The sequence below is a fragment of the Papaver somniferum genome, chromosome 2, assembly GCF_003573695.1.
Source record: "Papaver somniferum cultivar HN1 chromosome 2, ASM357369v1, whole genome shotgun sequence".
NCBI lineage: Eukaryota > Viridiplantae > Streptophyta > Magnoliopsida > Ranunculales > Papaveraceae > Papaver > Papaver somniferum.
Genome location: NC_039359.1, coordinates 209190281 through 209262369, shown reverse-complemented (window position 1 = coordinate 209262369; position 72089 = coordinate 209190281). Strand labels below are relative to the sequence as shown.

The following is a 72089-nucleotide window of genomic DNA, read 5'->3' as shown; positions in this document are numbered from 1 at the left end:
TAAAAAGAAACTTCTTATAATTTCTACCTGCATGTTCTCACTCAATTTTAGCCTCCTATGTTGTTGTTTTTCTCAATATTCAATCTTGTCATTTCAATAATCAGCGATTCAAGAATAAAAACTAAATGGTAATTAGCAAGATGAATAAATTTGCATTGGAATTTACGATTCTAGCACTGCCACTCTGTAGTGTTTCACAAATAGCTAGCTAATGCTGGCTGTGAAATCTTTTGAGTAACAGAAAAGGTTTTGCAAGACGTACATAAATATGATGTAGCAAATAGAAGTGGCGACAACAAACAAGAAACTGCCGATTGTTCATCCATTGCAATATTGTGTTGCAGTATTCCTCACAACATTTAAAATTACATCCACAAGCTAGAATCCAGAATTTCTGCTATGCTTTGGTGCAATGTAATGGTGTTTCGATTTGGAGAGAAAATACTAGAGGTGAAAAACACCGCCAATTCAATTTCCACCAACATCATAGTCTTACAGTTTCGTTTGATTCTCTCGATCAAAAGTTTGGGATGTTTAAGCGAAGGGTAAAATGCACTCCAAATCCATGGAAATAATAAATTTATACAAAACATAAACAAATCAATATGTTAATTCTATAATCAACATATAATTACATGCAATAACAATGACAGAAAGACAACATAACAGAAATGTCACAACGTGAATCAACATATAATTACATGCAATAACAAAGACAGAAAGACAGCATAACAGGAATGATACAACCTGATGAAGCCATGATTGGTCTGTCAGATACTTCACTCACTTTAGTTGTTGTCTCAAAAGTCTTTTGAACGAACCTTGATTGGGGACTGTCAATATTAGCTGAGGGCTGATATACATATGGTCCCATTAAGGGTAACAGGATAAGGGGTATCCTAAAATTCAAAAATGACAAACTGCCACCAACTCTCTTTTGAGTTTGTTGATCGAGTGAATGCTAATGCTCACAGAACCACACTTACACCTACAAGCGGTCGGCGTAGTCAAAAATTATACACAATATCGACTCTGGCACTTCAAATATTTGTACTAGTTTTCAAGTACCACAGTTGTCGGCATATATAGTTTTGCTCAACATGGCCGACTGTAATGCTAAAATTTTGGACATTCTTTTGTTCAAACATCAACAAAACTGCCCATGGTATCCTTCATTTTCACGACAACAGTCGACAAGAAAAATAGTCAAAAAAAGGTAAAATATTTAAATAAATGAATCCAAACACCATAATGGATCAAAAGTACACGGGACGCCATATATAGGGGAATTCTTTTGACAGGGGAAAATACCGATGGAGGCACGGGAGACGAATAAGAAATCGACACTTGTCTCTCTTTTCCTTACCATTTTAATTAATTAAAGTCTTCAGTTTCTACACCCGATTTATCATCACAAAATTGGTTAAAACGACCAAAATCAACAATTCCTGGGTGAAAAAGACATGTAAAATTTGATATTGTTTAAATGGACGAGAATGTAAAAATAACCAGGATGTAAACAGTTTCATCCTACCCATTTTCAATTACTTTTTCTTCTTTTTAATTCACATCAGGATGCATCCAGTTTCATCCTCACTCTTTTTTAAGTTTAAGCAAGGATGAATCTAGTTTCATTCTTGCTATTTTTTTGGTGTCCATTTCACCCATACCAATTTTTACTCGTCCATTAATTAGAACCATGTTTTAAAAATATTTGGACAAATGACCCATTTTCCGATTTATCATTCCACAAATCTGGCTAATCTTGTTAATTTTTGCCGACTTCACTCCAATATTAATATTAATGGCAGTTTTATGCATCATAAACACCCACGAAATACCGCTAAAAAGAAAAAAAGTACAAAAATGATTTGCAGTTTTATACTTAACCTTCGACATCTAGGTAAATTTATGATTCAAAAAAAAAATAATAAAAAAAAATAATCATAAACCAAGATGCATCTTAGGATCATATCATTTTGAAAGATTCTGATAATGGGACGATCTGAAGCATAAGACATGGCCACCAAATCCCAATACGATCAAACTCTCCTGTTTTGGTTGAACTACGAGTATTTCAAGTATGTCAAATTGTGATTACAGTTGGGGAAAGAAAAATATCACTCCAGTAAAAGATAACCAGATTGTACAAGTTTATTTATAATAAACCAAAAGTATTTAGGAACTCCAGGAATTGATACATGTAAAACGCAGTAGTTAACACCTCATATGTTTGATGATCAAGGACATATTATCCCAATCCTAACGAAACCAAGGTAAAATAATTACAAAAGAGTCTTTTACTGGCCAGAGAAGGTTGTGGGAAAGTACCTGGCGTAGGGGTATCATCTACAAGGATACTGATAAAGCTTAATTCTTGTGTGCATGGGGGCAGCTAGAAGCTCTGAAGCTTGTAGGAGTAAAATATCGCACACGTTAGTAATCAAGCGAAGTAAAGAATACAATCTAAGCGAAGAGCATCGCACACGGCAAAGTTGAGATGACGCACCAGATGATGTCAGCAAAGTCACGAGTAAAGTACGAAGAACTGTGCGAAGAGGTACGCTATGCGAAGATGAGCGAATGTGTTGCATAGTAATCCCGAAAATAGTGGGATTCTTAGCTATCATCCACTATGTAAAATCCTATATAAAGGAGAGAGGTCATTACTTGTAAGAGAGTTCTAGAGTGAGTCTTGGTCAAGAAATAGAGAGAGAGAAAGAAAATCTAGGGCAAATAGATCATTGTAATAGCTTGATCAATCCTTGTAATTCTATCCACATTTCATATAATAAGAACATGATTACCTAAATTCTCATTTAGTGATAGTGGAATGTAATTTTCAGATTTATGACAACTACATTTTTAGCGCTAGAAACAGCTCTGGATGATAATTCCTGATAGTATATCATAGATTTTAAGGAAAAAAGTGAGATCTAAAAATTTAGAAATGGTAAGGATTGAATCTGTTGTTGAACAAGGAATGACAACTAGAAGAAGTAACAAAATTGCTGAACAAAGACGAATTACAAATCTTGAGCAACAAGAAGAAAGAGTGGACGAACATCAAAGAACAGAAATTCCTGTTGGATCTCAGCGAGATCAAGGACAGAATAATGATATAGATTATGATAGGGTGAGTGTCCATACTGAAATGACGGGTTCTACAGAGGAAAGACAGAGAATTGGAAACGGAGGACCAATTACAGCGAGTGAAGTAAATGTGACGATTCAAGAACTTAGGCAAAGATTACTAATTGAACGAATAAGAGAAGAAGAAGAGCGTGCGAATCTAATCCGTCAAAATGATGATTTACGAGAAGAGAATCTTAGACTACAACAACAAAGGTCAAGGAGTGTTGCACGCTCAAGGTCAAGATCAAGTAGAAGTTCTTCCCGACAGAGTCAATCTAATCGAGAAAATGATAGAAGATGGCAACACATGGAAGTCATTGAAGAAAACTCCCAAGAAAATGAAAATTTGGAAGATCAAAGGGAAAGGAAACATATAGCTGACTTGGAAACTAATCGGTACGAACATCCACGTGAACTTCTTCGTCGCGCACATAATAATTTTGAAAGGGACGAAGAGGATCCAAGGCAACGACAGATGATATTACATTGCAGAGAAATATTAAGAGACGAATATGAGTGCGAACGAGAGACTGCACGTGCGAGAGATAGACAGAGAAGAAGGGAAGAATTAGAAGAGAGAGAATTACAAAGCGGATTGCGTCAAGTTGATTATGATGATCGAGGTAGGAGACGCGAGCGTCATCACATAAATGATATAGAACAAGGTCGAGTTACACCACAAGAAAGAGAGATATCAAGACATCTATATGATCGCACAGGTAACGAAGAAAGACATGATAGAGTACAAATTGAAGCAAATACTGAAAGGCATAGGCGAAGAAGAGAAGAAACGGAACAACAGGAGATACAAGAAGCAATATGCCAAAACAATCATGACAATAGATTGATACAAGCAAGATTAAAAAGACCCATGCGAGAGGATTTGGATCAATCATTAAGCAAAGAAATTCTTAGGAGATGGCAGATTTAAGAGAACTGATGACTACAAAAAGAAATGATGGAAGAAGACAACTAGAGGAAGCAGTGTAGGAAGCTGGAAAAACTCTATTTACAAAGGAAATTCAGAGAGCACTGATACCATCTAAGTGCAGTTTACCGGCATTTACAAGTATATTTGACGGAAGTGCATGTGCGATACAACATGTGAAAGCTTATGTAAGATCTTTATTGCAGTGGGAAAATAATGATGCAATAATGTGCAAATATTTTGCTGCAAGTTTAGCAGGTGAAGCTTTGAAGTGGTTTGAATTACTACCTGTAGAATCCATTGGTTCGTTTCATCACTTACAAAATGTCTTTCTGAGGCAATACATAAGTAATATTTTTGCGTTCATTAATGCTCTCTTTGCAACAGATCCATTATATACCCAAATCTTCAGAATAAAGGATACAATGACAATGTCGGAGCTGCGCGAAATTCAAGAAGAATACATAGCACTTGAGGAAAAGCAAAGAGGTATGGAGTCTTACCCAGTCGCAATATCTGATTCGAAAGGTGGAAATATAAGTTTACTTCCGAGGCTGACAAATGTTGTTGCAAGTACATCGCAGGGAAATCAGAGGAGGAATAATGCATAGATGGAACAAAAGTTAGTGGCTATGGGAAGTGCAGATCAAGCAAAATTTGATAAAGAGTACAGAAACAAACAACTTCAAAATCGTGGAGGTACTGATACAGTACAACCAGGAATTTCTGTAGGACAACAAACACATTATAACAAGAAAACTGGAAGAATAGTGTGGGAACATATAGATTGGCCAAAGTTGAATACTACAGTGGATAAAGTATGGGAAGCCGCTCTCCTAATGGATAATATTCCAGAACCACATAATGTAGGTGAAGATCCACCTCCAGGGAGGAGGAGCAAAGAATTTTGTGTCTATCATAGATTCCATGGTCACACAACAAGCAACCGTAGAAATGTGAGGAAGATTATATTGCGAATGATTGAGCAAGGAAAGTTGGACCATTTCTTACTAAAACAACCAAGGAATTTACCACCACCACCACCTCAAGGAAATACATATGCAAAGGAGGAAGACAGGAATACATTTGTTATTGAAGTGGGCGCGAAGGCAAAGAATTTATATTTTAACTCGATCATACACTCGTTCAAAAACATTGAAGATTTTCATGATAATGTCTTAAGTCGAGCATATGCAAGAGATACTGAACGAAGGGAAATTCTTAACCTGGCAAAAATATCACCCTTGAAGGAATGGCAAAAGCAGAAAATCTCGTTCAGCGCAGATGAAACACCAGGAGGAGGAGAATCACATGAGTGTCCACTGGTGGTGCGATTGGGAATTAATCTGAAGCCATTGGAAGAAGATGAGGAAGAAAATGAGAAAAACACCTGGGCGATAAATAGAATACTTATAGATACTAGAAGTTCTGTAGATATTCTATTTTATCATACATATAAAACCATGGGTGGAAGAGATGATGAGTTAATCCCTTCAACAGACAAAATCTATGGATTTAATGGTTCTGCGAATAAACCAAAGGGAGAAGTGACTATGCGAATTCTTCTACAAAATTTACCAACAGATATCACATTTTGTGTAGTGGATATCAAATCTCCTTATAATGCTCTCATTGGAAGACCATGGATGCATAGTAAATTAGTTGTTGCATCACCATTTCATCAACGCATCAAGTTTCCTTTACCTCAGGGTGTTGGCATTATAAGAGGAGATACAGTCGAAAGTAAAAATTGCCAAGAAATTGATGTTGACAAATGTGAAGCAAGAGAATTCAAGTGACGGAATTGGAAAACATATGCGGCAGATGGTCAAAGAGCAGAGAGACTGATGGTTGATGCGGTGTACGAAGTTGGGGAAACAAGTATGCGAAGTGCTGGAATAGATTCTTCTGCGAATAAAGAATGTTAATCAAGATTAGCAACATAGTTTTTATGGAAAGAAAAAGCGTAGAAACAAAATATCAAAAATTGGAGGGAACAATGACTTTCGCACAAAGCCAATTGAATAGTTATGTGAATGAATATTCTGTAAAACATACGCGAACTTAAGAAGATTCAAAAAGTGCAGAAGACAAATGAGTAGAATGAAGTGTATCTGATTTTCTTTGAACAAGATGATTCGATAAAGGAATTTATGTACTAGAGTTGTACGAATTAAAAGATTGGAATGAGATATTTTAATATGGTAAATCCATAATAAGAAAACAAAAAGAGAAATCTTTTATAATAAGACCTTTATAAAAGGCTACATAAAATGATATTTATTATCAGATTGGCTAGGAATCCAAATGTGGCGTGCACCCTAGTTCGCTTATATGCAAGAGGCAATATAGTAAGACCTATCGCACGTCATAATTGGAGAAAGCTAGAAGGGATGACTCAAAGGAAGTCTACACCGACCCCGGAACTTGAGTTGTGGAGATTTGGGGTGAGAATAAAACGATAATGCCCATCCGGGAGAACCTTAAATTTTCAGTCTAAGATAGTAATCTTAGATTGAGAGCCTAAGGTGAGAAAGGCTCTCCCAAGGAGTGCAGAAACTCGATCAGGGCGCCGAGGTACACGGTTGAGTTAAGAGTGCCCGGGGCGTCTGGAGCGTACCTTGCCACTCTTGAAAAGTCCTGACTATGATGCACTCGGTCCGAAGATACCCCACTTAGGGTGCGGTCTTGCTGCCATAAACCTTATCGGTAGTGTATGCGAGACTGCGAAATCAACTGGTTGTTAAATAACTGGATGGGAAGTGCCATAATCTTAACCCGATAGAGGTAAGCTTCCTTGAAGGAGCAACCAGAGGGGAAGATAAGGACGGCACCCTCCATTAGGGAGTTGAATTGTGTCAAAAGACGTAAATATCATAAGGCTTTTACTCATGGAAGTATTAAGATTTGTGATATTTATGAGACAAACCTGAAGAGGAAATAATACAAGCGAAAAAGATGAGACAATATCAATGGGTCGATGTACTAAACTGCAAAGACCGTCTGCGATCTCGTCGCACAAGAATGAGGCAAGATAAGACCTTTACATAGGAAGGAAAAATAAGACCTCCCAAGTAAATTAAACAAACTAATGATAAATTCGCACAATTGTTTCTTACAAGAAAGATAATAAGAGGCAAGTATGGGAATTAAAACAACGATATATTATCTTCCTTACAACAAACAAGTCTAAAAATACGAAGGTTCAAAATACGTCAAAATAAAGAAAGGAAATCAAGAATGCTCAACAACAACATCTTATTCAAAATACTTTTCAAATCTGAGCATTGGGTCCAGGATTTTCAATCTCAGTAATGACCTCATCAGCAAACTTCTCTTCTTCTTGCTGATTTTCAATCTCAACATTGGCCTCATTAGAAGACTTCTATTCTTCTTGCTGATTTTATTCTTCATCTTCATCCTTTTCATCATCACTTAAGAAGTCATAATCGCTATCTGGTTCAGGATATTCTTCATCCGCACTCACGTTACATACGGGGAGTTTTACTGCTGGGAGAGAATTGCTTAAAAGAATTCCGTCAATAACAGATTGGGCACTAGAATGACCTTTGAGAATAGCAGCTCTTTCAAGGTTTTTAGCATTCATCTCTAAAAAATTCTTTTGGTATGTGAACCTTCTTCCCACTCTGCTTCAAGAAGCAGAAAGAAAGAGCTTAAGATTCCCATGAGATATTTCCAGATTCGTACATTCTTTGCGAGCCTTGGATAATTCAGACTTCAATTGAGTAACAATAGATTGGTGCGATCTTTCAGAATCTACAAAGAATAATAAATAGCCATAAATAAAAAAAAATTAAATCAACACTATGCGGAGAAATACCAAGAAATCATAATAAGGCAATCAACTCTAGCTGACTACCTTGGAAGAATTTAGAAAGAGCAAGGGTATTGTCCTTCATACTTTCCATAGACTTATCAAATCCATCACCAACTGAACCACTAAGGCGAGATCGAATCTTCTTTTCTTCAGAAGAAAGAGTTTTGTTTTTTTTTCTTCAATTGACTGTATTGTTCTTGAAGCTGATTTTTCTTCACAGAAAGACTTATATTATTTTGAATAAGTTTCTCATTTTGGGAGCTTAAATCTTTAAGCGAAGTCTCGTACTGTTCCTTCAGTACGCGAAGAGTTCTTGCTTGATTTTCTTTTATTTCACGAAGAATTGAATACTGATGTGAAAACATTGCTTCTTTCTTCGAGAAAGATAGCTTCTCCCTAGAAAAAGTATGGTTTTCTTCTGATAAAGTTTGATGTAATAAATCAGCATCGCGTGACAATTTATAAAAATAGGATATTTGATCATTAAAAAACTCAATTTTTTGAGTGAGATGGTTATTTTCATGGGAAAGATTGTTAATCTGATCAAGCGAATATGAATATTAATTATTTAATTGGCTTAGTTGAGACTGCAACTTCTCGTTATTCGCTTGAGTATCTTCAGCAAGGAATTGAAAGTCATACCTCTCATTCGTTCGCTTCCGGTTTAAATCTTAATAAATGCACGAAGAAATTTACAAGAATGAATGTCTGCGAAGGAATATAGGATACGATGAATAACTCAAATATAATAATAAATACCTCTAAGTTTTTGATTTTCATTGCGAAGAGTTTCAGCATCAAAAACCGTAACTTGGAGTTCTCCTCTCAGCTTTTGTATTTCCTTCTTCAAAGAAACACTTTTCTGCGAAAGTTCCAACTGAGAACAGCTAGATTCAAAATGATTTTCAGCTAGCATCATGCGACGATGAGAGTCCTAAAAGGAAAAATATGAAGTTAGTATAACTTGGAAGTAGCATAAAAGAAGATAAAGCTAAGGTGCGAAAGATAGTTACCAGAACATCTAGAGCAACACGGAAGCTCGGGTCAATTTGGGAAAGGAACTCATCCCTTGGAGATTTATCAGCGGGAAATTCACATAGAAGCTTGCTTAAGGCAGAACAGGAGCGAAACTTGCAAGGATCACCAGTTAAAGATGGAGCAGAGTTGATGACGTCGGATAGAGTTTGAGCAGCAAGTTTTACACTATCCAAAGCTTTCTTGTTCAAAGGAAAAGAATTTAATAAGGAAATAGAAGAAGGAGTAGTAAAATCTGTTAGGACGGGGATTTCTTTTGAAGAAGGTTTGGTTGAGACCTAGAATTAATGGGTGAAGGAAAAACTTGATTTGCATGCGATGGAGTCGCAGAGGCAATAGGAGGAGTACTTTTTATTCCTCGATTAAGAGAAAACTCCTTATTCACAGGAGACTCCTTTTCAAGAAAAAGTTCATCATAAGTAACATAGGCATTCTCATCTATAAGACGGATTGTTGGTGAAGGGGTAGCAGGAACATTCTTCTCAGAAGCTTGCGATGGTGGAGTAACAAGAACATTTTTCTCAGGAGTTTGATTTATTGTAGGAATGATAGGAGAATTAGTATGCGAAGGTTGAACTGTGGTTATAGGAACAACATCTGCAGCATTAAAATATAGAATAGAAAGTTTTGAAGGGATTGGTATGGGCTTGCGAGGCTTCTTAGCTTTTTGCTTCTTACCATCAACCATTTCAGAATCGGAATCCTGCGAAAATAAAATAGATAAGAAATAGAGGCAACAATATTGTTTCAAATACATTGGATATTTCTTACTTCTTTATTGTGCGAAGTCTTCCTCTTATGAGATTCTTTATTATCAATGTTTGGTTTTTTCTTCTGCGATTCTTTATTTTCATTCGAATAAGATTTGGGTTTTTGCATGATTTGAAGAGCTCTAATAGAAGAACTTTTCCTTCGAAAGTATGTGATTTATATTAATAAAAAACTTAGATGAGAATGGTTAAAATCAATAATTATAATCATCATGAGGAAAGGAAACAAACTTCGATTCAGAGTTCATGGTGGAAGAACAATAGTAGAAGAAATCGGTGACAGCATCAGCAAAAATGGATAATAACAGATGAAGATGAATAGCAACAAGAGAGAGAAGATAAGTGTATAAGTATAGTTGCATAGAACAAAAAGAAGGAAAAGAAGGGTTATTTACTGTTGAAAAGCCCTTAAATAGGTGAAAAGAAGCAACCGGTTGAAGACAATTCAAGCCGGTAAAAAGGAAGAAAATCGACACGTGTGGAGAGAAACTTGAAACCCGGGAAATTGTCGGCAAAATAAAATGAAAAAAAAAAAGACAAGCATGTGCGATTTACAAGAGGGGAATTTCTCATATCGCTCACTCTGAAGAATAAGAGAAATGAGAAGAGGAAAAATGTAGGAGTAAAATATCGCACACGTTAGTAATCAAGCGAAGTAAAGAATACAATCTAAGCGAAGAGCATCGCACACGGCAAAGTTGAGATGACGCACCAGATGATGTCAGCAAAGTCACGAGTAAAGTACGAAGAACTGTGCGAAGAGGTACGCTATGCGAAGATGAGCGATTGTATATGAGCGAATGTGTCGCATAGTGATCCCGAAAATAGTGGGTTTCTTAGCTGTCATCCACTATGTAAAATCCTATATAAAGGAGAGAGGTCATTACTTGTAAAAGAATTCTAGAGTGAGTCTTGATCAAGAAATAGAGAGAGAGGAAATAAATCTAGGGCAAATAGATCATTGTAATAGCTTGATCAATCTTTGTAATTCTATCCACATTTCATATAATAAGAAGATGATTACCTAAATTCTCATTTAGTCATAGTGAAATGTAATTGTCAGATTTATGATAACTACAAAGCTCATCTTAATGATTGGGAAATTTCCCACAACCTTGAGGATTTGCCGACTAAGGTTGGTGCACTCGGTGCCACAAATCATTTTTGTACTTTTTAGTGATATTTTTTGGGTGTTTAAAATGTAGAAAACTTCCCTTAATACCGGAAAAAGGTCAGCGAAAACTAATAAAATTAGAAAGGTTTATGGGGGGTTAAATCCGGTACAGAAATGGAAAATTTTTATTAGCTAGAAACGGTAATAAAAAGAGGGACAAGTGCCAAATTTCATTCGTCTCCCATGCCCGTTCGAATTTGCCCATCAAAAATTTTCTCCATATATAATAACACGGACACCATATATAGAAAATGAATAAAGTGTTTCCAATAAGTGCGTTTTGCTGCTTAAATTGTCTTGCTGACAAAAAGTTCATGTACTTTTTTAAATTTAGTTCTGCTAACATAATTAAGTTCAGTTCTGCCGAAAATGTAAGTAGGTTTTCACATTGGAAGCGAAAAGTTGATGTACTCTTTTAAATAATGCAACGATGATTTGATTTGGAGAGAAAATGTAGAGGTGAAAAACACGGCGAGTTCAATTTCCACCAACATCATAGTCTTGCAGTTCTGGTTTGATTCTCTAAAATTGCTTGATGAAAAGTTTGAGTTGTTTATTTTTCATAAAGGGTAAAAATACACTCCAATAATTCATGGAAATTAATATATATATATATACACACATAACTAATAGCTGATCACGTTGTTTTCATTATTAGTTTATTTATTGACAATTGAACATACAATAACTATGAAAAAGGAAAACAATATAATGGGAATGACACAAATTTATCAAGTCATGATCGGATTGTCCGATACTTCCCTCCCCTTAGTTCTTGTCTCAAAAATCTTTTGACTTTGAGCAGATTGGAGCACAAAACTAAACTGGGGTTTAGTTGGTGAGCCTGGATAGACTAAGCTAAAGTAATTGGGATGTAAATGACAATTTGTTTGGTTAGTCTAATGAAGTCTCGTGAGCTTAGCAAATGTCTAGAGTTCCTATTACTCTTACAAGAAATACGAGCATAAGTAGATTTGATGCTGAATTCTCGATTCATAGTACTTTTCCGTTCCTTGTAACTAGAATGAAAATTTAAAACGGTTTTCACTATTAGCAGCTGAAATCTTTAACCACTGTCTAATTAAATGCAACCAATTTGGCGATAGCTTGTTTTAGCAATGTTCACCATTCACCAGCATAAACAACTAAATTTTCCACGGCCATTGAGAAATTATGGGCACTGGCAATTTATCCTCTTCTCGTTATATTGAGAAGAGCAAGAATCATCTTATATTTATAGTGTTTTAGTTACAATCTTTTACAAGGAATAAAAGCTAAATACAGAAACCATTCCAAATATAGACACTGTCCTAAACATAGAAGTTACTTGGTGTATGCACCAAGTAATGATCATGCATGTGAACTTCATGCATACGTTGGCTTCTAACACTCCCCCTCAAGTTGGAGCCGTATGAGATATATCGTATACGCCCAACTTGCTGATAATGCTTTGATGATGTTCTCCTCCTAATGCCTTTGTGAAGATGTCTGCTAATTGATCTTTGGATTTGACATATGTTGGTAATATTAATCCTGACACAATTCTTTCACGAACAAAGTGACAATCTATTTCAATGTGTTTTATTCGTTCGTGAAAAATTGGATTATTTGCAATATGAATTGCAGCTTGGTTATCACAGTGTATTTTCACTGGTCTAGGAATTTTAATTTTAAATTCTTGCATGAGATAAGTGAGCCATTGAACTTCACTTGCAAGATTAGCTAAAGCTCGATATTCAGCTTCTGCAGATGATCGAGCCACAGTGAGTTGTTTTTTACTTTTCCAAGATATAGGATTATTACCCATCATGGTAACATATCCTGTGGTAGATCGACGAGTTGTTGGACAGCCTGCCCAATCTGAATCTGTATATCCTGATAGAATTAAATCACTATTTGATGACAAGAGAATTCCTTTACCAATGGAACCTTTTAAATATCGCAGTATACGATTGGCAGCACTCATGTGCGTATTTGTAGGCTTTTGCATAAATTGACTGAGATAATTTACTGCATATACTATGTCAGGCCTAGTGACCGTTAAATAAAGAAGTCGTCCAATCAAACGACGATAAGATGAAGGATCATCTAGGAGTTTTCCATCTGTAGGTGTTAGTTTGATATTTTGCTCCATAGGAAATGATGATGGGCGTGATCCTGGTAACCCTGCATCTTGGAGAATATCCAGAGTATATTTTCTTTGACATAAGAAAATGCCTTTCGGCGATCGAGAAACTTCAATTCCTAAGAAGTACTGTAACTTGCCTAAGTCTTTGATTGAGAATTTCTTTTCAAGAACCTTTTTGAAGTGTTGAATCAGTATGGGATCATTTCCTGTTATAATAATGTCATCTACATATACTAAAATATATATAGAGCTAGCATTTTTATGATAATAAAATAGAGAATAATCTGCTACAGATTGTTTAAAACCTTCTGCGATGAGAGTGGTTGAAAATTTTGCAAACCACTGACGAGAAGCTTGTTTAAGGCCATAAATAGATTTTTTTAAACGACAAACTAGATTCTCCCCCTGTCGTTGAAAACCGGGAGGTAATTCCATAAAAATTTCTTCATTTAAATCACCTTGAAGGAAGGCATTATTGACGTCAAGTTGATGAAGAGACCATCCTTTGATGGAGGCTATGGATAATAACATACGAACAGTGACAAGTTTTGCAACTGGTGCAAAAGTGTCATGATAATCGACTCCTTCAAGTTGAGTATAACCTTTGGCAACCAGACGAGCTTTATAACGCTCAATTGTTCCATCGGATTTATATTTGATACGATACACCCATTTACATCCAATAACAGATCTATTATGGGGACGAGGAACTTCAGACCATGTGTCGTTCTCTTTCAAGGCAGTAACTTCTGCAACCATGGACTTTTTCCATATTGGGGATTGCATGGCTTCATGAAAGGTGCGAGGTTCATTTTGAGTGATAATAGTTGAGAGGAAATGCTTATGAGCAGTAGAAAATTGCTCAAATTTCAAATAATGAGACAAAGGGTATAAAGGCTCGGTAGATGATGGGGTAAAAGCCGTATTACAAGCATAGTCTTTTAAGTAAGAGGGAGGACAACGTACCCGTTGATGCCTTTCAAGTAGTACAGGAGTTGGCTCCGGCATCGCAGATGAAGGAGATGGCAAACGAGCAGCATCAGGTGTAGTAACGTCAGCAGTGGCATCCACAGCAACGTCTACAACGTCGTCTGCAGTAACATTTATAGGAGCGTCTACAGTCGTATCTACAGGAGCCTCATGGACAAGGACATCAGCATTAGTGTCGACAGCGTCACTGCCAGAGGTATTAGTAGCAGCATCGACAGGAGCGTGTAGATTGTTTCCTGGTGAAATCTTGGAGTCAAAAACAACAGGAGGTGTTTTGATGATGGGTTGGTTTATTATCACAACCGGATCATGTTGGATCATGTCATCTTTAGGATCAGAACTTGAATTGACCAAAGTAGAGAAAGGAAAAATAGATTCATGAAAGACAACGTCCCTAGAAACATAAATTGTTTTGGCTTCGATATCGTATATGCGGTATCCTTTTTGACCGTAAGGATAACCAATAAAAATTCCAGGGCGTGCTCTAGCATCAAATTTATGTTTGATCTTAGTGTTTTTGGCGTAACATAAACAACCAAAAACACGAAGTGAGGTATAGTTTGGAGGACATCCAAATAAAATTTCATGAGGTGATTTGTAACCAAGTAATGGAGTTGGGAGTTTATTTATTAAAAAGGTGGCAGTAAGCACACATTCACCCCAAAATTTCAGAGGTAGATGGGAATGAAATCTTAGAGAGCGAGCAACCTCAAGAAGATGACGATGCTTGCGTTCGACCACTCCATTTTGTTGGGGTGTGGCAACACAACTTCGTTGGTGGACTATGCCAAGTTGGAAGAACAACTCTTGCATGGATTTTGAGAGAAATTCAGTTCCATTATCAGAACGTATTTTTTGAATTTGAGGTAAGAAAACATCTCCCGATCCATAGGAGAGGGTATGAATGGAATGATTATATTGAGTACGAACATAAGAGATGAAATATTGTAAGTATTTAAAAGTTTCAGATTTAACCTTCATTAAAAATATCCAAGTGCAACGGGAAAAATCATCAACAATAGACAAAAAATAACGATCCCCAGTGATGCTTGGTTCGCTAAAGGGTCCCCAAATATCACAGTGGATTAATTCAAAAATCCTAGAACTAGAACTACAACGAGAAGGAAATTTTAAACGAGATTGTTTAGCCTGTGGACAAATCCCACAGATGCCTTTGTTTGAACTAATAAAGGGAAATTTCTTCGATAAGTAATCTAATCTTGGGGAGGACGGATGTCCTAATCTCCAATGCCAAAGATGAAAATTTTGCGGAAGCGAAACAGAAAAAGCAGTAACAGCACGAAGATAATATTGACCATTGTAGTAATCACCCTGACCAATCAGCTTCTTCGTTTGTAGGTCCTGAAAGTAGCAGTGATTAGATTCAAACTTTACAGAATAGCGCTTAGAGCGAACCAATTGTCCTACGGATAATAAATTGAATTTGCAAGTAGGTACATGAAGCACATTAGTAAATTTTAAGGTGGGAGAAAAGTGAACCGTTCCCACATGAAGTGCGGATAGAGAACTTCCATTGGGAAGTTGAACAGAGATGGGTGAAGGTGTTTTAATGTAAGATGAGAAAAGCTTCAAGGAACAACAAATATGATTAGATGCTCCTGTATCTATAATCCAAAGAGAATTTTTTGTAAAAAAAGACATACCTGCAAGATTTGCAATTGTTGTCGTAGTACCAGTTTGGAGCAATGCTAAAAGTTGATTGTATTGATCATGGGTCAACTGTGGAGCAGCAACCATGTAGCTACTTGGAGCGACAGAATTTCCCGTGTAGCCTTTGCTGGAGTTTCCCGTGTATCCCGTGCTTGTGTCATCTCTTGGCTTCTTCGGGTAACCAACCAGTTGATAACAACGGTCCTTTGTGTGACCAATCTTTCGACAATGATCACAAGATGGTCGCGGCTTCTTGCTGCTCGATCCATTGGTGTTGCTCCAAGGGGAAGGTCGAGGTGCAAATCTGGTAGACAAGGCTGCGCTGTCAATCTGGGGTGTGGCAGCAATGCTGATAAATTGTTGTTGTTCTTCCTGACGAACAAGGGAGTAAATCTTCGCAAGCGTCGGAAAAGGAGACATAAGAAGGATGTTGCTTCGTACGGCAGAAAATCTGTCATGAAGTCCCTGTAAGAACTCCATTGCTTTGTCTCTGTTGAGCTGTTCAAGCACTTGCTTTCCATTACCGCAGGTGCAAGGTTCAACCGGTGTAAGAGCGCCAACTTCATCCCATAGACTTTTAAGCTTGGTGTAATAAGAAGATATACTAGAATCTTCTTGTTTGAGAGTGGATATATGACGTTTTAAATCAAAGATTCGAGGCATATTTGTTTCAGAAAATCGATCCTCAAGATCAATCCAAATATCCCTAGCGTTTTCTATCCAACTGATGCTTCGTTTTATCTCAGCTTCACAGGAATTGGCAATCCAAATACAAACCAGATTGTTTGCACGAATCCAAGCTGGAAGTTTGTCATCAGAAGCTAACGGTTTGGCTATTGTACCATCAACAAAGCCGTATTTGTTCTTGGCTCTTAAAGCCCGAGCAATACCCCTTGACCATGTGGGATAATTATCACCTGTTAACACAGGGGAATAGAGCACAGTCGACGGATTGTCCGACGCTGGTACATCATAAGGGTCTAAGCTTGAGCTAGAGTCATCAATCTTAGGTCCACGTACATTAGATGGAGATGGTGGTGGTGATGCAACCATAGTGAGAGGGAAAGAGAATCAAGAAGGAAAAAATTGTTTTTGAAGAAAAAATTGTTTTTGAAGAAACGTACCTGCTCAAGATACCATGAGAAATTATGGGCACTGGCAATTTATCCTCTTCTCGTTATATTGAGAAGAGCAAGAATCATCTTATATTTATAGTGTTTTAGTTACAATCTTTTACAAGGAATAAAAGCTAAATACAGAAACCATTCCAAATACAGACACTGTCCTAAACATAGAAGTTACTTGGTGTATGCACCAAGTAATGATCATGCATGTGAACTTCATGCATACGTTGGCTTCTAACAGCCATCTTTATATTAATTTTTATTAATGAATCCTTGACTTAGCCATGGCCCTGTGCATGATAATGTGTGTCGTTCTTATTACTTGACTTTGCTCGATTCATCTTCATCAGCCTGATTACTTGAAAATCATATATTAAGTTCCAATTTCAATTACTTACGCAAGCAAAAAAATACTTCTCATTGGCTAAATGCAAATAAATTATAGTTTGGATGAGGCTGGAGCTGGGAAGTCACCTCAAACTACAAAGAACTTTTCTCAAATATCCTGCGGAATAATTCAAACAAGCAAATAGATTAAACTAATTTTTATAAAAACTAAGCAAAGACAATTTCAGTGACAACATTGTCTGTGTATAAATAAGAGTACATAGCTAGTTATAATTGATATCAACTTAACTTCAATTTCTTAGTAACAAGAATTGCAAAAACTTGAATCAATATCTCTATTCGTCTCAGTGAAAGGAAAATGAAAAGCTCAATGGGTTCTCTCTTTGTAGTCTTACTCTTTGCTTTGGTTTGTTCCCTTGTCAATGCTACTGATCCAGGATCCCTACAAGACTTTTGTGTTGCTGCTAAAAATCCCAACGCAGCTGGTATGTATACTTAACCTGAAAACTGACCCCTAGCTTCATATCTAAAAGGTAAGCGTAAATTGATAATTAACTATGATGTGCTAATATGTTTTAATTGCAGTGTTTGTGAACGGATTATTCTGCAAAGATCCAAAACTTGCTGTGCCAGAAGACTTCTACCTTGCAGGATTTAATAAACGCGGTGAAATTAAGAGTCCAGTAGGGTCCCTTGTCACACAGGCTAATGTTGCTCAAATTGCTGGACTTAACACTCTTGGTATCTCCATGGTCCGTATCGATTATGCACCATATGGCCTTAACCCACCGCATACACACCCAAGAGCCACTGAGATTCTAGTTGTTTTGGAAGGTACTCTTGAGGTCGGATTTGTCACTTCTAACAGTCCGGACGGCAACAAACTCTTCAAAAAGTTGCTTTATAAGGGAGATGTGTTTGTATTCCCCATCGGACTCATTCATTTTCAATATAATGTTGGGAAAACCCCAGCAGTTGCTATTGCTGCTTTAAGCAGCCAAAACCCTGGCGTGATCACAATTGCTAATGCAGTTTTCGGATCAAAAGCACCCATAAATGATGATATTCTCGCCAAGGCTTTTCAAGTTGATAAGAAAGTGGTTGACTATCTTCAGTCACAGTTTTGGATGGACAATTAGACTAAATATGAATGATTAATTATTATTATGATTGTTTTTATTAGAATAAACTCATCGATGAGAGATGTAACTAGACATAAATACTGTTGTAATTGTCATTGATAATGTACCGAAGTTCATAATATTTCGATACATATTCTTCTTTAATGAGACAGGACAATCCTGAATGAATAATGGTATCCATCCACACAAACCAATTTCTTCCCACAATTTTTCTAACAAGTACTTAAATCAGTTAAAACCAACCAAAGTTTCCTAATGTACTCGTGCATTGTCCGCAAAAGAGAACAAAATTCTGACTATTTCTGTCGGTGCAAAATACCGCACACTCATTAGTTACACGAATTAATATGTTAACTATTACGCGAAGACGAACGCACGTTATATATCCAGGACGACGAGTTTGATGATGTTACTAAGTCACGATAAAAGTGTGAAGATCTATTCGCCAGCAAAGAATCTGTGCGGCAATGTAAATGTCTCAACGATTCTGACGCATATCAGATCCAAAAATACGGGCTTTATTAGCTGTCCTCCACTATGTAAACTCCTATAAAAGGGACCAACCACCATTGTAAAAGGGAGAGATCTTGTTGCTGAGCTAAGGATAGAGTTTTAAGGGAGAGAGAGTTATTTGTTTCCCAAATTAGGGTTTCATAATATCTCCTTTGTATTTGTTCTAAGATTTTAATAAAAAATTTTAAGTATTTGATCATGGTTTCTTAGATTACTTCATAGTTTATCGTTAGGGTGTAGTTGTGGGATTTCCTGCAACTACAATTTCTAGAGAACAACATTGTTTATAATGTACTCGTGCATTGTCCGCAAAAGAGAAAACTAGTACTCACCCGTCAAGTGGTCGAACTTGCTTTTCCTACATGTAACACACAAGTTGAAGTAGGAATGGTAGAAAACTAGATATATTTCATTTAATAAAATATGGACAAGGTGTTGTTTGTGAGAATCTGGATTAATAAATTTGTCAGACCGTTGATCAAATCTGGTTCCGCATCAATTAATCCTTGTAGTAAGAGCTTCTCCAATGGCATGTGTGTGGAAATAAATTTCAAAATCCACCTAGGATGCACATCCATTTTTTCTAAAATCATTCTCCAATCCGGATATCATAAATCAATGTATGCATGACTTTAGGTAGAAAATGTCAGGAGGAATGTCTAGTTTCCCACATTCCCCTTGACATTGTCTACCATTCTAGTCAGCATTTTTTAATTTAAAATATATTTTATTTACTAAAATTAATTTTAATACAATAAATAATCATTTTTAGATTTAATAAAATCTTAAAATTACTAAACATAAAATTTACATTTAATAAGAAAATGATCACAAACAACACCATTGGAGATGAATAATTTTTTTCACCTAAACTTAAGGAAATTTTGGAATAAAGATTGGAAATTTACTTTTTGATTGGAAATTTACTTTTTTCACCTAAAATTTACATTTATTCGTGTTGCCACATAGGAAATACATACACAACCATTGGAAAAGCTCTAATAATAGCTATCATTGTGATTTTGAATTTTGATTTTATGTTTACTTATTAAATGGAAATTTTCAGCAGACTTCGGGAAGTAATTAATAAACCAGCATATGGGTGATTAAGTTGAGATATAAATGGTACGTACTAGCATGTACATTCGAAACATATTTGAAAACATGCAGACTGAGGATATAAATGTAAACCCTCATGGTTAGAAATATAATGAAAATGATTGACAGATTGAGATGTATTAGAATACGAGGAGTTATTGAGTTGAAATTGTCTCATGAGTCATGACCATGTCTCCAAATTATCTTCTCCATATTTTTTGACTTGGCCATATTTATGCAAATGATATTAGTTTATAGTAATTTGTAAGAAATGTACGTGTGAATCCATGAGCATATTAGCGTTTACTTGATCTAGCTGATTAACATCAATAACCACTAATCAACCACTAAGAACAGCTAAAAAGTTTTTCCACTTAAAATAATTAATTATTCAGGCAGATATATAGATAATTTTTTGTATATGATGAAGCTACAACACAACCACCTCAAAAGACCAAAGAACTTTTCTCAAAAGTGTTGCGGATTATTTCAAACACACATTAAATATATTTTTGCCTATCTCATCATGCACATAGCTTAGAAAATTTCATTGACAATGTTTTTCTCTCTAGCTATAAATAGGACTACATAACTTGCTAACATATCATCAACTCAACTTACTTTACTCCATCACAACTTCTATACTTCTCAGAAAATTCTTGAATTCCAGTTCTAGTTGTTTCAAAGTGAGAAGAAAATGAAAAACTCCATGGTTTATCTTTTTGTAGGCGTCGCCTTGGCTTTGTATTCCTCGTTTGCATATGCTACTGATCCAGGCTCCCTACAGGACTTCTGTGTTGCTGCTAAGAATCCTAATGCTGCTGGTATGTACTCTTTAATTACGCAAATACATGTGTTTCCAATACTTGGGCAATAGTTTTCTTGCTTATTACCTCGAGTTATACCCATTTGTTTCTTCAATTGCAGTGTTTGTGAACGGATTATTCTGCAAAGACCAAAAGCTTGCTGTTGCGGAAGATTTCTATCTTGCCAATTTTAATAAACCTGGAGAAATTAAGAGTCCAGTGGGGTCCCTTGTCACACCGGCTAATGTTGCTCAAATTGGTGGACTTAACACCCTCGGCATCTCCATGGTGCGTATCGATTATGCACCATATGGCCTTAACCCACCACATACACACCCAAGAGCCACCGAGATTCTAGTGGTTTTGGAAGGTACTCTTGAGGTTGGATTCGTCACTTCTAACAGTCCGGATGGTAACAAACTCTTCAAAAAGTTGCTTTACAAGGGAGATGTGTTTGTCTTCCCAATCGGACTCATTCATTTTCAATATAATGTGGGGAAAACCCCAGCCGTCGCTATTGCTGCACTAAGTAGCCAAAACCCTGGTGTGATCACGATTGCCAATGCCGTTTTTGGATCAAAAGCACCTATTAATGATGATATTCTCTCAAAGGCTTTCCAGGTTGACAAGAAAGTGGTCGATTATCTTCAGTCTCAGTTTTGGATGGACAACTAGACTGAATATGAGTGAATCGTGATTGTTTGTACTTAAGAAACAAACTCAACGAAGTACTTAACTAGACATAGTATACTGTTTGCAATCCTGTATTTGTTATTGAAAATGTATTCAAGTTCATAATATTGTAATAAATCCTTCGTTCATAATATTAATAAAACGGTATTCATTGCCATTGGGTTTTTCACACACTCATGAATCAGTTAAAACCACAATTTCCCGATGCATACATATTAAAAAAGCATTTTCCCTCCGCAACAAAATTCTGACTAAATCAAATACTTAATGAAGTAGTCCGAGTTGACAGGATTCCTAGTGCTTGAATTTCACCATCTTCATGCTCGGTAAAAATTAGCTAGTGTGTTAAGTGATTAAGGTAACAGTACACGTTATCAACCATATAAAACCTCTTAGTTTATTCATCTTGCAGGATTCGTTTCAGCCAATCCTGTTCAAAATCTTTCGTTCAAAAATGTGTTGGTGTGGTTTAGAGGTACCCATGCCACTGCAATTTAAGAGATGTGCAAATGGCATGGCTCCATGCATGGTTGACATTTATTATAGCTTTGAGTTTTGATCCTCTATATATAGTTGCGAAGTCTGCCAAAGAGCTCCAAACCTACTATATCAAAGAAGGGGGATACCTGGAGGACCAACTTCGGAATTCCATGGAAATTTGTAAATCTCAAAGTGATTCATAGAGAACATGCTTTTTTCAAGAAAAAGAAAATGTAATTAGGAATCCAAAAGTGAAAATGACTAGCATGAAGTTTACAGATTAGAACTATAATGAATTATTAAGTTGAATTTCCGATGACGATGCGTCCTAATTACTTCTCCATATTTTTAACAATACTGACTTAGCCATACGCAAACATATTAAGCTCTAAAAATCAAGGTGACCAAATATAAGCTATAAAAACTCCAGTCATATTATTGGTCATTAATAAAAACTATTTGAAGAAAATATGGCACAAAAACCCCATTTCATTCCATTATATGTTAATTTAGTTTTTAAGATTTTTCAAAAATTCAGAACTGACCTTCCGCGTATATTCTGCAGATTTCAAAGGAAACTTCGACGGAAGTTAATTAAAAACAGATAAAAAAAATCTTCTCCCAGTTTCTTTGTGTTTTCTTAGGGTTTCAATTCAAAAATTCGATTTCACAGAAAAAAAGAAGTTAATTGAAGAGAAGTTAATTCAAGATCATCTCCTGCCGATTTTCGAATTCAGATCGATTTCTTAGTTTTTGATCATCTCCTAAGAAATCCGATTCAAAAAAAGTTTGAATCTCCATGTTATTATTCTCTTCGTATTTTTAGGTTTCAATTTCACTATTCGGAGAAGAAAAGTTAATTCGAGATCAATTTAACTGATGAATAGAACTGAAGTTACAGTTTCATTTTATTCTAGATCTGTTTTCAATTCAGTTTATATCTCGGCTTTATTATCAGTTGAAATTGCATCAAATGATGTTATTTTGATTATAATTCATTGAATTTCAGTGTTCAAATTTCATTTTGATCTTTGTTTTGACTATTTTTTTCATTTATTCTCTTGTGTAAATCTTTTTACAGTTAAACATGTTGATTATGTTAATATCCTGTAGGTGTTTTATGTTTGTTTCATTTTAGATTAAGTTTGTCAGAGTTTTGCAGGCTTTGATAATTTGCTGGAACCAAAAAAGGTTTCATCGTATTATGTTGGAACCAAAATAGGTTTCATCGTATTACGTATGGTTTCATCTACAATATGTTGGGACCATTTTTGGTTTCATCATTTTTTACTGTTATTTTTTATGGATTCATCTGTACTATGTTGGGATTTTTTCGTTTGAAAGCAATCAGACAATTGAATCAATTCTACAAGACAAAGTAAATTTTACAATTGAAACCATGCATAAGAAATTGAATATTTTATAAACTATTATAATTATTTTGAATAGAAACATATAATGTTGCGAAATGCTATTACATCTGGTTAACAAGTATTACAACTTGTTTATTCATATTGTTGTAACCTATCCTCTGCATCATTTGCCAGCAGTGCTTCAACTTCTCTAGAAATCACATTGTTACCAGCAGTTTTAAGATTTTCGATCAGAGTTGTCGCCCATCGGTATTTGGTTTTATACGAGTTTTCTTCAGAACCAACATTCTCTTCACTTTGAGCAGGCACTCCATTGCTAGTACCAGCAATCTCCTCATTTGCGATATGATCTTTATTTACTAAACTTCCAGCACCGACATTCTCTTCACTTCCAACAACACGCTTTCCATTGCCATCAACAACCTACAGTTCAGGATCAATGTACTCTTCAACACTAATATCCTCTTTAAAAAAGAGGGGGTCTAACAACACCACCCAATATTTCTCTTAGCAATCTGTATGGACTAACTCCGAAATACTTTGCTAGAGAATCAACTAGACAGTCAGACTCAATCTAGATAAAAGTATCTCAAGGAGTTAATATCTCTCTCTTGTTTTTTATATTACTCAAGCTAATAGAAATCAGCGAGTCCTAATCAAACACAAGGAATACTTGGACGGTATCAAAGATCAATGTCCAAGGATCAATCAATATCAATCAACAACCAGAGGTCGGATTTCCAATTGATGATCACAAACGCACAACTTGTATTATTTCAATTATAAAGATAAACAATATAATGCGGAAAATGAAATAACACAGACACCAGAAATTTTGTTAACGAGGAAACCGCAAATGCAGAAAAACCCCGGGACCTAGTCCAGATTGAATACACTGTCTTAAGCCGCTACAGACACTAGCCTACTCTAAGCTAACTTCGGACTGGACTATAGTTGAACCCCAATCAGTCTCCCACTAATTCAAGGTACAGTTGTACTCCTACGCCTCTGATCCTAACAGGATACTGCGCACTTGATTCCCTTAGATGATATCACCCACAACCAAGAGTTGTTGCAACCCAAAATCGCAGATTTGATAATAAACAAATCTGTCTCACACAGAAAATTCTACCAAAGGATAAATCTGTCTCCCACGGAAAAACCGTAGGTTTTTTTTTCGTCTTAAGATATGAAATCAAGGTGAACATGAACCAATTGATAATCCGGTCTTATATTCCCGAAGAACCGCCTAGATTAATCAATCACCTCTCAACAGTCTTACTTGAATACACAAGAGGACGTAGAGGAATCACAAATAGTGAGACGAAGATGTTTGTGACTTCTTTATCTTGCCTATCGGAGAACTCTCACGATCTCAAGCCAATCAAAGATTGTACTCATACGATAGAAGATGCAAGATCAGATCACACAACTACGATAAAAGTAGCATCGGTCTGGCTTCACAATCCCAATGAAGTCTTTAAGTCGTTAACCTGGTTTTAGAGAAGAAAACCAAAGGTTAGAGAATAATCGACTCTAGCGAGCGCACTAGTATCACACACGTGTGGGGATTAGTTTTGCCCAATACTAGATGTCTCCTACATATAGTCTTCAAATCAGGGTTTTGCCTTAGTTACAAAGCAATCAATAATCACCGTGAAATGAAAACCTGATTTAGATTCAAGCTAATATTTCTCAACCGTTAGATCGAAAACTTAGTTTGTCACACACACTTGAGATATACGTTTACTAGGTTTGTGAAAATCGTGCCCAAACGTGTGCGTGTATGTTGGTTCAACATAGTAACCCAAAAGGTCAACCATATGAGCATTTTATATTAACCTTGTTCTTCTTCACCATAACTAGTTCAATTGACTCAAATGAACTAGTTAGAGAGTTGTTCAATTGCTATGAGATCTTATCACTACAAAATTATCATTTTTAGCCACGCCAAAGATGCGTGACAATTGCTTAAAAATCCGTGGCAAAAGATAATTTGCCACGGCTTACAAGGCGTAATAAATTGTCCAGTGGCAATTGTATTATCCACGAACTCAGCCATGGTTTACTTGTGTGGATACTTATACATAATCATTTGCTACGGCCAGTCGGCGTCACTATTTAGCACACATGTGTGCAATCATTTTCCAAACTAGCCACATTATGGCCGTGGGAAAACGTCACTTCTCAGATTTTTCTTGTATGATGATTTTATTCCTTGCATAGCTTGATTATTATCAAGTATATATACTTCAAAATAAAATCATTCGCCAAAAGTACAAGTACGAGAAGATACAAAAGCTTTCATTCATTTATTAAAGAAAACAAATGCATCCAGAAGATTCAAATACAAATAAGCTACTTAGCCAAATAATATAATCACCAATCCATGCAATTGAGAAGAAATAAAAACATGTTTGACATGGGTACAATAACTGTAACAATTTTAGGGCTGAATATACTCAAATCAAGACTATGTTAACACGCGTTTCCCATCCTTAGACTAGCTTTCTTTACTGCTATAGTCAAGAGGTTTATCCTACTATTTTCTGCCACCATCACTAGACCTCCCAGCAGCTTTAAGAGTACTTCCCTGAATTTTGTCCTCAATCAGACTCGGTCGCCCCTTTAGTTTTAGAGAGTGAATTTTCTCCAGCCTGGAAAAACACAAGGGAATTAGAGAGACTTGGGCATCTTCGCCACCAATCAACATAAAATGATTGTTCCGTGAATTTTAAGAAGAATTAAGTTTTATATGCAAAAGTTCACACATAATCATTAAATAACTAAGCATATTCTATCAGTAACACAGGAAAGATTGGTATAAAATAGTGGCGGAACTCATGTTTCAGAAGAATTGGAGGTTCAGACATTTCATCTTCTTAGAAAGATAGAAATGGATCAGAGATGAAAGTATATTATATTACCAACATATATATAATATGAACAGGTACAGGCATTTTTAAGCTAGTCCATTCTGACTATGCTCAAGTATTAATTTTCTTAGGTATTAAGGTTTGCAAACTGGAACTGGTTATAATGTCAACTTTTCCAGTTCGTATTCCGCAGGTGGAATCAAATTTGGGACTAATGGCACAAGTTTTGGTTCAGGTTGCATGCATGGTTGATGAAGGCTAGTATATATTTTCAGTTAGCTGACAATAACAGGTTTTACGTTACCTGCAGTAGCTCGGTCCTTTAGGTGCACAATATCCAAAATGGCCCCTGTTGCTACATCAGAGTGTGTCCTGATTTGATAAGACCTAATCTCTTTGTAGTCCCAGCTCCCACATTTGTATCCCTCAGTTAAAAACAGCTCTATTTGCCTGGCATCTAGTGTCTGCATTGTCCCTGTAAAAACATCAAAAGAATGATGATTGAAGACCCATTACAAAATTAGACGAGACTCCTCTAGTCATTCAATAGTTGACAGTTCAAAGTGATAAAATCAAAAGCGGTGATAAGTTTTTGTCTACTTAATAAAGAGGCATTTATGAAGTTCCTTTTTCATTGGTCATTTCACACCTTCACAAGTGTTTATGTTTCAAACAGGACAACGAACCAGCTGAAGATCTGAAAAAAGAAAAGAAGGATGAGATTACAGCCATTGACAATGATATCCTTGATTACATGAAATGAAATTTCAAATATTCTCTGATCAAACAAGATAAATAAGTAAAACCAAGAAGAAAGAAAGGTTACTTGCTATCCAGATACCAGTTTTAAGAAGGAGAAGTAGATACGTAAAATCGAGCTACTTAATTGATTTTTTTCTTGAAACTCTAAGCTCTTTCACAAATCCCCATTGTTCTTTTCCAGGGTTCAATCTCTCTATGCCGCCATCAACATGTATGACCTGCACTTATCAACAACAACAAAATACACAAAGATAAATTGAAGACAAAATTTGACTACAAATATAAAGAACAATAGTTGCATCTACGAAACATTCACCTTATATTTGTGTAGTAGGAACAAAAGCAATAGGCCTTCATTAAATATGAAGATCATCAAGTATATTGTAAGCATTGTACTCTAACAGTAGAAAACACCTAAAAGGAAACATAATATCTAATATACAAGAGCAAACCCGAAGCTATAATAATTCTTTACACATGGTTATGGATCAGCGGACCAACAATCACAAGAAGATACCAGATAGTAAAACATAGTTCAAAAACGTGGGTTAGAATTTGTGCTACTATATGCATGTTAAACTTGTCAAATACAGAGAACACAAAAATAGAACGTGCTGCGAAATAAGCTACAAATAACACTACAAATCAATGTTTTTTTTTTTTTTTTGTTGGAACCATCCACAATTGACCTAAAAGACTAAAACTAAAAGTATACGGAGGTAAAAGCTATCTATTATCACCCAAAAAGCAAGCACTACCCATCTTTATAAATTAAAGTTAAGAGTTATGGTCGCATACATCATCTTTTTCTCTGTAATTACCCTTAATAACTAAGACAATTTGATATACATGGTGCCAAATAGAGATACAGCCCTGATCCATTTCATTATGCTTAAATATATTATGATAAACTTTCAATGAGATTGGTCCATATACATAGACCATCCTACATATACATTGGAAATAGTGAAAAAGTGAAGTCAATCGAGTCGAGTACTTGTAAGAATTCACTATCTTCACAGAACAATAAACTTCTTTTTCTTTTGTTGAGCGTTTCAAAATTGTTAATGCCAAGTAGTGGTTTTGGCTGTCATGGTGAAGGTGGCTACTCCCGAACTAGTGTGCCTACATATCTATATTTCAGACATATATATCTGAAAATTCAATTTATAATATCATCAAACGGACAAACAACCCATTGAATGCGAAGATGAGATTGATTTACCACAAAATATAATCCCAGTTTCTGATAGTAATTTCCTCAAACACAGAACATGCACCTTATTTTCACAGGAAACCCCATATGAAAAGATATAGCAGCTGAAATTAAAGGATAATCTTACCACAAAAATTAAAGAAGCAAGCAGACAAATTTCTTCTAGGTTGGCGGAGGTAATACCCGAGCTCTAAATCAGTGAGGTATGGCAGCAAAGGAAGAAATTATTTGATTTCGTTACTTTAAATCTGTTCCAATATCAAAGAAATAGTTAGAATTGAAGAACATAAACTACTACACTTTATAAAATGTATGAACAAATTAAAAATTAGGTTCAGAAACGAACTGAAATACTACTTCAAAACCCTAAGTTTAGAAAATCAAAAGAAAAAAAAATCAACAAACCCTATCTTACCTGCAAGAATGCCATCTAGAGAGATTTACATAGTCGAACAAAGGAAGATGAAGAAAGTTGAGGGGGAACTGGGGAGTTATTTATCTTCCAAGGAGAAACGTGGGTTGTTCGAGTTATAAAGGACCAAAAGTGGTATCCCCATCCCACGACCGTGCGGATCTTTTGCGGAATATTAGCTACGGCGATCCCTTTTCTACCGTAACAAAAATCCCACAATAACCACGACCTACGATGTCGTCAGTAAAAGTCATTCCGCAGATTCACACCTCATAATACTAGACCGGTGGCAAATTATCATCAGGCCGTGGCAAATGAGTGATATGTTGCCACGACCATCAATTTGGTGTGGCTATATGTGCTCAATAGCCACAGATATAGAATTCGTGGCAATTGGGTTGTGGCTAAAAATCGATAATTTTGTAGTGTATGGAACTACACAAGACACAATTGAAACAAAGATGATTCAATTCGATTGAATCGGCTCATGGACTTTATAGCCACGGTTTGCATACTGCATTCTTTGGTAATTTAAGTTTCATGTCACAGCACATCTTTAGATCATAACCCACTCAAGTACGCAAACAAGCTCGCAGACTTAAGACAACCGGCAGAATTTTCCAAACTCAGTAGTAAATCTCGGCAAGGAGACTTCCGCCAGTTCGTGGACTAGGTTCGTGGACTGAGTTCGCGGACTAAACACGCAAATGAGTTTTTCGAAAATCCCAGCAGAAATTCTCGGCAAGAGAACTTCCGTCAGTTCGCGGACTGAGTTCGCGTACTTGGCAAAGCCAATTTCTACGATTTCTCTCAATCAATAAAGTTCGCAAACTTCGGATTAAGGAATAGGACTTATGCACATATGTGTTTCCACACAATGCTTATATCCATCATTGGTTATATAGACCTAAACTCTCATTCCAACCATTGAAACATTCTTAGAGGACGTTATATAGTTGTTACACTATTTCTCGTCAAAGTGATTTTCAAAGTGATTAAAACAATATGACTTTCGTCATTAGGTGAAGATAAACCCGATGAAAGAGAAACGCTTTACCAACACATGATTTCGAGATATAGATAGGCAAGATATACTCGGCTCGAAATATCAAATGTGTATGATCCAGTCTATATAGCATATGACTTTTGCCTCAGAAGTAGGAGATAAAAGAGATAGACTTTTGAGTGATAGATAAGTTCAAGTCTCCACATACCTTTTTGTTGATGAAGTTCCACGGTTCCTTGAGTAGATCTTAGTCGTTGTATGATGAATCTCGAGGAAGTCCTTGAGCTCAACTACACTTTTCTATCCTAGTCCGAGACTTAGCTATGTAGACTAGAAATCAAGACTCATAGTTTTGATCACTAACATTGACAAACATGCTTGAGATAACAACGTATGCGAGGTCGAACGAGCTATGCTCTAACACTTTTCCCCTATGCGATGGACAAAGCCTTGTTCATGTTGTCCCTCCTTTTTGTATCAAAGCCTTTATTGCAGATGCTTCCGCGCACAAATTATGCAACGAGCACCTATATGGTTTTGTTTCTTTTTTTTTCCCTGTTGTGAAACCAAAAGTAAACAACAAGCACCAAAAAATGATGAAATCATAACTGAAAAATGATGAAACCATAGCTAAAAATGGTGAAACAAAATATGGTTACATCAAGCAAACATAAAGTAAACACACTCAACAGAAAACACACCCAACAGAAATATGTAACCCTAAGTGGAGATGGTGAAACCAAATATGGTTTCATCAAAAAAATGAAGACAATATAACACGCCAACAGAAAATTGTCTTCAATTTTTTACTCAAATTCGACAAGGGGAAAATGATGAAACCAAAAATGGTTCATCAAAACTACCAGATTTAATCAACACACCAACAGTTCCGATGGAACCAAATTCAGCAAGGGAAAAATGATGAAACCAAAAATGGTTTCATCAAAACTACTATAATTAATCAACACACCAACATTTCAGGTAGAACCAAATTCGACAAGGAAAAATTTTCGAATCCAAAAATTATTTCATCAAAATGACCAGAATCAACCAACAACACCGAACTAGTTCTAGTGGAATTAAATCTAACAGTCAGGAGATGTAAGATTTGTTCGTACCGACCATTAATGAACAGTAATCAACCAAAAATATGAACAATAATAAATAATGATCTTATTATTGATCAAACAACATGACACAAAGGATTCGATTTACCTTTTGGAGGATTTTTAATCGTCTTCTTGAGTTGTTCATTTTTCTTTCTCTCTTGTTGAGCATTCTTCTTCACCATTTTAACCAGTTTTTGTGATTTTTGTTTTACTTTTTTGAATTTAGGTCATAACTTGTCTCGATCTATAATTTCTAGTTTCTAACAATCGATATCTGGGAAAAAAAAAGAGGTTCCGTTAGAAGAAAATTAAATCGGAAGGGAAATGAATTTTGTAGATCTAATTTTTTTTCCTAAGAGATTAAGAAAGAGAATTAGACGAAGATACGGTGGGGTGATTTGTTGTTTGTTTTTGTGCTGAATAGGTGGAGGGGTATTGTAGACAGTTCTGGAATTTGGGGTTTTTATTCCTCTTTTGTTTCTGGGCTGCAACGAGCGCGTTAATACGCAAATGATATCTTCCCCCTTAAAGGCCTTGACAAAATATGCTCTCACATTAAACGGTGATGAAACCCTCGCTTCATATTGGCCGAAATAGGCCTTTTCTAATGTATAAGCTATGGTGAGGACGCTTGACATAACTTTATTGGTTGTAATAATTAAAATTTGGTTACACTTTGTTTACATCAACTACCTAACTGTTTGTTAGTAACGGTGTCGACAATAAAGTAGGTGGACAATACTTATCTCAGAATTTAAATTTAAATAAGTTCATTACACCGTGTTTACACCAATACTTAAATGTATGTTAGTAACACCGTCTAAGGTGGACAATACTTATCCTCAGAATTTTTTTATTTTATAAATCGTGAAACTCGTTGTTTCAGCTTAATTAAGGGAATCGTGTTAGCAAGGAAATCCAAGCGAGAAAAAAAACCACGTTAAATCCGAAACACATAATTCACCCTTAGATTTCGTAATCCTACGGCCTGGGTCAACCGATCCGTGAGAAACAACTGGAGGGGTTCGATCGAGAGATCAGGGTTTCCTCTTATAACTGTGTTTCTTAATTACGAAACATATATATAATCCCGATAAAACTAAATTTCCTTCCTCCCAACCGGTATTCTTTTCTCACGCAAAACGCGTGGTGTTTTCTATATTTTTATTTCCGGTTCTTCCTTGCTTCTCTGTTGTAATTCCTGACTACAGTTCTGTTGATTTTTTTTCTGGGTTTTTACTCTGTGCTTTAGGAGGCCGACCAGAATCAAAAAGATGTTGATGAAGAGGAATAGAAGAAGAAGGTAACGCATAAAAACCCTAGACTAAATTTTTAGTTTTCTTTTTTCTTTTATTCTTCTGAATATCGAAGATATCTCATAGGATATGCAATACATTTCAGATATTGTTAGGTTCCCGCCCTGCTCATTCGGCCATTGATTACTGCTCATTATCATGGATGTGGATTACATAATGATTATTCTGCCGTGTCACTTTCATAATAGCATTCCTGTAATACCGTCGATCAATTGCATCCCCGGACCTAGAACATGAAACAAAAAGGTAATCTTTCCACCTCCTGGATTAAATTTCTGATGATATCTTATTCAGTGCAGGTATCAGAGAAAAAAGTAATGGCATGACGAGTAGTACAGAGCAATTGCAGAAAGATCCATAAAGTGGGAAAAAACGGAGCTCACTTGATCCTGAACGTCCTGATCATGTGGAGTTGGAGCTGAGAGTCAGCATTAGTAGCAACGCCCTCCAGAGCTACATGCAAGCTACAGAGTCTGCAACAGCCAAGGCCCACCTGAACAACTCCCCGAGGTCCAGATCTGATGTACAAGACAAGGATGTTTGCATCAAAAAGAGACATTCCTTACCTGCAAATAGAAAACAAGGCTCTCCCCGTGTTGACGCGTTAACGTCCCAGAGAAATCTGGGTGCTGACGGAAACCATACATGATCTCCTTGGTAATTTCTACAACTATTTCTTAATGCTACTTTCACAGTATACACTAAAATTTAACACCTCCTAGACCTAACCTGAAAAATATATACATCTAATTTTATTCCACCAAAATTCTTTAAAACAAACTGCAAACTAAAGTTTTGATGGCAACACAGGATGGCATAGTCTGTAGTTCTTTAATTGAATTGTGTTTTATGCATCTCCATTTGCTTGAACCAGAAAATGGTGGGTAATTTATATGGGAATAAAAGAAGAGGGAGATGCAGAGACAATGGCAATCATGATAAGCTTTTTTTGGCTCTACATTTAGTAATTTCCTTAGCGGGGAGGACATCATAGCTAGAACGAGATCTCTACATATAGGGAACCATTTTGTATCATCCAAGATATTAATAAACACTGTATCTTCTTTTTTTTTCGTAAGAATTTACCAACTTCAAATCATTTTTTTCTTGTCACTGTTTTGTTGTAGGATTTACGACATTGCCTTTCAAGTACTCTACAGACTGAATGGAGATTTTGATTGCAACTACCCATTTAGGTATATTGTGCAACTATCCTGCATTTTTTTTTTTTTTTGCATAAGAAAGAATTTTTGTCTACTTATTAGCACACATCCACAGACATCAACATTGTATTTTGATGTTACAATTTGGACCGATAAGGTAACCATTATTGCCTGCAGATCATCAACGGCTGCACAAGCGATGCAAAATTTATAAGCTTCGCAGATGAATGGTACTATATGGGACGACCTGCTTGCAGCCAGGAGATCCCTAGGACGGCAAGTCAGCCTTAGCTATCCGAAGTGTCACACGGTTTGCGTGATGAAACCCAGTATTTGCTTAAAGTTCCTGCATATTTTTGTATATTGATTTGCTCATTCATAGCTAAACAAACCAAGATAAAAGGGCGGGATTTGTAACTTGCTTGGGGAGTTGTTCTTCATTGTGATTGTTGTTCACTTAAAGTTGTAATACACCTACAATGACGTGGGTAATGAATACCAACTAATTAGGTTGGATGATAAATCATCAATGCGGTTAGCACACACAATAAATATTAACAAAATTCAACAATCTGATTAATCTTGGTAGTTCTCGAGGATGAAAAACAAAAAAACGGTGAGCAATATTAACAAATGGATAATTAATCTTGAGGGAGATTAAAAAAATAATAATAAAATATAAAAACTGGAGAATAATTAAATATAAATAGACTTAATACCGAAACCAAAAAATAAAAACCGCGCTACACCAAATAAAAAATATATCGTCATTGGACGGGGAAGCCTCGCAAAAAAAAAAAACTATCTCGCATCGGGCATAAAATCTAGTTAGTTTAAAATTTGCAGTGCCGTATTATACGTCTGAATGCATGGGATGAACATATCTGTTACATATTAGCGCTTACTCGATCAAGTTGATTGCCGTTGAACAAAAAAAATCAAGACCAACCAACCACCAAAAACAATATATTGTAATTTTTTTCAACTTGGAATGCATATTCAGGCAGAACTATACGAACTTATGACAACCACCCAAAAGGCCGAACAAAATTTCTAGTAAGTGTTGCGGATTATTTCAAACATTCATTATATTTTTGTCTATCTCATGAGTCATGTACATAGCTTAGACCGTTTCAATGATTACTTTTAGCTATAGATAGGACTGCACTGCATGACTTGCTAAAATTTCACAATCTTAACTTACTTTACTCCATTACAACACAACAAAGATAACACTTGAATTCAAGTTCCACTTTGCTTTCTAACAACGAACAACATTTGAATTTTGGTTCTACTTCTCTTATTAACAGCGTAAACACTTGCAAGATTTACAAGAATTTTCCAACTGGGGTGCAAAACTCTGGCCCATTAAGAGTTTCTAAATGAACGATTTTTTGGGACTACTCAAAAAATGGGGGGACTACTCTCAAGTTTTTGGGGTGGTTATTGGTAGTAATTTCCAATTACCCCTTATCTGATTTTTTAAAAAAATACCTACTTTACCCTTAATGATTAACTTAGTTAGTGTAATGAATTAATTAGTGTTAGTGTTATGATTAGTAACTGATTAATTAGTGATTAGTGAGTTATATTAGTAGGATTGTTTTGTTATAACATTATTATTGAGAGATAAGAAGAAGAAGAAGAAGAAGAAGAAGAAGAAGAAGAAGGAAATGAAGAAGAAGATGGGTGAACCCAAAAAATCTTTTTTTGAGTTTAGTAATTATGATTTGAGTGATTCATGTGATGTTACTTCAGAATCAGAATCAGAACCCCCTTCACCTCATTGTGTATTTGTCAATACTTCTAATGATCCAAATATGAGTTATTTGTTAGATGATGAAAACATTTTTCCCCAATCTCAAGCTAACCAAACAAATTATGGATTTCATCAACCACAACCTGAAGATGAAGCTATGGGTACTCAGGTATGCCTCATATTTAGTTAATGTAGCTTGAATTGTGCAAAAATTTGGCCAAACTCAAAATTTGTGGAAAAAATTCGGTGAGGTCAACCTAGTTCGGTTACCAAATTTAGCTTGCGAGGTAACCGAACCGTTCTTAATGTGTAGTTCGGTTACTAAATTGAGCAGACGCAGGTAACCGAACTACATGTTAATGGTGGTTTTTTAGAGTTCGGTTACAGTGGATTGTTCGGTTGAGTAGATATCAGCACTTTTGATACCGAACTTTCTGTTTGGTAAGGTCGCATAAAAATATAAATACAGCGTTTCTAACTGGACCTCTGAGTTTGGTTTAGTCGAGTTTTTCAGTTTCATTGCCGAACTTGTACATAGAAAATCTAAAGATCGAGTTCGGTAAGACCCCAATTTATTTCTGTAACTACACTACCGAACTTTGTGTTCGGTAGGGTCGATAAAAAAGTTTACATTACCAAACTTGTAAGGAATTTTTTTATGGTATTGACGTTGTGCTATTACTTGTAGGTTCCATGTGATCCAATAGAACCAATGGAAAACCAACCTTCCCCAGTTGGTATTTTGTACGATGACACATCCAATCACTAAATGAATGACTTGGTATTCCCAAATACGGAAGATGCAAAGAGTTGGGCTAGACAACATGCACAAAAAGACATGTGCGTATTAGTATTGAATGGGAGATAAAGCAAAACTTGGTTTGAAATGGTTTGTGAGAGAAGCGGTGATCCCGATAAAAGCCACAAGAGGAAGGGTTATGTTTATAAAGGAAAGACAAATAGGAAGAACAAAACTTTCTCAAAGAAGATTAATTGCCAATTCAAGCTTGCATTTAATTACAACGAAGATAAGGGTGGATGGATTCTCTACAGGGTTATGCAAGGTTGTCATAATCATCCTCGTCCGGAGCATCTTGAAGGACATTTCATGGAGGCAAAGCTAACTCCTAAAGAGATGGACAAGGTAGCTACAACGAGGACAATGGGTATTTCACCGGTTCAAATGCTCCAAATACTAAAGGAGGATAACAAGGATAACCACTCATCTTTGTCCACAATTTACAATGCAATTGAGACAATTAGAAGGAAGGAATTGAGAGATAGACAAGTAATGCAACAATTTTTTTTTTTTGTCCCAAGAGAAAAACTACGCGGTTCAAAAGGATGTGGATTAGGAAGGAGAGATAACACAACTCTTTATTGCGCATCCGACGAGTGTTCAAATGTCTCAATGCTTTCATCAAGTTCTAATAATGGATTGCACTTATAAGATGAACAAGTACGAGATGCCATTGTTGAATATTGTTGGGCGTACTTCGAAGAAGTCACCGTTTACCGTGGCGTTTTGTTTCTTAAGAGATGAGCAAGAACCTAGTTTCATTTGGGCACTAAAACAAGTTAAGGAAATCTTCCGAGGTGATGATATTCTCGGGGTTATAGTAATGGATAATGATGTCGCATTGATGAATGCAATAGACGAAGTGTTCCCAATAGCACATAATATGCTTTGTACGTTCCATATATGGTGTAATTTGATGAATAGGTGCAAGCCAATAATTTTTCCACCTAACAAAATAGGATATGAAGAAATTAAGATGCTACCAGAAAAAGATCGAGCGTATGCAAAAGAGAAAGTTGAAAAACAATACGATATAAATTACGTTAAATGGGTTGCATTCAACGGTGAATGGGAATCATTGTGTTGGTCCCTTACCGAGGAAGAGTATTATCTAAATCTTGCGGAGTTTATCGCCCATTGGGATACTCTCGATTACCCCGGTGTTGTATCGTATTTTCTTCGCCAATGGTTGGAACCACACAAAGAGAGGTTTGTTTCTACCTATACCAACCAATATAAACACTTGGGAAATAAAGCGACAAGTTTAGTATAGTCGGATCACCAGCGGTTGAAGAAGAATCTCTTTGGATGTGTTGATAACTTTGTAACCGTGCGGAATGCTATGGAAAATTATTTCAAGCATGGCATTGATAGAATTAAAGAGAAGTTCCAAAAAAGCCGTATATTCAAAATGAACGGAAAATATTCTGACCACCCATTGTTCAAGGGGATCCATTACAACGTATCTCGGCAATGTATGAAGTTGTTGATTATAGAAGTCGAGTTGATGATAAGTGGGATACCAAGGCGGATGAGGTGTGTGTATGTAACATGAAGAAGTCTATGGGACTCCCTTGTCGCCATATGATTATCAACTACGAGCATGGCGTAATCCCTTTAAGCGACATTGATCCATTTTGGAAGCATCTAAGTTTCATCCCTCCTCCAAAGGGAAAAGAAGCCGAAGAAGAGTTTGGTGATAATGAGATGGGTAGAACCGTACTGGAGATGTATCGTGGCGTGAACAACCTCCAAAAACAAATATTTTGGGATGACATGAGGAAAATTATATATCCACAAATGCAAGAGAATGTCTATGAACCGGCAAAAGGAAAACCGAAAGGTAGACCAAGCAAGAAAGAAACTAAAAATCAACTGCGAGAATATGCAAAGGTGTTAGTAAGAAGAAAAGTGAGCAAGACGCAAATACTAGAGATCCTTGTGGCCATGAATATACCGCGTCAATGTACTTGGATAAAACCAAGAAACGTGGTAGGAGTATTGAGGAGAAAGGAGAAACAAGTGAGCGATATTTGAAGAAAAAGGGTATGATGTATCCATCACAACCAAGCCAACCATATTCCGGCGACGTGAAGCTTAAGTCTCCAATGTGCCCCATCCAACCATCTTCCCTAGAGGTAAAGCTTGAGGCTCCAAATAAAGACTATTTGAACGAGCTACCTCTATACATTAGAGAATACGTTATATCCGCCGACGACGTTCCTCCGGATGGTAATTGTGGTTTTCATGTTGTCAATCAACAACTTGGGCCTTTCATCGAAGGTGCCAAGCAAAATAATGGATGTGCAATCACTCATATAAGGCAAAGGTTGTTGTCCAAACTAAAGGAGAATTCGGCCTTTTACAAGACAATGTTGTGCGATGAGGAGGGTAGTCTCAATGAGTAATTTGTTAGGTATCAACTTCGTCTTCATGGGGCCCATCCGATGACATCGGATTATTGGATGAGCATTCCTATATGTGGACACTTAATCGCCGAGGCATTCAATTGTGTGGTTCATTATTTCTCAAAATATGCTAGTCTCACCTTCACCCCAAAAACAACCGTATCTGTCGAGCAACTAAAATGAAGGAGATGTGTGATGGCATTGATTAACAACAACCACTTTATAGGCCTCCGGTTAAAACATGATTGTCCATTGCCTCCAATATGTGGCACCTCTTATTGGCCTGCATTTAATCCGGATAGAATGTTGGGTTGGTGTATCATTTGAGTCTCCAGAGAACATTTCGGTGACCTAAGAAATAATGGTCTGCTAACCGAACTGCGAGTTTGGTTACAAGACAAATACAAGTGGTCACCGAACTTTTTTGTGGAGGCTCACAGCCAAACTAAGCATATATACGATTCCAAAAACACTCCAAAACAAACCTAAGAGTTGGTCTATGTGATTTCTGCATCAAGAGAATAAGTGTTCTAACATGTGCAATGGCAAAAATTTGAGTCTCCAGAGAACATTTCTGTGACCTAAGAAATAATGGTCTGCTAACCGAACTGAGAGTTCGGTTACAAGACAAATTATGTTTCTAACTGAACTAATATTATATGGATGAAGGCTAACTGCTTCAGCCTACAGGAAAGTTCGGTGACCCGTGAAAATCTTGCGAGGCAACCGAACTATGACTTCGGTAACCTGGTAGAATTTTATCAGGTAACCGAAAAAAGAGTTCGGTGACCAGTAATTTATCTCAGGTAACCGAACTTGCAGTTCGGTTACAAATTTAAAAATTGCAGGTCACCGAAAACATACTGTATTTCAACATTTCAGTCTTATAACATTGAAAACACAAACCCAATAAAAATTGAAAACACGAACAAGGTTCTAAAACAAATATAAAAGTGTTATACATACCAAACTAAAAAATCCTCAAGTAATTGTTTAAAACACACAAACATACCAAATTAAACCATACGAAATCCATAACTAAGATGTCTTTTGAAACTAAAATCATACGAAATCACTAACGACCAGTTTTACGACCCCTCTTGCTACCTTCTTGTTTACCACGAGTTTTAGGTCGAACTTCCTCATCACCGGTGGTATCATCTCCTTGACCAGTTTCCTCCACAACGCGACTTGAACCTTCTCCTTGTTGTCGACCCCTTTTACCACCTCCTTATTTAGCACGAGTTTTAGGTCGAACTTCCTCATCACTTGGGGTTTCATATCCTCCACCGGTTTCGTCCACAGCGCGACTTGAACCTTCTCCTGGTTGTCGACCCCCCTTCAGTTGCTTAGACCTACTTGGATCCACCATTCTTTTAGTTATAAGACCCACCCACTGCTTGTTGTAGGCAGTTTGTTCCTTAGTCTCCATCGGCTCTCCACTTTTGATTTTAGCCATCCATTTCTTCAACAATTTCTAAACCTTCAACACCTAATTCCAATTTTAAGCACAAGTAAATATTTTTTCAATAGTTTGAAACAACCGAAAAGTATAAGAGAAAGAAATTTTCTTACCACATCATCCCATAACCTTTTTGATTCTTCTCCACAAATAGGCATCTCCTTCTGAGCTCTCTTAGCCTCCCTCTCCTTTGCCTTTGCCTTTGCCGCATCATCCTTAGATTGTTGTTCTTTATTTATCACAAAAGGATGACTAATTTCTTCATAAAAATCCATATAATCTTCCTCACATGCATTTACATCTTCCTCACATGTTACCAAATCACCTCTTGGTATGTGGTAGTTAGTAAGTGCATTCCAATGTGCTACCGCAGGAGTTGGTTCATGATTTGGCTCAAAATACTTCTCGGTGTTCTTTGTTCCTTGAACCATCAAAGTGAAATTTTCTTTCTCCACGTCGGGATCCATTTGGACGCAACAAAGTTGTCTTAGTATTCTCCTTGGATTATATATTGCGTAGCCGTTAGGATACCAAATTGGTCCACAATAAGGCGTGACGCTAGAGAAAGCATTCAAGTCGTCTTCATCTACAGAGACATCATCGGGTACGGCGTATGGGTGAAATACCACATCGTTCACCGTAAGTTTATCCAATTTCTCCCTCAACGAAGTCAACTGCTCTTCTTTAGACTTCTTTTGTGCATCCAAAAACAACAATTTTCCTGTTGTAGGTTGGTCATAGGGATAGGGTCTTTTTCCCTAGCCAAACCCAATTTAGGGAAGTGGTCGTAAATCCAAACCTATGCAAAAATACGAAAATATCCACGTACATGAAAATTGAATTGGAAGCAGAAAAATTTTGCAAATAATTTGCTAATTAACAATGTAGAAAAACTCACCTGAACAAGAGTTAAGTAACCTCCAATTTGATTACACTTAATCCTCGACCCTTTGCTCATCTCTTCTAAAACAAAAGAAAGCACACCAGTGGCCCAAGAGTATTTTTTCATCTCATCGAGATGCTCCAAAAGTTGTAGATAATGTGCATCCACCCTATTTCCAGAAGTGTCAGGGAAAATGACAGTTCCTAGCATATATAACCAAAAAGCGGTGACATGATGCCTAATGGTCTCCCTGTCCATCACCAACTTTCCTTTCTCTACCTTCTTTTTTGTCCCTCCAAATGTTGCCTTCAACTTTACCAACTTGAACTTCTTGACCTTCTTCTTCAATGTTCCATATGCCTCTCTTGGGTTATACTCATCTCCACGTTGAGGGGACCTCACAGCACGTCTAAACTCACATTGAGACTTTCTTGCATCCCATCCTAGACATTTTAGAGCCAAATCTTCAAGAGCTTCATAACTCATTGAGGGGTTGTAGCCTTCTCGAATACATTTACCTTCCACTGGTAAGCCGATGATATTATGGTATCATCGGTAGTAATTCCCTTCTCGCCGAATGGAAGATGCATAGTATATGTCTCGGGATAATGCCTCTCGAGAAATGCGGATACGGCAATAGTGTCAAATTCCACATGTGCTAACTCAATAGCTCTCATAATACACATTCTTTAACCTTGGCTAAAAACTCGTCACACTCCAAAGAAAGATCCCATGTGGACGCCTTTTGACGTTTAATAAGACGAACTGCATCGTTATGATCCTACGAAAAGAACATAACACTATTAATACTTGACGAAACACTATTAATACGAAAAGAACGTAACACTATGAACTTAAAGAATACCTTTGTCGCATAGATCTTCACAACCCATGAGTGTTTGTATCCAAACAATGTTTCCCCTCCATCATTTGGAGTACCATAAGTTCGGTCTACTGGTGGCAAACACAAATCAGGATGGGGAATGTGTGAGTATCTTTTGCTAGGCGGCTTCGGCTTCTTTTTCTCTTTAACAGGAAAAATTTCTTGCTCTTCTTCATCATCATCCTCTCCCTCTTCTCCATCCTCTTCCTCTTCTTCTTCATCATCATCCTCTCTCTCTTCTCCATCCTCTTCCTCCTCTTCATCGTCTCCCTCCTCTTCCTCCTCTTGTCCTTCTCCTTCTTTGCCGGGTTCTAGTTCTTCTTCTTCTACATTTCCTTGGTCTTCATTTCCTTGCTCTTGTTCAACCTCTTCATTTCCTTGGCCTTCATTTCCTTGCTCTTCTTCATCATCATTCTCTTCTTCAATAACATTATCAATTGTATTCTCCATCACCTCTTCATTGACATCTTGGATTACATCACGAACATTATCTTGGTTGACTTCCAGTAACAAGCCCCCTCCATATTTAGCATTTGTGGCACCACATTTTCGAAAATCTAAATGTTTTGCTCCACAAGGGGTGGGAGTTTTCAAATCCTCATCTAGTTGTAGTCTCAATCTTTTTCCTTTGTTCCTAATGAACAAAAACCAAAGTATTAGCTAAACATAAGAGAATATTGTGTTATCAAATCAAATAGAACTAAAGAATAAAGTAAACACAACACTTGTGATTAGCAGACCATAGTTCGGTTACCAAAAAAAAAATTGCATCGTAACCGAACTACATATTTCAAAAGTTCGGTTAGCCATAAATATTATCGACAAAACCGAACTCATTCTTAACTTTTGAAAATTTTAGTTCGGTTACGAGAGTTTTTTTTTTGCGAGCACACCGAACTAAATATTTCAAAAGTTCGGTTAGCAAGAGAAATTATCGACAAAACCTAACTCATTCTTTCAAAGGAAAAATTGAGTTCGGTGACGAGAGATTTTTTTTCGAGTAGACCGAACTGTGTAGTTCGGTCACCAGATATTTTTCAATTTTTTGCGAGCACACCGAACTGTTCTTATTTTTTGAGTTTGGTTAGCAATTCTAGGGTTACACAAAAAATTCTCCTAGCCGAAATGTCTACTGTACCTACCATTTTCAATGGGTTTTGATGATTTCTAATCGATTTCTTCAATAAATAACGAATTGAAAAGAATGGGTATGAAGGAAATTACCCGCGGATTTGCATTTCACTTGAATCGGACTTCTTGGTTGGATGATTGATTTTGCCTCTGAACGGTGGTTCAAGTTCTTTTTGAAGTATCAATTCTTTCGGGAGATTCACTATATGTGGGAGTCCCGGACTCAATCCTGGAAGTCTGGGTGTTTGCTTGGCACGCATTGCTTATGAAGATTGATTAATCGACGATGAATTTTTTTCGAATCGATGATTAACGTCGATGTTGACGAAGAAGAGGAAAAGAGGAAGAAGATGAAGAAGAAAAGAATAATCAGAAACTGATTTTAAGTTTTTATTAAGGTTTTAATTAGTGGATTAGATTAGTGGGTTATTAGGGTTAGTTATAACCTTAATTAGAATAAGGGCAGATTAGTCTTTCCTAATCTTTTAGGATACCCCTTATAATGTAGGGTGGACATTTGTATCACAAAGTAGTCCCCCACCTTTTTTGAGTAGTCCCCAAAAAATCGTTCTTCTAAATGACTCCTAGGAGGGTTTTTACTTTTTAATATCACTTTCAAGAAACAATCGCAATACGGCAGTAGTTCTCGTAACATTCATGACTTCAGGTGCTCTATTCAGATCATATTCATGGTGCAGAGGTAATCATCATCAGTAATACAGCCATAACTTGTGATGAAAAAAAAAATGAAAGAATAACTGCTCACCATAATTTTACATCTCATTTTTTAACTGTACATTTGCTAAAGAAAAAGATTTGCCTACAATTTCTGAAGCATAGTTTCTACAGAAGCAAAGTCAATGCCAAATCCAAAACTTACCCCACCATATTGAGCAAACAGGTATTCCTTTGACGACGAAGGTGATGGCAGTAATTGGGAGATTTCAGGTAAATCTACAGATGGTGGTGAAGGAACATCTTTCTTAATGGAGTAATACACATCGGCTAAAAGAAGCCAAATGAGATCAGGGTCGATACATGAGAGTCCTAATACTGCATTTGTAGAAGAATCTCGAAGACCCAGAATTCCGCTGCAAGCTATCCCCACAACTAAGCCACTTACCTTCTTTAGAACTGCTTCCAAAGCTGACGCACTTCTTTTGTTCTTGGCCAAATCTGCAATCATGTTGAGAGCAGCTGCTTGAACTTTCAGACTTGATGATTCGGCAATAGAGTCCTCTGGATTTGTTAAAGCACTTCTGTAGGGAAGTTGGAGAGATGTTTTTGACTCACTGAAGGCCGGTTTCTTGTGGAATGGGGATGTACTTAATAATTTCCAGAAGTGGTACCCATCTTGGACGAAACGACGAGAAAAGAAATCGCCTCCGCAGATTAATACTACACCGCTTACGACACCTAAGCATCTTCTGGTTGCCTGCAAGATAAGAAATAATAAATTAAGCTTAGAAGAATGCATCAAGCTGGTATACATACAGCTCTGGACAGTTAAAAGCAAAACTAAACTAGCAATGTTAAAAAACAAGAAGTTTGAGATTACTTACTACAAGGTTCTTATTCTTAACGCAAACGACCAAGTAAGGCCAAATTTTGTTCACTGCAGGAAGCAATCTGTTCTCGTCGCTTCCTTCATCAACAGAAGCATCCATATTATCTTGAAGATCATAAAAACACAGGAACTGGATTGCCTGTTCAATTGATTCTTTTGTTTCTTTCTCATGCCTATAAGCTTCTTCCACTTTTGCTAGTGCAGTAATCCCGTCCTGATATGCAGCAACTAACTAGTTATTAAAGAACTTTAACATAAGTACAGCTCAGGTAGAAACAAAATTACCTCAACTATGTTTAAGGCTAGCAAGCATGTTGCTTCATTGACCGAAGCCAGCAGAGGTGTTGCAGCTTTTAAACTCGACTCAACAACAGAGCCGACTGTTCTTCTATATCTTCTATACTCATTCAACTTAAGCAGCATCTCCTCCCACTTTTCTAGATGCATATCAACTTCATCCCCGTTGGTATCAGCATATTCTGTTACTTAAGCATGTGTTATATAATTTAAATCTCCGTCATCTAACAATTAGCATTAAAAAAAAAAAAAAAACCCAATCTAGAGGACTGCGTGTTAGTATAAGTTGATGTCTTTACATAAGCAGAATGTTTCTTTATCTTGTTAATACTAATAAATAAATCCTCTTTGGTAATGCTTTCAAAAGGTAATACTTGACAAGCCATATCCTTTATTAATCATAGTTGCGCACCAAAAAGCCATTACCTGAATCCATGGAAGAAATTTTAACGGTGTTGGCATCATAAATATCATGTGACGTGTGATTTTGTTGTGGATGATTTCCTGCCGACTTTTTCATATTAGACACCTTCACTTTGACAGACTTGGAATATGATTCCAATTTACTGGGCATTCCAATAGCCTCGTGCTTTGATGCCTTGGAAATTTCACTAACAGCCTGTAGAATATAATATTTGTTTTGGAGAAAAATGTATTGGTCAATCAGAGTGAAGAAATTATGACTTAAAAACACATTGTAGCTGATAAAAAAATAAAAAATCAAACCATCCGCGTAAAAATGATAAATGTGCAATACATGTGCAAATAGAAGTGGAAAATATAATGCCGAAACAACCTTCAAAAAGGGAATAGTTAGATTGGGGTGCTGATGTCTGCCAATAACCTCAAGTTCCAGTGTGACAGAACGCAACTGATGAACGAAAAAAAATCAGAACTCCATCAGTTACGCATTAAAGCAACCTGAAAATAAAGAGTTCCCAAAGATACCAATACATGCAATAACCTTGAAGCACTACATTTCTCAAAAATGGGTAAAACTGCCACTTTCATATTTTCATGACAACATGGTCATATAAAAGAAGATAAATTCTTGAAACAAGAGACTTGCATGAGAACTCTAAAAATCTCAGAATTTAAGCGTTATAAACCATACCGGTTCCTCCAATAAAGGCAAAATCTCATGAGCTACTCCAACATATGAAAGCATAGCAGCAAGCACATTTGGAACATGGGGATTTAGATCTAAATGCCGTAGTTGCCGACATAGAGAATCAATAATATAGTCTGCATTAGCCACAACCAATTCTCCGACCTGTCATAAACATACTAACCAACGTCAACCAGGAACCATATAAACGCACCTAACAAACGATTTAATAACTGAACTTACAGTTGGGTGACCAGATAAAGCAGATATTATGCGTAAGACAGCATCAGAAGCGCTTTTTATTTGGTAACTTGAACACATAAGGTTCTCAAGTAATAAATAAAGTGAAGAATGAAGAAATCCACTGGTAGCAAAATCTTTCCCCAAGCACATATTGAAGATCCCTATTCCCTCAAGTATAACCTGTTTCGAAGAAACAAACGACAATCAGTACAAATAATTAAACCGACTGTCGACCGCGACATAAGACTTTCAAGCCCTCCTTTTGGAGAGATTGAAGAGGCATAGTAGGTTATTTCTGCCGATTGGCATAGAAGGAACACCCTTAAGTCGCTAAATAGATGGAAGAGGTACTTTCCTGATGCAGCATTGTTGTATCATGGATAAAATGCAATGTAATGCCCTCAGCTTCACTGTCCAACTCTTGAAAAGGAAATTTCTGATCTATTGGAAGGTCCCACACTTCAGTAGACAGATATTCAAGTATAATGTTCCCAACACAATCAATCATATGCCCACTCCTTCGTTTTTCCTCGGAAACTTTCCATATAATTTTGCTGTTTACAGCATTCCCTACTTCATTTGACTGACCAATAGATCTTTGTTCCTCATGTCTCAACTTAGACTTATGGAACATTCTCGAAAATTCATCAATTGATTGATCTGACATACCATACATGATTTCATTCAATATACAAACTGCAGTACTTGCTTGGCGCAAAACTTGTCCTGAGGCACCTCTGGTGTACCAAGACTGCCAGCTCTCCTTATAATATCTCTTCATTCGGACCTCAGAAACCAACTTACGCAGACAATTCAAAGGAATGTCGATGATGTTAGATAAGGATACTTCGCTCCTGGAATCTAATAAGCAGGAACACATACAGAATGTCAGCAAACACGCAGTAAGCAGGCACATATATATATAATGAAAAAATTTGGTTGCTGAAATTAAGATAACCTAACCTGCCATAGTAGACAAACCAACAAGCCTGAGAACTCCTGCAAGTGTTTGATAAAGTTTCTGACTGCCAACACGAAAAAACCAAGGAGGCATCCGTGGAATTTCATAATCTTGGCTGGGAATACCATGGGAACTTTGTGAAGCTTCTTCAGGAATATTTGGGATTTCAGACACCTTAGATGAAGCTTCATAATTACCAGTCCAATTTGAAGAATTCAAGCGGGAACCTGATTTTAACTCAGCAATTGAGTGCAAGTATCCAGCTGAGAGTGGCTTTGCTGATATAAGCTTGTCAAGAGAACCCGCAAAAACTGAATTCTGACTCAAGCAGATAGTTAAAACATCCAAGAAGCGTGCAGCTGTTACCTGCGTTGATAGCATAGAATAATAAATAGTCATCCACAATTGATAATGGGAACAAACTGAAATTTCTAAAATAGCTCAATGACAGTTATCATTTGAAGGAAATATGACGTGAAAAATATTGAGCAGAAAAGATTCAGTGAGGTTGAAGTTGTGCATCTGTCATGTTTTAAGAGAACAGAATTCGCTTCTATACATAACCCAACTGGCCTGGTAGTAATGATGTCAAAACAAAGCACACGGTCAAAATTGGGAAATATGTGGAATTTGTGACCACTTACAGGAGATCGAAGAAAATGGTCCACCAGAAGTTGAGGGCCTGCATAGTACATAACTGCAAGTAATCGTTGGGCATTGGATAACACAATAGCTTCCTCGCTTCCAAGCACCACTTTCGGAAGTTTTTCAATCATCCTGTCGCAGATGCTTGCTTAGTTCTGAGACAATCAATGAAAAAATGACCAAGTAAGTCACAGAACACCAACCTGTTAACGATCTCAGCAATTTCTCCTTCTATAACTTCTTTCTCACCCAGCATGAGGAAATAATCAATAGACTCTTGTGCGACAACAGACACTTCATCTGAGTCATCACAAACCAGAACAAATAAGCATTCCTGCAATAAAGTTTACAATGAGAAACATTAGTCTCAAAAATTGAGTTTTTCAGTCGAGAGACATATCTCATGATTTTCTGGACTTGACAATTACTGCAAGTCTCAAAGTCCTTCGAGTAAAGGATGGTTCTAGAACCTTTTAAATTTGGTCCGTTTAATGAAATTGAGTATGTAAAGCCATTAACGTCAGAAATATTTTATCCCCAAAAATCCAGATGCATTTCGTAGACAATTTTAGCTCACCAAAAGCATCAACCTGCTAGTCTTCATGGTGAAACTACACTTTGATAATAGTCCTCCAATAGCAGCTACAAGTCCTCGTCTAACTTTTTCTGAAGGATGCACACAAAGCTGCAAAAAAGACAAGGACATGTTTGTGTACCGCAAATCAGGATAGTACATATGTAAGCTTCAATAAACATGGGCATAATGCGTTATCAATGAAGAGTCTTACATGAGGAAAAGTTCCAGACAATAATTTATCCACATGCACCGATGTTTGCTCAATCCAATCTTTTGTACGTCTAACACATAAAGATCGTACGTCTCTGCAGGAATCAGAGCTACTCTTCTCTTCAATTGTGGAGGCACTGGTACAAGTGATCTGGCGACTGGAATTTGCTTTTAATGCTGTGTTTGGAAGATGACGAAGTGCCTCCAGAAACACTTGGCTGGACTTAGTTGTGCTTGGTTGAGGACTAGAAATATCATTTACAGGTATACCAAGACCAGAAAGATTAGCCTTGTCCTTGAGGACTATCGTCAGAAACTCTGCTAAACCTCTTATAGTTTGATCTATTGCTTCTGTACTTGCAGCCGCACCACTTATCATTGCCTTCGAGACATGCAAAATTTTTGCAAATTGGCTGACAACACCAGGTAAAAAGAAAGCTAGAGCATCTGATGTCCCAACCTGCAAGTACACCATTTGGTTAAAAAGCACAAAGTTCGTCATTTTTTGTATAACAGCAAGAAAAGGTCATGCTTGAAATAAAAATTTATCAAACTAGAAAGAAAAACTGAAATAGAAGATGAAATCCGCACAAAATGATGCAAAATCCTGCAAGTTACCTTAGCAACAAGCACTCTGAGAGTTAAAATGGCTTCTACACGAAGCCTTGCACTTCCACGATGCCCTCGCTTAGCCTCAGTGTCTGCAATCTATTAATTCATATTAGAATCAAGAACAGTATTAGCCAGAAAAGGAAAAACAGATTTGAAACCTCAAAGAACCAATGAAATAAAGCCACTAAGTTATGAAGATGAAACACCCATGTAAAATTACACAAACAACAGCAAAACAACAGCTTATAATTACCACATACTTTGAGAAGAAGTGAGAGCCAATGACCAACAGCAGCAGAAGCGTCCTGTGACTGAAGAAACGCAAGCAAGCATTCATGCGGCTCTGATATAGGATCTAAGGGTGTTTGGAATATGCTGCTTTCTGCAAAAGCAGGCAGGCCGGGAATCTCTTTACATATGCAAGACACACTTGAGCAGGTGTGGAGCCTAAGAAGCAGAGCTCTAAAGCATCTAACTATCCCTTCACGAAATTCTTCAGAACTTTCAGAGGGTGTAAGCAATGCCCCAGAAGTTAACTTTTTCAGCATTACAATCATCTACAAAACAAAATACAAAGGTCATGCACCTACCTAAAAACAGAAACACTAATAAAAGGGGTACATATCTATAATTTATACCAAAACTTACTAAAGAGAGAAGAATCTCAAAAGATGTACACATCGGAATATGAGGTTTCAACGTCTGCATTTTAAGCCACTTTCCAGTATTGGTGGCACTATATCTCATGGGTTTCTTAGAAGTAAAACAGTAAATTAGGGAAATAAAACAATGATAAACGAATAATACGCAAAACTGAGACAATAAGACGCATATAACTTTCCCCTGCATCAATGAGTAACTTCCAAGTTCCAATAGATGTTGGAATTCAATATTATATGAAATTTTAAACTGTGAATTGCTATATAACCACATCCTTCTTCCACAATTCACATCTAGATGTTGATGGTAATACTTCGAAGAGTGGTAAGTCTCGTGGTCCATTGCAGCCACAGAAACACAGATTTAAATGAAGTTTTGTTGCTCGATTGTCAGGGATCTAACAGCTAAAATTGGGACGTTTTACGAAGAGAGCATTGATGTTATCTAAAAAGCTTGTTTAAGGGCCTCATAAGGCTCTTTAATCTCTTGTAATTCTTGAAGTAATATAATTTAATCTTATGACTTATCCAAAAAAATATCACATTCTATCTTGCAATCAACATGTAACAGCATAGTTTCCCAGGGGCGGCTAACTCTCATACTTTAAGTCACTACTTCAAGTCCCCGCCTTGACCCTTACCAAACTAAACAATGTAATTCAACATTTCAATACTATCAAACAAAAAAGAACAGCAACAATATATATATATATATCGGCAACCTTACACACTTTATGCAAACTTACATACTTAAAGGTGTCCTGTCTATTTACCATGTTTCACATATTCATTTTTTTACAGAAGGAAAGATGCATAAGACCTAACCGTTAGATTTTCCAAAGAATGCAAATCTTATTGTTTTGATGAGCCACAATAAAATCTGCCTTTTCCCATACCTCAACATACACTATTCAGACGTAATCTTGTGCACTATTCACTAATTGGTTAAGGTGGCCAAAAATTATGTTCAGAAAATGTTGAGGTGAAAGATGCAGTAATTGCGAATTCAATACTGTGAGCAGCAAAAAATACAACTAGATTCAAACAAGACCCATCTGACATTAATCTGCTAGAGGTTTGCCGTCGGATATATAGGCATAAGAAAATGCATAATTTATCTTTTAGGGCGTGCTTTCAAGAAAACCTATATAGGTCAAGTGTAGGCTGTGTAACACTACAGAATGACAAAATTGGATAATACTGATAAAATTAACAGAATAAATGGCCCAAAGGGACTTGTCAACAATGTAATTAGAGATTTCAATACCTGATTAAGAGACCCTAAATGGCATTTCCTTAAAATCTCCTCAAGACACCTAAGTACACCTTCTGCAATACTATCATTCACTGGATGGGGCATATGCCCTGATTTCCCTTCTTGTGATGACCTTGATGCAACAGCTCCATCCAGAAGCAGTAGCAATGGGAACAACACATAACTGAGGAAACAAAGAAACAAATAATTTACACACACAGAAGATTGACTCAAGTCAAAATTGAAAGAAAAAAATGGTCAAAATTAAAATCAAGTGAAGAACTTACTCAAGAAACGGTTGTAAAGTATGAGGAGGGGATTGAGAAAGAAACCCATGAAGTTGAGAGACTGTTGTTGCTGCTGCTTTTGTTGTTGTAGTGTTTTTAGGGTTTTGAAGAAATTGGAGAAGTTGTAAACAGTATGGTTTGAGCCGAGTGAAAACTTTACTTAGGTTTTCATCATCTTCTGCAGTGATCATGGTGTAATTCATAGATGATGGTGATGATTGTTTCTTTTTGATGGAAAATCAAACAGAGAAAAGGGGTTTATCTTCGCCTGAGAAGAAAGGACTCGGGAAGGAAGAAAATGCAAGGGGGGTTTAGCCTTAGAAGTAAACTTGATCAGTCATGAAGTGCATGGGCCTGATGAGGGGACTATCCTGGGCTTGCAGCGTCAAGAGTACAACGCATGTGAAAAGGGAAATTTAGGCTAAGGCCTAAAAAAAATACTATTCTTATTGGTAGGCCCAAAATATTTTTCAGCTACCGTGACACCCATAATTATTCAAAATTATAAAAAGAGAGTAACAAGACAAAGTTATCCTTAATATGTTTACTTGTAAAAGGAAGAAATTTTGGATTTTCTATCTGCTTAGTAAAGAGTCTGCATAACGAGTTATGCGTCCTATTTTTTTAGGGGTATAATTGGTATACAAACTTGAATATAACACATCTAAAAAATCGTGCCTTGGAATTTTACAAATTTTATCTCGTTGGAAAGCTTTTAAAGAGCTCTACAAAACGAGTACAAACAACAATATCAAATTTGATTTTTTTTAAGAAAAAAAATCAAATGGTGATTGTAATTTTAGGGAGAAATTTCAAAAACTGGATACATCACCATTATGCAGCCACCATAAAGGATGCATAACACATTATGCAGACACCACAACGATGCATAACAAATTATTCAACCATATTTTGATTTATGCATCCACTAGTTAGGTTATGTAACCACTAAAACGATTGATATGCCTAAAGTTAATAACATTCTAACAAAGAAAAAGGATGCATGTCACGTTATGCAACCACCACAAAGGATGCATAACAAATTGTACAACCATATTTTGGTGCATGCATTCACTTATTTAATTATGCACTCATTAAAACGCGGTACAAACCTAAAAAATAACATTTTCACAAAAAAAAATGAATAATGAATTATGCGGTCATTTACTTTCACTCCGGTGACTGCATATCCAAACGTATAGGACACATAAAATTACAAAAATGTTTGTACACATTCCCTTTGTGTAATAATAGTGTTGCACTCCCAAATGAATAATCTATGCATACTATCCACATGAATAATTTCTCAGCGCTTAATCGACATAACATTTCAGCATACACTTACTAAAATTGAACGGTTGCTTTAACCATTTGCATAGGATCTGTACAATTAGAAGTTTAGAACTTAAAAACTTAATATGAATTTTGACAGTAGCTCATAATGTTTTTTTTTTTTAATTTACTCCAAAATTTTGAAAGAGATATAACAGGACATAAGAAAGAAAACACATTTAATTCTATAAATCTGATTAGATGGTAACATTTGATCACCAATTACCACCTCACTTTCTATAGGATAAGGAAAACACGATATGATTTCTTGTGGAGTATGCAGAAAAATTTAAGTAGTGTCCTTAACAATGTGTAAATGGTTAGCATATATAATGACGTTAAAAAATCTCACATTTACAAGATTAAAAGTGGTGTACTTTACTTAGCAGTGTTCAAATTGTTAGCAGTGGACGCACCTTAATTTTGATGATACAGATTCCGTCAAAGAATGGCTTTTCTTTTCACCTAAAAAAACAACATTACTTAATCAACCAAATTATCAGAATAAAATCAAATAAGATACAAAATAAAAGCTAAAAAAATTCAAATCGATAATATGGGTAAAAAAGATTAAGATATCCGAATCGAAATCTGACCATGGATTTTCGAACCAGATTAAACATAGGGAGATAAAACAAAATCAGTAAGGAACCCTAAATTTTTTTTAGTAATCTCAAAAGATAGATCTAAATTAAATGATGAGAGATATGTACTTTATCTGCGAGGTCATCTTTGTTGATTGAATCACCATAAACCACTGTTGATGACGACCTTCATCGACTCTTTGTTGATAAAATCATCACCTTCTCTCTCGCCTCTCTGGAGGTTAGTTTGGGAATAAATACAAAACGAAAATGGAATTTGGGAAATTATGGGCCCGAGAGAAATTTTGTCTGTCAAACTGGGTGCACGCATGACTTTGTACGCCTGTGGGTTTGAGAGTGGAAAAAAAAAACGGGTTTGACAGTAGTTTTCACATGTGAAAACTGAATCTTGAATGATTTTTTAGGGACCATGATTTTTTTGAGGGGACCATGGTTTTATTCGGCCACCTTCCCTATAGTGAAATGACTAACCTACCCTTAACCTAATTTAATTTAAAACCAACCTAATAACCACTTATATATATATATATATATATATATATATATATATATATATATATAACCACCACCTCCTCCCACCACCACCGCCGATTACCACCACCAACCACTGATTACAACCACCACCGTCCACCACCGCCGATTACAACCACCACCACCTCCGATTATCACCACCACCAACCACCGATTACCACCACCGCCTATTTAAGAAATGTAACAACATCAATGCAATCACAATTAAGTTCTGTTACATGATAATTTTATTGAGTATAAATACGCCAGCCGTAGCCTGATTCTGCCATGGGACCACTCCGGAGGTATTTTCCAACAAACCCTTCACTTTAATTTGATTTTGATTGCTTCAATCGAATAGAAATCATCAAAATAGGGTTTTAATAGGAGTTACAGAGCCATGTTCGGTTAGGCCGATTTTCCAAAAAACCCTAGTTTACTAACCGAACTTCTTGAAAATGAAGAACACGAAGAACAGTTCGGTTCTATTGGATTTAAAACTAAGTCACCGAAATCTCTGTTCGGTTGTTTCGCAAAAAATTTTAAAACTACAAAGTAACCGAACTCCACCCTTAGAACCGAAAAAAAACAAATCCAGTCTAACCGAACTGTGTTGTTGTGGTCACTATGTTGAGTTCCAAAATAACCGAACTTAGCCAATAGAGCTTGGTTTTTTCGCAAAAAAATTTAAAATTACAAAGTAACCGAACTTAGCCAATAGACCCTGGAACTTCACATTTTCTTGTTTGTTATGTTCGGTAACTCCACAATTTTATTGCAGAAACCGAACTCAAAGTTCGATTGGTTAGCTGTTAGGTTCAAGTTTGCGAAAGAACCGAACTTTGTAAACTTATATACTATTATATTACGTAAAGTTCGGTTAGATCAAAAGTGCATGCAGTTTGCGAACCAACCGAACTTTGTACACCAAAGTTTGGTTAGTTGATAACCAACCGAACATAACACTCTAACTCCTAGAAATTCTATTATTAGAGAGTTCGGTAACCTGCGTGTTTGGAACAAGTAACCGAACTATACTTTCAGATGAGTTCGGTTACTTGTTCATCTCATGGGGCAACCGAACTACAGCTTCAGATGAGTTCGGTTACTTTTTCTTCATATAAAGTAAACAAACTACAGCTTCAGATGAGTTCGGTTACTTGTTCTTCATATAAAGTAACCGAACTGTTCAAAATGCAGTTCAAATCCGGATCATTTTGAAGATTAACAAATATTCTAGGAGAGGATGGAGATGAAGAATCAGATGAGTTTTCATCATTTGAATACTCAAACTTAGTGAGTTTTTCTCCTTCATCTTCTCTAACTCTACTCTCTCAATAATTCTACTCAACTAATAATAAACCCATCTTTTAATTTAATCTCCCTAATTGTTTTTAACTAAATCATTCACTAATCATAACCTAAAATTAATTAAGAGGGTAGAGTAGGTATTAAATAAATAACTAGATATGGGGTGACCTAGAATTACTTCTAATGACTTTACCCAAAATAAAACCATGGTTCCCCAAAAAAACCATGGTCCCCAAAAAATCGTTTCTCAGACACCCATATTTTTGGAAATTAGGTTTGTCCGAGGAAAAAGATCTGTTTCTCTCTTTTTCCGTTTTCATGAAGTTGAGATACAATTTGAGATAATCAATCTTAATCAACTACAATTAAACAATGAAATTTACAGTTTAAATCTTTTAAAATTCTCCATTAAATCGATAATCATCAATCAACGGAAATTAAAATCAGTTCTTCAATTATCCATTTTTTGTGGGATCAGTCATATTAGGATAATCAAATCATTGTACTTTAATTAATTTTAAAACCCACATTTAGATTTTTTGAAAACAGTGATTTGTACCGTGAAACACTATCGATTTGAATAAATTCGATAAGAATAGAGCATGATCAATCAACCAGAAAAACAGAGTTCCTTCAATATCGGTAGAGAAGAAAGATTCTCGGGTAGAGAATAAATAATAAAGACATATTTATACATAAAAGAACCGGTAGACAATAAAGATAAAAAACATTCATAGCTCCGTAAACCATTTCTTCTTCTTTCTGCAAGACTCAAAGTATGAAGCTTTCTGTTAAGCAACAAGCTCAGTCTTTCTAAAGTCAGCATGCAGTTTAGAATGTTAAGCAACAAGCTCAGTCTTTCTAGAGTCAGCATGCAGTTCATTCATCCTCAAGTCTTTGTACTAGCTAACAATTCACATTGAATGCGTGCAACTCGTTCGATTTTCTGTTAGCTATTTTACCGTCTTTTGAACTCTATCTCTGTAACTTCTTATTGTATAAATATTGAATGAAACTCCACAAGTCAGGTGTGGAAGCTATTCTACCAAATTCCATGTTCTAACTTGGTATCAGCTTTTGATCCAAGCCACCTTCCGCTAATCACACAAAAAAAAAAAGAAACTCAAAATCAGTTCTGCAACTTCAACAATGGTAGATACTACAAACACCCTTCGCCAAGTGAAAATACACCATCTAGTAACCTTGAAACACACAGAAACAAATCATTTGCTCTGGAAGGCTCAATTTAAAACCATTCTTAAGGGTCATGATCTCACAGGTTTCATTGATGGAACTAAACAAAAACCAGCAAAAACACTTCCAGATGGTGTGACAATAAATCCTAGTTTTATTGCGTATGAATCCCAAGACTCACTGATAGTTGGATGGCTAAATTCAACCTTGACACCTGAAGTATTAAGCACGGTAGCAAGACTAGACACAGCCAAAGAAATATGGGACAAGTTGGAATCAGAATATGCACCAAAAACCTTTGTTCATCAAATGAACCTCAAGAAGCAGCTTCATAACCTCTCAAAAGGTAAAAAAGACTCTGAAATCTTATTTGACTGATGCTAAAACTCTGTTTGCACAATTAGCAGAATCAGGGTATACAGTATCTAGTGATGAAAAGAAGCAAGCCATCTGCAATGGCTTAAATCAAAGCTATGATCCGATTGTCACTTCTCTCACAACAATTGAGGGTATGGATATTGATATTTTTTACTCCCATCTTTTAACTTTTGATATGAGGCTAGAGCAACAGCTAGCCTTGCTGCAGTCACCATTAGCCAATGTGGCTGTGTCTACCGCAGCAACATCTGGTAATAGACAGGACCAAAGGAGATATGTCGGTTCAAGTTCACAGTTTCAACAACATACAAATATGTCTACCAGGAGGAACAACAACAACAACTATAATTCACAGCGCAATAACCAGCAGCAGTCACAGAATGATGCAGGCACAGGACCAAAGTGCCAAATCTGCAAGAAAAGAAATCATCTTGCGGATAGACAATGGGTTACTGACACAGGAGCAACGAATCATCTGACAGCAGACATGAGAAATTTAACTATTCCTCATGAGTATGATGGCACTGAACAAGTACAAGTGGGTAATGGTAATTCACTAATTATTTCTCATATTGGTAACAGTTCGTTTACAAAAAATTCAAGATATTTTTACTTGAATAATGTTTATCATGTTCCTGAAATAAAGTGTAATTTACTGTCAGTGTCTAAGTTCTGTAAAGACAATGCAGTCTTCTTTGAATTTCACACATCTTTTTTTGTTGTGAAGGACAAGCACACGGGGCTACCACTGCTGAGAGGAATTGAAAGGAATGGTCTGTATGTCCTAGATGGAGTCAGTGGGTTGGATCTTCCACTAAAACCACAGGCAAATGTTGCTTCTAGTTTACCATTGTAGCACCAGAGATTAGGTCATCCCATGTTGCGCACAGTCTCAAGAATATGCCATCAATTTTCCCTACCCGTTGCTAATAAAACCTTTGATTTTTGTCACTCTTGCCACATCAGTAAGAGCAAGAATTTGTCTTTCTCTCTTAGTACGACTGTTTATGACAAGCCCTTGAGCTTGGTAGTTTCTGATATTTGGGTTTCTCCACACCTGTCAAGATCTGGTTTTCGTTATTTCCTATTGATAATGGATGTCTTTTCTCATTTTACCTGGGTTTTCCCACTTGTGCAAAGGTCAGATGCTCTTAAGACTTTCATACTATTTCACAAACAGGTTGAAAATCTAACTGACCATAAAATCAAAATATTTCAGTCAGACAATGCATTAAAGTATAAAAAGTTCACTTCTTATCTCAATGAATCAGGTATTCAACATAGATTTTCTTGTCCACACACTTCACCTCAAAATGGCCTGGCAGAACGTAGAATCCGTCATGTGACTGAATCTGGCTTGGCTCTTATGTATCATGCACACATGCCTCGTTCCTTCTGGGCTGACGCCTTTACCACAACTTGTTTTTTAATCAACAGGCTTCCCAAGTCCAATTCAGAGTCGAAAACTCTACTAGAGCTTCTTTTTCAAAAAACACCAGACTACTCTTTCTTACGAGTTTTTGGTTGCCTAGCTTATCCCTGCCTTAGGTCGTATAATGCAAATAAACTTGAACCAAGGTCTCTTCCATGTGTCTTCATAGGATATAGCAGTTCACACAAAGGATATTTGTGTTTGCATCAGGAAAAAAACAGGCTATACATATCACGTCATGTTAGGTTTGAAGAAAGATCATTCCCATTCAAGTCTTCTCGGCAGTACCAACCTCCTTTGTCTTGTTCAGGTAATGTACCATCAAGTACAAGTGTTTTATTTTCTCATCCTTTTAACCAATGTAACTCAGTAGTACATCTGGAAAATGCTCAATTATCTCCACCAGTTCTTGCTCCTTCACCAGCTGCATCATATGCTCCAGATTCGGCTAATGTGGAAAGTTCTCCTGCACCAACGCTGAATGTGTCAGAACCTGTTTCAGCTTCTGGTTCTGTGTTATCTAACACAAGCGCAGCTTCATCAAGGGTTCATCATGAAGAACCACCTGTTGTGGTCCATCCTATGACGACTCGAGCAAAATCAGGAATTACAAAACCAATTCAAAAGCTTTGTTTGACTGCCACAAAGCATCCACTCTTAGAAGAGGACTTCATGGAACCAACATGCTACTCTATGGCCTGCAAAGATCCTAAATGGAGAAAAGCTATGGATGTACAGATTAATGCACTGATTCGTAATGGTACATTCTCTTTGGTCCCTTTTCAAGAAGGAATGAATGTTGTAGGTTCGAAGTGGGTTTTTAGAGTGAAACAAAATCCAGATGGCAGTATAAGTCAGCATAAAGCGCTGTTCGTTGCAAAAGGATTCAATCAACAAGCAGGAATTGATTACGGTGAAACATTCAGTCCCGTGATAAAACCGTGCACCATTCGTCTTGTGTTATCTATTGTTGTAATGCAAGGTTGGCCATTAAAGCAATTGGATGTCGAAAATGCATTCCTCCCAGGGAACTTGGAAGAGGAGGTCTACATGAAGCAGCCTGCTGGGTATGTAGATCCAAACTATCCACAACATGTCTGTAAGCTGCATAAATCATTATATGGCCTCAAACAGGCCCCACGTGCTTGGTTTTCAAGGCCCAGTGGTTATCTGGTAAAGCTTGGTTTCACAGGTTCTATATCTGACAGCTCTTTGTTTATCTTAAAAACTCCTGACTATATAACCTATGTTCTCATTTATGTGGATGACATAATTGTAACGGGTTCTAATGCCTCAAAGATTCGGGAGCTGATTGAGTCACTTGGTTCTGAATTTGCTCTGAAAGATATGAGAGATTTATCATTCTTCTTAGGTGTTGAGTTCATCAGGAGTGACAAGACGCTGACTCTTACTCAAAGAAAGTATGTAACAGATCTTTTGAAACGTACAAAAATGGATGGTGTCAAACCTGTGTCTACTCTTCTAGCTGCAAATGTGAAAATTCAGAAAGGAGGCACTGAAAGATTCAAGGATCCTACACTCTATCGAAGTGTCGTAGGTGCACTGCAATACTTACATCTTACTAGACCTGAAATTTCTGTTGCAGTCAATAAGGTGTGTCAGTATATGCATGATCCTTTTGTTGAGCATTGGGATGTTGTCAAAAGGATACTCAGATATTTGAAAACCACCATAGACTATGGCCTTCATCTTGGTGGCTCTGGTGATTTCTCTCTTCAAGCGTATTCTGATGCTGACTGGGCTGGCAGTCTGGATGATCGTCGTTCGACAAGTGGTTTTTGTATTTACTTTGGAGGAAATCTTATTTCATGGAGTGCTAGGAAGCAGAAAACAGTCTCTAAGTCTAGTACAGAGGCTGAATATCGTGGTATGGAAATTTCCACTTCAGAAATTATCTGGATCCAATCATTGCTTCAAGAGCTTGGCTTACACATTGCTCCTCCCTTGCTATGGTGTGACAACCTAGGTGCGACTTACCTTGCAGCAAATATAGTATTCCATGCCCGTACCAAACATATTGAGATTGATTACCATTTTGTCCGTGAAAGGGTTGCAGAAAAGAAGTTGATGGTTAGGTTCATAAGCTCAAAGGATCAGTTGGTGGATATCTTTACCAAAGGCCTTTCTGCGCCACGATTTAATCTTTTGCGAGCCAAGTTGCACGTTAGACATCTCACGTACAACTTGAGGGGAGATGTTAAGCAACAAGCTCAGTCTTTCTAAAGTCAGCATGCAGTTCAGAATGTTAAGCAACAAGCTCAGTCTTTCTAGAGTCAGCATGCAGTTCAGTCATCCTCAGGACTAGCTAACAATTCACATTGAATGCGTTCAACTCGTTCCATTTCTTGTTAGCTATTTTACCGTCTTTTGAATTCTATCTCTATAACTTCTTATTGTATAAATATTGAATGAAACTCCACAAGTCAGGTGTGGAAGCTATTCTACCAAAGTCCATGCTCTAACTCTTTCAATGAATCTGATTGTTGAAGAGCTGGGCTAAAGACAAAAAGAAATGGAGATGGACACTCTACACGCCAACAAATGTATTTCACGCTTTGATACGTGGTTAGCAGCAAGTGAAATTGAAATACTATAACATGACACATTAGCAACAACCTACTTTATTTGGTATATACAATAACCATTTTGGGATTCTAGTTAAATAAAATAACATCTATATTTTAAAGCAATTACTAATCACCACTGACTTCTGTTAACATATACACATTGTAAACGATCATCAATTTTTTTTATAAAAATAGAATCTAAAAAATATGGGAATTACTGTTTCAGGACATTTGTTAATATAATATTACTGTTTCATCCATCTCACCTGCATAACTGCGTCACCTCGAAATTGGTTGCATAACACGTTCTGCAGCTTTTTTTTGTGTGCATAAATTGTTATGTCGTCCAGAAAACGGTTGCGTAACGCATTATGCAGCTATTTTTTTCTTAGTATTGAAACCAACAAAAAATAAGGCTGCATAACTTGTCATGCACCTACAATAATATCTACATAACATGTTATGCAGTCGTGAAAATGGATGCATAACCTGTTATGCATCCAAAAATATGACTGCATAATGCATTATGCATCGAGAAAATTGTTGCACAATCTTTTACGCATCGAGAAAATAGATGCATAACCTGATATGCATCCGTAAATATGGATGCATAGTGCATTATGCATCAACTTTTTTTATGTACGCACTAAAACCAACCAAAACAATGGTTACATAACTTACTACAGATGCATAACTTTGTTATCCAAATGCATAATTTGTTATGCAGTAGAGAAAATGGTTGCATAATTCGTTATGCATCTGCAGAATGTGTTATGCATCTTTTTTGGTGGCTGCATAATAGTTATGTATCAAGTTTTCGAAATTTTTGCCTAAAATGATGATGACCTCCGATTTTTTCATGAAAAACAAAAATTTGATATTCTTGTTTGTACTCGTTGCGTAGATCTCTTAAAAAGATTTCCAACGATATAAAATTTGTAAAATTCCAAGACGCGGATTTTTAGATATGTTATATCCAAGTTGCGTTGCCAATTATACCCCTGATGCATAACCCGTCATGCAGACATTTTTAATAATTTCATATAATTATGGGTGTCACGGGAATAATTATGGGTTTCACGGTATCTAAAATTAATTGTGGGCTTGACAATGAGAATATTATTTTTTTTGGGCCTGCGCCTAATTTTCCCACAACGCATACAGTAAAACTTCAACAAGTTTTTAGTATTAGGAAAAAAAAGAAAAAAAAACTTCAATAAATTAATAGCTTTGGGAAAGGAGAAAATTATTATTTTAGCGAAATAATTAATTTATCGAGTTAAAATTTAGCATGTACATGCCTAGTTGGGACCGGAGAATTTATTATTTTAGCGAAATAATTAATTTATCGAAGATTAATTTATTGAAGTTCTACTGTAGATTGAGAAATTGGGTAGCTAGGTGATTTCCCACCGACTCCGGTGAAAAGAAAGTCAGGAGTTCAATTCACACTATGAATGGCTGGTTAAAGAAGATTGAGAAGTTGATATTCTCTTGATAGAAGCAAAAATGTTACTCTCTGTCTTTCTAGAAAAGAGACATTATCAATTTGGCTTATTTTTTGGCTAAAATGAAAAAGTGACAGTATTTTTTTTCTGAAAAACGGAAGGAGTAGAAGTCAATTTGGATATATAATCTCAAAATGGCTTTTAGAATTCAAATGTTTTAAGAAGAAACTCCTGACTTCAAATATTCACTACTTCTATTTTGGTAAAAAGGCTATACAAGTTGGTTTTCGACTTCAAAATACCGAAGTGGCTTTAAGCAATAAAGTTTAGAATAGCTTTTTTAATAAGCCAATTTCTATAAATAAAAGTTTCAAAAAAATAGGTCAGTTTCCCAATTGGAAAAGTCGAATGTTATTTTAATTTTTTGGGACCACTTTTCTCTTAACTTCTTTTGATACTTTTTTTATTGACAAGTATCATGGGGACCATTTCACTTCACTTCTTTTGTTGACAAGTGTCATGAAGACCATTTTCAATTATTAATTCTCTTTTTTTGATCAAAAATGATTAGTTCTCTTAATTTTCTTAAATTTCGCTAAAAACAAAACTGGCCTATTAAAAAAGAACTGAGGGAGTATTAATATGAAATTTTAAACTGAGAATTGCTATAAAGCCACATCATTTCTCAACAAATCAAAACTAGTACATAAATAATCATTCATCTGATTCTATCTTATAACAGCCTAGTTTTCTAAGGGGAAGCTAACTCTTATAATTACTAATCAACATGTAACAGCCTAGTTTCCTATGGGCGGCTAACTCTCATACTTCTCACCACTTCCAGTCCCCACGCTGAACTTTTTCAAACCAAACAATGTAACTTACGATTTCAATACCTGATTAAGAGAACCCAAATGGCATTTCCTCAAAATCTCCTCAACCCACATAAGTACACCTTCTGCCATACTATCATTCACTGGATGGGGATTTCCCTTCTTGTGATGATCTGGACGCAACAGCTCCATCCAGAAGCAGTAGTAACGGGAACAAGATATAACTGAAGAAAGAAAGATGGGATGAATTAACACACACAAGATCGACTCAAGTAAAAATTTGAAAGAAAAAAATGGTCAAAATCTAAACTAATTGAACAACTTACTCATGAAGTTCAGAGATGGTAGCTGTTGCTTCTGTTGTTGTAATACTTTTTAGGGTTTTCAAGAAACTGGAGAATTTGTGAACAGTATGGCTTTAGATGAGAAAAAAGTTTACTTAAGGTTTCAACTTTCATCATCTTCTGTAGTGATGATAGTGTTGTAGTTGGTTGATGATGACGATGAGTTTTTTTTTCATCCATTTTTGGCCTGAGAAGACTCTATAAGTTGATTTCAGTAAGGCATAGTAGTAATATTTTTGATAGTCACACCTCGACCTGTAAATGATTTCAGCAATTTCTGCCCGTATAAGTTCTTTCTCACCCAGCATGAGGAAACATTCAATAGACAACACTTGTGCGACAACAGAAACTTCATCTGGATCATCACAAACCAGAACAAATAAGCATTCCTGCAATAAAGTTTACCATGAGAAAAGATTAGTCTTAAAATTATGACGGCTAAAAGGAGTTTTAATTCAAGAGACATATCTGATATATTTATAGACATGAAGATTAATTACTGCAAGTCTTAAAGTCCTTCTGGAATTAGAAGGATGGTTCTAGGACCTTTTAGATTTGGGCCCACTTAATGAGATTGAGTATGCAAAACAATTCACGTCCTAAATATTTAATCCACGAAAGTCCAGATGCATTTTATAGACAAGTTAAGCTCACCAAAAGCATCAACCTGCTCGTCTTCAGAATGAGACTACACTCTGATAAAATTCCTCCCGTAGCAGCTACAAGTCCTCGTCTAACTTTTCCCGAAGGGTGCACAAAAAGCTGCAAAAAGACAAGGACATGTTCGTGTGCCCCGAATTAGGATAAAACATATGAAAGCTTGATTGAAAAATGAAAACTTGAATATACATGGGCACAATCAATTACCAGTGCAGATCCATACATGAGGAAAAGCTGCGGACAATAATATATCCACATGGACCGATTTTGCTCAATCCAGTGTTTTGTGCAGCTAGCACCCAAAGATTGTACATCTCTGCAAGAATCAGAGCTAGTCTTCTCTTCAATTGTGGAGGGAACGGTCCAAGTGATCTGGTGACTAGATTTGCTTCTAATGCTGTATTAGGAAGATGAGGATGTGTCTCCAGAAACACCAGGCTGAATTTTATCTTGGCTTGGTGAGGAGGACTAGAAACTATCATTTTCAGGTATACAAAGACCAGGAAGATTTGCCTCGTCCTTGAGGAGTATCATGATAAACCCTGCTAAACCTCTTATCGTTTTATCAATTGCTTCTGTACTTGCAGCAGCACCACTTATCATTACCTTTGATACATGCAAAATTGGATAACACCAGCAAAAAAGAAATCTAGTGCATCTGATGTCCCAACCTGCAAGTACACCATTTGTTTACAAAACACAAAACCATATGTCACTTTCTGTATGGCAACATGCAAAAAGGAGACAAATCCATAAAACTGAAATAGCAGATGAAATCTGCACAAAATGATACAAAATCCCACAAGTTACCTTAGCAGCAAGCACTCTGAGAGCTAAAATGGCTTCTATAAGGAGATTTGCACTTCCACGATGCCCTTGCTTAGCCTCAGAGTCTGCAATTTATTAGCTTATATTAAAATCAAGAGAACAGTTTCAGCCAGAAAAAAAAACAACAGATCCAAAGCCTTAAAGAACCAAAAATAAAGCAATAAATTGAAAATCAGACACCCTAAAAATTATAATCACTACATACTTTGAGAAGAAGTGCGGACCAGTGACTAGCAGCAGCAGCAGAAGCATCCTGTGACTGAAGAAACGTAAGCAAGCATTCATCTCTCTGATATATTATCCAAAGGTGTTCGGAACAAACTGACCAAGAAATGGTTGTAAAGTATGAGGATGAGATTGATAAAGAAACCATGAAGAAATGGTTGTAAGTTCGGAACCCATGAAGTTGAGAATCTACGACTGTTGCTGCTTTTGTTGTTGTAATATTTTTAGGGTTTTGAAGAAATTGTAAGCACTATGGTTTGATCTGACAAAAAAACTCTACTTAGGGTTTCATCGTCTTCTGTAGTGACCATGGTGTAGTTTGTTGACGATGATGATGATGATCAGTTTTCGCCTGAGCAGACTAGGGGGAGAAAGAAAATGAAAGGGGGTTTTAGTTGCAGAACATTTTCGCGGCTTCCTCGAGAGTATTTTTGCCCAGACTCTCACTGTTAGGGGTTGGCAAGCCCACAGTGGCTTCAAATTGGCTAGTTCGCCAGTTGCCAAATAAGCATGGACCATGTTAGTATGACTGCTAATAGGGGTACCAGTTTGCTTGGGAGTGCACCATTCCAAAGATATAAGATATTTTGTCTTATATGGAATTTGGTACACCCCAGATAATTCGATCCCCTATTAGCAATCTTGAATGTGAGCATGTCACTCGATGATGTCCTAAAATGAATTGGTGCATTTGACCTCAAGGAAATCTAGTTAAGCTTTTTTCTTAGATGTTTTCTGGTTTATATCATCTATTTTAAACTCAATAACCCCGCTATTGGAAAACTGAATTTTGAGAAAATTGATTATTAGATTCTGGTTGGAAAATAAAATCAAAAATTTCTTCAGACTCATATTTGTACTAAAAATTACTTTTAGGCACTAAACACGGTTATTTTTTTTATATGAAAAGGAGTCAGAGCGTCTAGAAAGACAGCCCACTCGTGGTTACATCCAGGGTACTAAACACGGTTGACTTGATGATGATGATGTGAATTAGGGTTAGAAAACGAATAAGAGATAAATAAATGAGACAAGAATTTAACGTAGTTCGGAAAGATATGCCTACATCCCCGGACGAATCCCCGTGTGGAGAGATATTTTATTGAGTATGATAATACAATGGTTTATCTTCGGGTTAGCTAATAACCTAGAATTGTCTATGGTTTTTGTCTATCAAATAACTTGGGAAGCAAGACGTGTGGAAGCTTCTCGAGTCTTCTTTCAGACGCCCACGTGCTTGATTAACGGGCTTTCCGTCTGTTTTATAGAGGGTACAAACAATATTTTTATCGTTTTCATCTTTGAACGGTCGTATGATAATCTTTTGAAAATTGGATGATTTCTACCCTCCCATATGAATCTCGGTGATACGTCTTTATTGATCTTCGAAATTCTTAATATAAACTATCAACTTATTTGCATATTGGTTTAGAGAATAGAAATTCTTTTCCAGATAAGTCTTTCAATCGACAACTATTTTTTCTTATCCCAAGGCAGGGCTGACAACGAATAAATATCCGCCGGATATTGGCAATACCGATAAGGTTAAGGTTAGGGGTTATCAGATATCCGGTATCCGTTAATATCCGGCGGAATCCAAAAATTCCATATCGATAAGGTTAAGGATAATCTATCAGATATCGGAATTTTTCCGATAAAATCCGGTTCATAACTATTCCTTTCCCATCAACATCAATATCAAGTTTCACAGAATCCATTTTTACAGCATTAACCAAAATCCAAAGAAATCAATGAGATGGACTCTTCTTCACTACACATAAACACACGGTTGAAATTAATTTCCAAAGCGTGACAAGCCCCAAATTCAAAAACCTAATAATCCCTCGATCAAATTCAATTTCTTTATAGAAATCCCCTCAAAAAAATGGAAATGAAATGAAACCCTCATGACCTGGGTCGCGAGAAATGGTTTAGATTTATTAACTTCAACAATATCTTTACCATTGTTATGATCAAAAGAAAAATAAGGTATTACTGGTGGTGTTGAAGAAGGTTTTTTTGAGAATCTTGAGGGCAAAGATGAAGCATCAGATCTATTATTACGTCCAAGTGTTGATGCAACAATAGGTGATGAATCACCGCCAACAAAACTAGAATCAAAATCACTTCCACCTCCTCCTCCTCCTTTATTTTCCAAAATTGAATTTAGGGTCACATCTTTGTTTGGTAGTCGAATTGGAATCAATGGAATTTTCCTTAGTTTTGATTTTATAATAACTTTTTTCTCCGTATCATTTTGATATGTTGATGTGGTCGTGGTTCGGTCATCTGATTTATTTGGTAATGAGAAATTTATAGTGAAAAAAGATGAAGAGAGAACACACGTCAAAGCTGTTAGAGTATTGCTCGGTCGAACTCGCAAGCGTTTCTATCTCAAGCTTGTTTGTCAAATTTAGTTGTCAAAACTATATGTCTTGATTTTTAGTTTACTTATAGCTAAGTCTCGGACTAGGATAGTTAAGTGTAGTTGAGTTCCAGACTCCATGGAGATCATCTTACGAAGAAGAAGAACTACTCAAGGAACCAGTGGAGACTTGAACTAATCTATCACTCCAAAGTCTATCTACTCTATCTCCTACTCTTGAGACAAAAGTCATATAAGTATGATAGTTTTCATACATGCACATTTGTTATTTCGAGCCGAGTCTATATCGCCTATCTATTTCTCAAAATATGTGTTGGTAAGCTTTCGCTTTAGCCATTTTCATCTTTACCCGTGACGAAAGTCATGATGACGTTTCAATCTCTTGAAAATTGCTTTGATGACGATAGTTCTGAATAACGACTATTATAATATTATAGAAGAATGTTTCAATGATTGAAATGTAGAGTTGAGATTATGTAACCATCTATGGATATAAGCATATATAGTGTGTTCTCACATTAGTGTATAAATCCATATACCGGAAACCAAATGTGTGCATATGTGTGCATACGAAATTGGTAAAGGAGACAGGTTGGGTACGCGTACCTGTACGCGTACTGGCGGAACTTTTCCTCCCGGAAAATTCTGTTGAGTTTGTAGTTTACAAACTAGTAAACCAGTCACCTTAGGTACGAGTACCCGTACGCGTACTGGCGAAAATTTTCTACCCTAAAAATTCTGCTGAGTTTAGATACCAAAACCAACTCAATCCGGTTGCTAAGGTACGCATACCCGTACGCGTATCTAAGTTGGTTATTTTCTCAAATCGGTAGTTCATGAACTTAAACAATAAATTATAAGGAATGCAATCTTTGCAAATCGTGGCTATATTGTTCACGAATTTATTCAAATGAATCAAACCGATTTTTTTTTTCAATTGTGTCTATGTATAAAGACCTAAGCAATTGAACAACTCTTCAACTAGTTCTTTTGAAGTCATTTGAACTATGAAGAAGATGAATACGGTAAATATGAAAGTGCTCATATGGCTAACTATTGGTTAACAATTTGTGAACCAACTAAGTGTACACGTTTAGGTACGGTTACTCAAACCTAAATGAAATACATTTCATTTGTGTATGACAAGCTAAGTTTCGATCCAACGGTTGAAAGATATTAGCTTGTATCTAATCAGGTTTTCATCTAACGGTGAATATTGAATGCTTCATTACTAAGCTAACATTGATTGCAACTGTACCTTGAATAAGTGTGAGATTGATTGGGGTTCAACTACAGTCCAGACCGAAGTTAGTTTGTAGTAGGCTAGTGTCTGTAGCGACTTAAAACAGTGTGGTGTTCAATGTGGACTAGGTCCCGGAGTTTTTTCTGCATTTGCGGTTTCCTCGTTAACAAAACTTCTGGTGTCTGTGTTATTTCTTTTTCGCATTATATTTTGTTATATAATTGAAATATCACAGGTTGTGCGTTGAATTGATCAATTGGTAAATCCAACCTTTGGTTGTTGATTGAAATTGATTGATACTTGAACATTGGTCTTTGGTACCGTTCAAGTTAATTTCTTTTTATTCAATTAGACTCGCAGATTTCTATTTGCTTGAGTAAGTATTGAATTGAGAATTTGAGATATAACTCCTTGATATACTTTTTTTTAACTGTCTAGTTGATTCTCTTTAAAGTATATTGAAGTTAGTCCATACAGATTGCTAAGCGAATTATTGGGTGAGGTTGTTAGACCCCCGCATTTTCAATTGGTATCAGAGCAGACAAACACATTAAAGACCTCATAAGCATGTGTTTGTAGCGATCTGATAATGAACGAGTCTATCTCTAATAACGTACCAGGTCAGAAATTACCAGATGTTTTTCAAAGCTGGGATTCACCTGAGAGAACTGTCACATCTATGTCAATATCTAAACATTCTCTTAATGTAAAAACTGTTGATAACTGGGAAACACTCCTAGAAGAACAGTTGGATGAACTTTCTGATGAAGGTGATTCAGATATTGATAGAGAGGTTGATGAGGAAGTCTCAGAGTATGTTAAGGTTTTGAATTCGTTGGAAGATAAGAAGATGACAACTTCTCATGTCACACCTCTTCTGACTCCTCTCTGTCGACAAAACAAGCAATTGAGAAGATGTTACGCAGGTGTTTACGTTCCGAATCGTTCTAACGAATCGATCCTCAAGGATTTTGAGGAAAGCCTACATATGAAGTCACTTGAATGTGATAATCTTTATCAAAAATATTTTTTGTTGGAAGGGAAACTTGCAGAATCTGAAGCAAGGATTAACTCTCAACAAACAATTTTTGATGATAGAGAAAGCTCTTATCTCGCTCGAGAAAAACGCCTTAAGGATGATTTAGCTGCTTCTCTTCATAAAATCAAGTTGTTGGAAGATGACTTGAAAAAGTTCAATACTAGTTCAAGCAAATTAACCACTATGTTAGGAGCAAGTAAAAATCATCGTGATACACGAGGATTGGGCTATAAGGGAATAGATGTTCCAAGTATTAGCAAAGAGGTAAAATTTGTCAAGGCTAGTGATTCTTCTCAACAAAAGGTATAAACTAATGAAAAAAGTGAAATACCTTCACCGGCAATTAAAGTTTGAAAGAACAATGTATATCAACCTCCAAAGTCAGCACATACAGATCGAGGTAAGAACATTTTTTATGTTTGCCACTATTGCGGAAATAAAGGTCACTTGGAAAGGAGATGTCGTTTCCGTATAAGGAATGATAAACTTCATGATGTTCTTGTTTGGGCATCACAAGAAGGTGTGATACCAAGATCATATGTTAAGGCTAATCCCCTTAACGCTGTAGGTTGTAACTGTCCAACCTTTAGGCAAAGGAATCAGTGTTGTGATAAACCTAGATTTGCCTATAAACATCATAAGAAGCCTTTTCACAATCGTAATGATTATCAAAAGGATAACTTTGTAAAGACGAAGACAAGATCCGATGATCTAAATTGGAGAAAGACTAACTTGCAAAAGAATAGTCAATCCAATTGTCTTTCGAGAATTCCAGAAGAGAGTAACGGGAAGAAGGGTCAGGTTGTTTCTATACACACTAGAAGTGGATACCAAAGAAAGTTTATGATGCCTTGAATGAGAAAATGAATGATCTCCCAGAAAATTCCATGACTATGGAGAAGGCGGTATCCATGATGTTGGAACTTAAAAATTTATTTGGAAAGATGGATTTGGATGTGAAAGGTTCTAAAAGTGATCTCTTTCATGATAATCCAAAAGTCACTTGTGGTGAGCAAGATATTGTTCACCTCAACACAACTTGAGTGTGTTATAAGTGCATCCTCACCAAGGAATTCCCTTCTATGAATACAGTGAGGGAAGCACGAGAATTGGGGCGCACCGATTATGTTTGGTAAGGCTGTAGAATTCGATTGAATTCATCTAAAAAGGTATGTCTATAAACCTGAGCAAGATATATGTTTTTATTATTTCCTTAGAGTACTTATAATGATCCATGTACCTTGCTTATCATTCATTTATACCTAACTTTATCTGTGTTTAAGGTTCTTAAGTGTTTAGGTTTGAAAATATTAGTTCGGGATGTTTGGACTTCATGGTACACATACTTGACCGTAGATGTCGATACTCGGTAAACTTGTTTTGGCCGTAACTTCTTCTTCCGAACTCGGATTTACCTCATTCTTTTTGCATTATCTTCCTCTTTGAATTATCTTCATATTGAAGATGAGAATTCTTGAATTTGGATGAGTTAAGATTGGTATTTGTCCTGTCTCTTGTTTTTGAGTGTTTTTTCTCCGTTTCATCGCACTTGTTCCACTTCTCTTGGACTTGGGTACTTGGATTCATGGAATACTACTCTTTTAAGCTCAATTGTAGCTTTTACAAGAATTTTGTTGGTGAATCACAAAGAAGGAAGTTCAAGAATGGGAAGTAGTATGCATTACTATGGGATTCTTGATTGTTCACAATCATTTTATGTGAACTATGGTGCATGGTCGTTAATGACTTTGTATGTTCTTCTTTGTTAAAAAAATATTTTTATACGCCTTTGGTAGCTATTCTTGGTATAAATCCGGGCGAAAAAGATTGATTCTATCCTCTAAGGACAAATCATCTTATATGTGCATTACGAATTTGTCTTGATGCCTAGGAAACTTCTTATTTGAATTTATTCTTTTTTTTTGAGAAGGATTACTAGAGTTTGGAATAGCCATTATTGTGAGTACACATAGTTATGTTCAACGTTTTTATCTTGCAATGTTTTTAGATTTATTTATTTAAATTCTAAAATTGATTTCGAAGATGATTTTTGCAGTATTAATCTTTACGGTTTTATATATTGCAATATGTTATCGGATATGTGTGTTTGCGTCCGTGAACTATGATTGTCTCATACGTTGTCAAAAGTTATCTCCTTCATATGTCAATATGCATGTGCTGATAAAAGATCGATGAACTTTTGACAAAACAAAAACTGAACCTATTATGTTGTTATGCAAATAATTGATGGAAGATAGGATGAATTTTTGTCTACAAAGATTATGTCTATTATATGTCGTTATGCAAATAGTTATGAAAATATAATGAATCTTTGTCCATTCTGCAGTATTGATCTTCCTTGATCCATATTTTATGTATATATAATGTGCGGGTCCATAAGTCTTCTTATGTGAGCATTTCCAACTAAACTAATCATGAATTTGTTTGTGGTTAACCTGGTTGAGTATTCCGATTAAATTAATCATGGGTTCTCTTGTGATTAATTTAATTGAGAATTTTGGATACAAAATCATTTCCTTTGTGGTTTTTGATGTCCAAAGAAATCTTTCTTTTCTTGTGAAAGTAAGGTCGCTCTTGTTGTTCTTTCGGGAATGACATCAAATGGGGGAGAGTTCTTTTGAACTTGCGCTTAATTTCCATATCTTTATGGGGAGTGCGGCTGTGGAATATTTTAGGAGTTATCTTGTATCTTTATAAACTCCTTGATGAATGCATTTAGCTTCGGCTATATGATTGCATCTAAACAAATTTGATATGTACTTTTCTTTGGTCTTGAAGCATCTCCGTGGAAATTTCATTAGGATCCCGTTTTCGTACCTTTGCCAATTTTATTGACAAAAGGGGGGAGAATTAATGTGTA

The 72089-nt window shown here is 36.3% G+C and overlaps 4 protein-coding genes and 1 long non-coding RNA gene across 5 annotated transcripts; 2 read left to right on the top strand and 3 right to left on the bottom strand.

Moving 5' to 3' along the window:
* Nucleotides 1–15994: 15994 nt before the first annotated feature.
* LOC113352698 lies at nt 15995–16722 on the bottom strand. Its single transcript, XM_026596490.1, has 2 exons — nt 16111–16722; nt 15995–16018 (listed from the first exon to the last, which is right to left on the bottom strand). The coding sequence occupies exons 1-2, from the start codon at nt 16720–16722 to the stop codon at nt 15995–15997; spliced, it is 636 nt and encodes a 211-aa protein (XP_026452275.1).
* Nucleotides 16723–17405: 683 nt separating this feature from the next.
* LOC113350381 (germin-like protein subfamily 1 member 13) lies at nt 17406–18414 on the top strand. The gene is made up of 2 exons (XM_026594503.1): nt 17406–17626; nt 17727–18414. Exons 1-2 carry the CDS (start codon nt 17500–17502, stop codon nt 18278–18280), a joined length of 681 nt encoding a protein of 226 aa, XP_026450288.1. The 5' UTR covers nt 17406–17499; the 3' UTR covers nt 18281–18414.
* Nucleotides 18415–20515: 2101 nt separating this feature from the next.
* On the top strand, nt 20516–21530 carry LOC113350380 (putative germin-like protein 2-1). Its single transcript, XM_026594502.1, has 2 exons — nt 20516–20718; nt 20822–21530. Exons 1-2 carry the CDS (start codon nt 20592–20594, stop codon nt 21373–21375), a joined length of 681 nt encoding a protein of 226 aa, XP_026450287.1. The 5' UTR covers nt 20516–20591; the 3' UTR covers nt 21376–21530.
* A 4112-nt stretch (nt 21531–25642) lies between these two features.
* Nucleotides 25643–28654, bottom strand: LOC113354467. Its single transcript, XR_003361892.1, has 6 exons — nt 28516–28654; nt 28228–28348; nt 26949–27102; nt 26772–26819; nt 26427–26597; nt 25643–25903 (listed from the first exon to the last, which is right to left on the bottom strand). It is a non-coding gene; the product is annotated as an uncharacterized LOC113354467 (long non-coding RNA).
* Nucleotides 28655–43163: 14509 nt separating this feature from the next.
* Nucleotides 43164–51147, bottom strand: LOC113350379. The gene is made up of 17 exons (XM_026594501.1): nt 50853–51147; nt 50578–50749; nt 48912–49208; nt 48658–48747; nt 48041–48499; nt 47830–47937; nt 47456–47586; nt 47252–47384; nt 46610–46973; nt 46002–46507; nt 45647–45826; nt 45410–45568; nt 45092–45166; nt 44722–44914; nt 44284–44483; nt 43994–44212; nt 43164–43866 (listed from the first exon to the last, which is right to left on the bottom strand). Exons 1-17 carry the CDS (start codon nt 51053–51055, stop codon nt 43252–43254), a joined length of 4104 nt encoding a protein of 1367 aa, XP_026450286.1. The 5' UTR covers nt 51056–51147; the 3' UTR covers nt 43164–43251.
* Between the last annotated feature and the right edge of the window lie 20942 nt (nt 51148–72089).

What these genes read in the sequence shown, in the direction of transcription:
- LOC113350380 (XM_026594502.1), top strand. Translation starts at nt 20,592, where the DNA reads ATGAAAAACTCCATGGTTTATCTTTTTGTAGGCGTCGCCTTGGCTTTG. An exon ending in TAAGAATCCTAATGCTGCTG is followed by an intron (nt 20,719 to 20,821) that starts GTATGTACTCTT and finishes CTTCAATTGCAG; the next exon opens with TGTTTGTGAACGGATTATTC.
- LOC113350381 (XM_026594503.1), top strand. Translation starts at nt 17,500, where the DNA reads ATGAAAAGCTCAATGGGTTCTCTCTTTGTAGTCTTACTCTTTGCTTTG. An exon ending in TAAAAATCCCAACGCAGCTG is followed by an intron (nt 17,627 to 17,726) that starts GTATGTATACTT and finishes TTTTAATTGCAG; the next exon opens with TGTTTGTGAACGGATTATTC.
- LOC113350379 (XM_026594501.1), bottom strand. Translation starts at nt 51,055, where the DNA reads ATGAATTACACCATGATCACTGCAGAAGATGATGAAAACCTAAGTAAA. An exon ending in CTAGCAGGTTGATGCTTTTG is followed by an intron (nt 47,587 to 47,829) that starts GTGAGCTAAAAT and finishes ACTTTATTGCAG; the next exon opens with GAATGCTTATTTGTTCTGGT. An exon ending in TAGCCTTAAACATAGTTGAG is followed by an intron (nt 44,213 to 44,283) that starts GTAATTTTGTTT and finishes GCTGCATATCAG; the next exon opens with GACGGGATTACTGCACTAGC.
- LOC113352698 (XM_026596490.1), bottom strand. Translation starts at nt 16,722, where the DNA reads ATGGTTGCATCACCACCACCATCTCCATCTAATGTACGTGGACCTAAG. An exon ending in TTCATGACAGATTTTCTGCC is followed by an intron (nt 16,019 to 16,110) that starts GTACGAAGCAAC and finishes ACAATTTATCAG; the next exon opens with CATTGCTGCCACACCCCAGA.